The following is a 72089-nucleotide window of genomic DNA, read 5'->3' as shown; positions in this document are numbered from 1 at the left end:
AAGAGAATGATGATTACAGTTTAGTTTTTCAACTAAAGAATACTTTAATATAAATGATGCTACCTTCCTAAAAGTTAAAGTAAGAAATTAACATAAACTAATATACTAATCGATATCAAATCAGTCATTCAGGCTTCTTAGGTAATCTATAAGATTTGTTTTACTTGAATTACTATCAATAAATATGTGAATAAGAATAAAATCTTGAAAACCTGTTCTTTAAGCCAGTTAATGTTAAAATGAAATGTTAAAAACTGCATATAGTTGACAAATTCAATTTAATGAGATAATAAAAATATTTGAATTATACCTTTTATGCATGATATAATCACAAAATACAATATGGAATTGGAAGTTTTCCCCAAAAAGCTTGCTAATACAGTAAAATATATTACATACTCTCCTTTCACTTGAACAAGGCCATTAAGAAGCAGTGATTCTATGCTTAGAATTTTCTGAATATCTAATGTGTGCCACCATGTTCGTCTCTTGTGGTAATTTCTATAATGTCAGCTTTTTTTTTCTTTATTTCTTCCTTTTCTCCTTTCCTTCTCTCTCCCTCCCTCCCTTATTCCCTTCTTGGTCCACTGTATAGTAGTATTCCATTATCTTACAACTTCTGGTGCTTTTTTTTTTTTTTAATCTACCAGATAGTTTTTGTAATTTAATTGCTGTATTTACAACAATTATCTTAAAGTCATTCATGATATGATTCATATGAAAGTCAGTCTTGATATAGTTAGATTAGTATCTATAATATTATTTGTAACTATTTTCAGTGTACTATCTTTGTTTTTTTGTGTTTCCTTTTTTGTGTTCTACTGGTTTCTGGCCTTATCTGGTTTTAACTGAGCAACTTTTTAGATTCCATTTTCTCTTATCTCAAGACATATTGAGTATATTTAATCATTTTTTTAGTGATTGACCTAGAGTTTGCTATACACATTTATAAACTAATCAAAACCTACTTTCAAATGACATAGTGCTTCATGAGTTGTGAAGGCACGTTACAGCAGAATGCTCTCATTTCTTATAATACTGTTGTCATTTTTATTGCTTATTTATAATCTATCTACAATATATTATTAGTATTATTTTGAACAAAATTTCCTCTGTTAGACCAGTTTAGAGTTAGAAAAATGAAAACTTTCTCTTTACTTTCATTTATTCCTCTTTAAATGCTCTCCCCTTTTTATGTGCATCTGAGTTTCTGATCTTATCATTGTTCAAAGAACTTTTAACATTTTTTGCAAGGCAAGTATACTCTCAATAAATCCTCTCAATTTAGTTTTTCTGACAGTTTTTATTTCTCCTTTACTTTTGAAGAATAGTTTTGATGGATACAGAAATCTAAGTAGTTCTTTTTTCAATACTTTTTAACTAATACAGGAAGGGATGGATAACTGAAATACATTTATTGACATTTCTAAATTATTTGTCACTACAGAGTAACCGTGTAAACCATTGGAATGGCCATTTTTTATATCATTTTAAATCCTGCTGTCATGGAAAGCCTAGAGCCATTCCTTTTTTCCAGTGTTTACTTGTCAGTTTTTAGCTCAGTCCAAAGATGGGCAAAATTCATCATTGTTCTGTTCCAGAGTCATTTGGTGCTTGTGAAGTATTATGTTATTGTTTCAGTTTGGATAGATTTGCAATGCTTGCATTTTGTTTGAGACTGTAGTTGAACTGAATCCCCAAATGCAAAGTAAAAAAGTCAGCAAAACCTGACAAGTTTTCCCTAGCTTTGGGTTGAAATAGGTAAAGTCAGAAAATTTTCAAATCAAATTTGGAAAAGCGAAAAATAGCCTAAGGGCAATAAAACCCTTAACTAAAAGAGTAGTTGGAGGTATCATCACAAAATTTGGGGCAACACTGAGTTATACACTGAGTACACAGAATATCAAATGTTCCCTAATATAAGAATTGAATGTCACTCATTTTATGCTCTTCCATTTTCATTGCACTGTTCAATACATATTTTTGCCTGCCACAAAGATGAGTCAAAACAAACTGTTGTGGTACAGAATATGCCTACCCACTTGTTTTCCAATAACAAATACATTCTTTTCATAAACTTTTCTATTCTTAGTTCATTTTTAAAATGATGCATGACTTAGTCAAAAATTCTCAGAAGTCTTAAGTTAGTGGAAATCTGTATTCCAAAATAGTTATCGAAAAACATATTTGTTACATACTATCTCTTTTAGATTTAATACTAGTCTGCTACTGTTATAGAACTAATCAAAAAATAAACAGAAATAGCAAAACTATGAACAGTCCCATAGCTATGAAAACTTTTCTAATTTATCCCTGCACCAATTTTTGATCTGCTGTCAGGATAGCTCAGACCCATTCTCACAATAATAGGAGAGAAGCAGGAGAGAGAGCAAAAATATGTAAGTCCTTTTGTGGCTTAACAGGTCCTGGCAACATGTCATTTTCACCTCATTCTTTTGGCTAATGCATATCTCATACATGCAACTCAAAAAGCCAACCTGGAATTAAGGGGTAAGAAAATAGATTCCAGCTCTCTATGGTAGAAGAATAAAAGTCATAGTTCAAAAGGTGAGAATACTGGAAGGGGTGCAGAATTGGGTTCATTTTTTTGCAATCAATCTACCAGAGCAATCTAGCAACAAAATTGCAAAGGGAGAATATAAAATCAAACTTCAAATACTACTATACAGTGGACCAAGAGCATTTAATTCAGGAGGAAATAGTATACTATATCTCAATAACACATATCCCAAAATGGAGCCTAGTAAAGTAATACAGTTTCATAAAATCACACAAATGCAGGAACTTTTTCAATACTTGAATGGTATTCTAGCATACCTTTCCTCTCCTTTGTCATTTCCCAAATTTATCTTATTAAGTACACAAAAGCAGGAATGGTGAACCATTTGAGTTTTTGAAGACTAATCAGAAGTAATATTATTTGCTTGATGTTTATTCACTTACTCACTAACTTGGCAAATTGTTATATACTTAGTTAAAGGGAGATGAAAGAGGATAGAGTTAGAATATACTTGGAACCACTAGCATCTAGTACTTTTGTAGAAGAGATCTAAAAAGAAAAAAATTACAAGAATTCAAAATAGAAGGTGTTGTCTGAAGAACACAGGTAAAAATCAGCATCATTTGATTGAGCCTAGAATTCACTGATCAGGAAATGTAAACAAGTTATTGGATTCACTTACTCTCAATATCCTATGGAAAGACAGACTTTCACCTGGATGAAACTGGATACACCATGAAATGGACCTTGGTAAGAGGGAGAATGTTTGTAAACAGAAAAGTCAGCCTATGTTTTCACATGAAAGCATTTGAGCTCAGACACTAGCAGTCTATAGATATTATTGGGAATGGCCACTGTTCAACATTTGAAACCTTAGGGTAGTTCACTTTGGTCCAAGCTCCCTGCTGTGTGGAAGAGAATCCCATTTTCTTTTTTTTTTTCTGAGAATCCCATTTTCTAGCTAGCTAGTTTTCAAGCAATCTGGGGAATTCTCTGAGTAAATTACCAACCAATTATTTTTGTCTTTTTATAGTAGAAAAATATTAAAGAAATTATATAAAGCGTAAATTATCCTTTATATCAACTCCTATATAGGAATAATAATAAACATGTTGTAGGTAATAATAAACATATCAGAATAATATTTTTCTCAGAACTTGTGCTTTGTCAGGCTTTGCACATAGGGAATTTTCAAAAGCCAAATCTTCTAGATGTATATTATCTCCCCTATTTCAAGAGTGGGGAAATTAAGACTATATAATTTCCAAGCATCTCAAAATCAGCAAATGAAAGTTGAGATCCAAACCCTCATATTTATAAACTCTAAATAAAAATGATTACCACCCTAAGATCTCATGGATACGGAAGATACCATGCCCAAATTTGTACCACAGAGAGATAAAAGTATAGTTCCTGTTATATTTCTTATTAAATAAAATGTTACCAAGATGAATTTCAGTAAAGAAAATGACAGAAGTTCCTTTATTGACTGAACTGATATACTGCAAGATAAAGAAATATAATTGGGAATATAATTTTAAGAAAGAAAAAAAAACAACAGAAGGTGAGAGATGACTATAATTAGTTATATCTAAATTCCTTTTCAGTATTATCTGGTCTAGTAAAATAATTATTTTCAAAGCATATGTGATAGTTCAGCCATCCAGATATTTATCATACATTATACCTCCCAACCATTCCACTTCCTATCTTATTATTAATATTATCCACATGAATATGAATGGCATGAGTTCATATCATATCAGTATAGAACCTGGTAGTGAAATGAACTGGTTGAAAGAGAGCTTCCAAAATGATTTTTGTGATGTAATAAAAAGGATTTCAAAGTAATCACTCAAAATGATCTGCTGTTGTTCAGGATGGAGTAACAGAACACTTTTGCTCACCAAAAATATAAAAATGGACAAAACATAAAAACCACTAGTTTTCAGATATTGGGCATTGAAGAGTGAAAAGTAATGATACATGAGAGAGGGTAAGCAAATTAAGATCAATGTTTGTCCCACTTCATTGCCTGGAAAGAGTTCCCAGACCACAGTGGAATCAAGGGAAAAGCCTAGAGGTCCTCACTGGGTTGAAGAGACCAGCCTGGGTTATAGAGCCTAAGGCAGCTTGAGTTGTAGGGAATAGTACTGGAGAGGAGACAGTAGCACAGAGGAAGATCTAAGGGATCTACAGAGGGTACTCCTTAACTCTTCACCTACATTCGGGTTAGCTAATGCCTGTGATGAAACTACTTGAGGTGGGAAAACACGACCGGAAATGAGTTGAGAGAACAATACCTAGTGCTTTCCTCTGGTTTTGAAAGAGTTCCTGTTTACCAGCCAGTGTAGTCACCACCTAATCCATAGGGCAAATGAGTAGAGTTCCAAGATGGGTACCCCCCTCAGTACCAGGTCAATGTGGGCTCAGTCGCATCTGACTCTTTGCAGCTCCAGGGACTGCAGCCTGCCAGGCTCCTCTGTCCATGGGTTTTTTCCAGGCAAGAATACTGGAATGGGTTGTCACTTTCTGCTTCAAGAGATCTTCCTGACCCAGGGATCAAATTCTCATCTCTCATGTCTCTTGCCATCGGCAGGGGGATTCTTTACCACTGGCAGCATATGGGAAGCCTTTAGAGCCAGGTCAAAATTAACCCTAAATTAAAGGCTACTCTGTTCCCACGTAAAAAATCTTAAAAACAAGCCTCAAGAAAATCAAACATAATCACGTCTCATAGCAAAGATCAGGAATTTGTATAGTGACTTAGCACTTAGCATAGCAAGATTAGGATGTAGACATCTGCAGGGGGCATTATTCTGTCAGTCAACTCCAGCACCTTTTCTTCCAGGCAAAGTAATCATTTGGATCTAGTTGACAACATGCTCCCCACTTGGAGGATTTCATGTTACTCTTCTCTCCTTCAGTGCCACTGTAGACAGCAGCTGAACTGCTTCAGCAGTCCACTTCCAACTGGTGCCAGCATAGTGTATAAAACAGGTTCAATTTATTTCCCTCCCCTAATCACCAGTCTTAGAGAACTCCTTACTTGGCAATATGCAGGTACAGAAGGCAAGGTGGTAGATCATGGTGGCAAGAGGATAGACCATGAGAGTCTGAGCCTGCCCACTTAACTTATTTATTACTTCCCAGTGTATTCCAGCCAAACTACACATAGACTCGCACGTGCACACACATACACATATAATCATTATTTTATCACCTATGTATTTTATCTAACTATCTAACTTAAAATTGATAGACAATGCCTGCTGCACATTATGGCTTGGTGCCTCATGATGGCAGTTCAGGTTTTAGGATCACTTGGTGCCCCATTATTAGGAATTCAATCTTTGGCAGGGTTTTGTATCATGAGCCTAATGTATCGTAGACTCTGTGTGGTAGGGTGATTTACACTGCTGTGTAGACATGCTGCAGAGGTTTCATTTGCTCTGAACCTCTCTCACTCTTAGCAGGAAATGGGTCAGAATAGCATTATGCTAAGTGAAATAAGCCGGAGAAGGCAATGGCACTCCACTCCAGTACTCTGGCCTAGAAAATCCCATGGACAGAGGAGCCTGATGGGCTGCAGTCCATGGGGTCACTAGGAGTCGGACACAACTGACCGACTTCCCTTTCACTCTTCACTTTCCTGCATTGGAGAAGGAAATGGCAACCCACTCCAGTGTTCTTGCCTGGAGAATCCCAGGGATGGGGGAGCCTGGTGGGCTGCTGTCTCTGGGGTCCCAGAGTTGGACATGACTGAAGCAACTTAGCAACAGCAAGTGAGTTACAGAATAACAAATACTGCATGATTCCACTGAAATGAGGTATCTAAAGTAGTCAAACTCATAGAAGCAGAGAATACAATAGTTGTTGCCAAAGACTGAGGGGTGGAGGAGTTGGGGAATTATTATTTAAAAGATATAAAGTTGTAATAGTGCTGGATGGACAAGTTCTAGACATCTGTTGTAAAATATAATGCCTACAAATAAAGATAAAGTATTGTGCAATAAACTGTGGAAAATTCTGAAAGAGATGGGAATACCAGACCACCAGATCTGCCTCTTGAGAAATTTGTATGCAGGTCAGGAAGCAACAGTTAGAACTGGACATGGAACAACTGACTGGTTCCAAATAGGAAAAGGAGTATGTCAAGGCTGTATATTGTCACCCTGTTTATTTAACTTATATGCAGAGTACATCATGAGAAACGCTGGACTGGATGAAACACAAGCTGGAATCAAGACTGCCGGGAGAAATATCAATAACCTCAGATATGCAGATGACACCACCCTTATGGCAGAAAGTGAAGAGGAACTCAAAAGCCTCTTGATGAAGGTGAAAGTAGAGAGTGAAAAAGTTGGCTTAAAGCTCAACATTCAGAAAACAAAGATCATGGCATCCAGTACCATCAGTTCATGGGAAATAGATGGGGAAACAGTGTCAGACTTTATTTTTGGGGGCTCCAAAATCACTGCAGCTGGTGACTGCAGTCATGAAATTAAAAGACGCTTACTCCTTGGAAGGAAAGTTATGACCAACCTAGATAGCATATTCAAAAGCAGAGACGTTACTTTGCCAACAAAGGTTCATCTAGTCAAGGCTATGGTTTTTCCTGTGGTCATGTATGGATGTGAGAGTTGGACTGTGAAGAAGGCTGAATGCCGAAAATTGATGGTTTTGAACTGTGGTGTTGGAGAAGACTCTTGAGAGTCCCTTGGACTGCAAGGAGATGCAACCAGTCCATTCTGAAGGAGATCAGCCCTGGGATTTCTTTGGAAGGAATGATGCTAAAGCTGAAACTCCAGTACTTTGGCCACCTCATGAGAAGAGTTGACTTGTTGGAAAAGACTCTGATGCTGGGAGGGATTGGGGGCAGGAGGAGAAGGGGACAACAGAGGGTGAGATGGCTGGATGGCATCACTGACTCGACGGACATGAGTCTGAGTGAACTCCGGGAGTTGGTGATGGACAGGGAGGCCTGGTGTGCTGCGATTCATGGGGTCACAAAGAGTCGGACACGACTGAGCAACTGATCTGATCTGATCTGATTGTGCACTTCAAAACTTGTTAAGGGGTAGTTCTCTTGTTAAGTGTTCTTACCACAAAAAATAAAAAACAACCAAACAAAAATTCAAAGGGACACAAGAAAACTCTGGGAAGTGTTGGACATGTCTATCCCCTTGATATTGGTGATGGTAGTGTGGATCTATGCACATCACCAAACTCATCAAAATGAAACCATTAAATACGTTCAGTTGTTTGTACATCAATTATACCTTAATAGAGCTGTTCAAAAAGTTAAAATAAAAACTCAACCAAGAAGCTGAATTTGTTTCCAATTTTCTACTAAAAATAAGGTGTCTTATTGTATGAATTGCTCATTGTCCTTTCATTTGCATGAAATCGTCCTAAATAATATTTCCTAGCATTAATTAATTATTTGATATTTGCCCTTTCTGCTAGCAGTAGTATTCAACTTTGAATAGGTAGTATTCCATTGTGTGGTAGGATGGTGAGCTCTCTATGGAGAGCGATCTAGCATGAAAAAAGACTGTGATTAATGTTACCTTAAAGCTTTCGGGTGTAAGCAAAATGACACTTGAGAAGCATGCATGGACATAGATTGACCAATCGTTTCTCTCTGGTTACTTAGCTGAATGCTATTCCAAATATAGGTCTTATGACTGAGACAACTGTTGACAGAAATAATCAGCATGTGCTTGGGGACGCAAGCAAGGGGAAGGGGAGAAGTCGTATCAACAGAACATTAATCTGAGTGGATCCTGTCCGTCAAAAAGGGGCCAGAAGTCTTTGTCCTACCAACTGAAGAGCCATCAGAATACAAGATGACACACACATTTGAAATTCCTTCTAATGTTCGAGGCCTGATGCTCACTAACCCTTCTTTGTATTCGTTTGGTCTGGTGACCAGCTTTATGTTTGTCTGTTCTCAAGTTCTGATCAGGATAAGGGATGTCTCTGCCTTCATGCCAAAGCTTTTACATCTTCCTACACTACTGTGTTCTACCTTTCTTCTTTTTAAGGTTTTAGCCCTGTCTCCTGCCTCTGCTTCCTAAACATACACATATTCTTTAATTTACCCTTTAAATTTAATTTTAGCAGTTTAGAGAGCTGCCTGAGAGGTAGCCACTCAGTTACAAGTCATATGCACTCTTTTAGTTTTATATCTGAAAGCTTTAGGTGGGATTTATTAAATATTTCTTCTTAAATCGCTATTTGACATCACTTAGCAAAAATTTTGTATATTTATTGGTTCATCTTCTACCTAGGTAATTCTTTCTTCTTTGACACCCTTGCCCTTATGTTCAGATGTTTTCCAAGCCTCTATTTTTTTCAGATTTTCTCTTTTTCCTCATGAAAATTCCATCTGCTCTGAAAGTCTTCTCTGATATATATCACCAATCTAGATTAGGACTCTCAAATATGCTAATACAATACCTATCTTGACTTCTAAGCAATTACCACAAATGTATTTCAATTGCCTGTTCACTTATCTACATTCTCTATTTTACAGTAGAACTCCTGATAGCCTACAAGGTCTCTATCTATTTCAGTTCTACACTTGCAATATCTAACTCAGAGCTCAGAGGAGAGCAGGTGATCAAATATTTCTAAATGACTTAATCAATGGATATAAATTCTATTCAGAAGACATAGAAAGCCACAATAACCATTAGGATCCCTCTCCAATGTTCTGTTCTCATCTTTTAAAATATTTTCTGTCTATTTTATAAAACTATGTTTAAGACAGTCCCACTATTTTTTACCCAAAACAACACTGTTCCCCAGGCCATCATATCTCTGAGCAGATGATTCATTTTGTGGAATCTGGTCTCCCTTCTCTATGCGTGTGATAATACTATAGATAAGATCTCATGTCCTCATTTCATGAACTAGTGCAACAGTGTATATTCTGGCCATTGCACTGTCAACATGTCTTTCTCATGTGTAAATCCTCCTCAGGTAACATCGTCACTTTCTAAGCCACAGTCACGCTCATAATACGCATAAGTCTCAAAATCTTATCCAGGTTGTATATAGGGGCTTCCCTCATAACTCAGTTGGCATAGAATCTGCCTGCAATGCAGGAGACACTGGTTCGATTCCTGGGTCAGGAAGATCCACTGGAGAAGGGATAGGCTATCCACTTCAGTATTCTTAGGCTTCCCTTGTGGTTCAGCTGGTAGAGAATCCATCTGCAATGCGGGAGACCTGCAATGCAGGAGACATGGGTTTGATCCCTGGGTTGGGAAGGTCCCCTGGAGAAGGGAAAGGCTACCTACTCCAGTATTCTGGCCTGGAGAATTACATGGACTATATAGTCCATGGGGTTGCAAAGAGTTGGACACAACTGAGCAACTTTCACTTTCACTTTTCAGGTTGTATATAATGTGCTTCAACCTGGTCTCTGTGTATTTCTCCTCACAATTCCAGAACAGAAGGAGTTTTGGTAATGGAGATGGTACTAATTTTGGTAACAAGAATAAACTCTATGGACTTTGTTCTCCAACTATACATATATGTATTTGTAAACTTTGGTCAATCTCTTACTTGTCAGTGGCTTGGCTTCTTTCTATAAAAATAAGATAATGTCATTTCTATTCTAGATTTTGTGTGTGTGTGTCCAAAGAACATTTGATAATGCATATAAAGCACTTGGAAAAGTGTTTATCGCATACTGTCTGCTGTTCTTACGTCCACCCATGATCTTAGCAAGCTGAACCATTCCTCCATCCACCTACTATACTGTGCTTTAGACACTCTGCATAGGGAAACAGACTGTTTCTAAGTCTGTACTGATTCATACAACTATCTAAATGGAAACATGAATGTTTCTAAATTCTCCATTGTTCCCCTTTAGGAAGCTTTAAGCTTCTCCTGAAAGTTGTCTACACTGTCTACCTGTTTCCTCCTCACTTTTTCCCATTCCCTCTTAAATCTGCTCCAATCTGGCCTTTGCCTCCAGTACTCACCAAACTACTCTTCTCCAGGTCACCAATGATAAGAAATATTTCACATAAAATACTTAAAACATGGTACAGTATGACTCTGTATCCAAGAGCTCTTAGCTTTATAGGGAATGCAACAGAATTTCCAAAAAATTTTAAGTAATGAGGGTACAGTAAGGTCTCTTGGCCTTGAAGTACTTGAGTGAAATAAGGCAATCAGACTCAATGTAGTGCACATTCTGTGTTATCCAGGAATTGATATATTTTTCATGAAGATTGTCAAAAACCTGAGTTATTTGATAGCTATTCAAAATTTTATGCATTCTTTCATAGCAGACTTTAACAATGATAAAACAGGAACCTTTTTCATCTATCATATGATAGCATAAAGTTGTCTTTTTCACATTGTGCTCTATCAGCCTTGAAGTAGATAGTGTTTACTCAGACTGAATGAAAATTGAGCAATTTTGTATGAAATTTGATGATTGTTGATAGCTATGAAGAATGATGATACAAGCTCCATATTGCAACATCTCCAAATGGCAAAATATTTGCAGTATTTGTAACAAATAAGTAAACCTATTCTTCTGTGTCAGTAAGAGTCCAAAGCTTTCTGTCTGTGAGAAAAATTGCTTTCAGACAAAATTAAATTTCCAATATTTTTAATACAAGGAGATATTTCATTAAGTTAATACAATGTAAATGCCAAATGCAGGAACTTCTCCCAACCTTTTTCTCTGAAATGTTCTGGGTCTTAATTTATAAAGGTGACTGAGTGATGACATGGAGAGGTCAATGAATTGAAAGAAAATTTTAATGTTCATAGTTGCCCTAGAAACAAGAGGCGTAGCTCCAAACATAGGGTCACAGCAGGAATGCCAAGTTTGGGTTAAGGATTAGAAACAGGATAAAGCAATAGCTTTAGGCTAGAGCTTTATTAGGGTTTACACAGGTTAAAAAGGGCAGGGTGACTGAGGGTGGTCTTGTCTGAACAGTATCAGTAGGCTAGATAGTGGTGGTCCCTAGTCGCCCAGTGCCTGGCCCAGAGATGACTAAGATAGAGAAATATTACCTCCTAGGGTACCAGAACCAGAGAAGGTTTGTCTCTGTACTGGTTAGTTTGCATATCAAAGACATGTTTCCTGAGTCATGCTGTCTGGAAGAATTAATTAACTGGTTCACCCAGGGAGGAGCAATCTGTACCTAAACTGAAAGTTCTTTTGTTTTTGTTTTTGTTTTTGTTTTGGGGTTGTTTTTTTTAAAGATGTCAAAACATCATAATATACAGAAAATTAAAATTTTTAAAAATGATGAATACTCATAACTATTCATACCTGTAACACAGGCAATTATCTGTTTTTACATGCTTTAACAGACCTGTCTTGGCAGTATATAAAACAAGGTTTCAGGGACTAAGAAATAGATTTATTGGACTTGGGAAAATTGAAGTAGATGAAGAACTATTAAGGGTCCTTTGGAAGAAATAGATTCCACTTCAGGGAATGCAATAGGACACTGTCCTAAATTGGTTCATCCTTGGGGTGTTGAATGGGTAATCAGAGAGAAACAATGCCCTGACTGTAACCGTTCCATGTAGCTCTCACTATCCTAAAGTAACCACAGTAAGGCATTTCTGCTATAATTCAGTGCACCAGCCAAAAATTTCAGTAGCTTATTGGGTTAAATTTTCAAGTAGAACATTAAAAAATATAATGAATCAATTAGCCATTTCTGCCACAAAATAAAAGGAATAGAAGGAAGTTACTTTGGTTTAGAATATTACAACCCTGAATATCCATTGGAAGGACTGATGCAGAAACTGAAGCTCCAATACTTTGGCCACCTAATGCGAAGAGCCAACTCATTGGAAAAAACCCTGATGCTGGGAAAGATTGAAGGCAGGAGGAGAAAGGGATGACAGAGGATAAAATGCTTGTATGGCATCACCAACTCAATAGACATGAGTTTGAGCAAACTCTGGGAGATGGCGAAGAACAAGGAGGCCTGGTATGCGACAGTCCTTGGGATCACAAAGAGTTGGACACAACATAGCTACTGAACAACATCAACAATTACTTATAGAGGAAGTGTCGTACCTTCTAGTAAGTCAGCACTGACACTATCTTTCTGAATTATTTTTATTCATACAATTATTTTCCTTAAGTCATGGTCATACTGAGTAACTATATATTTCTGTGATCTTCTATTTAATAGATGCCTTTATCACTAGATTACAGAGTTCCTAGGGCCATAACCTCCTTTCACTTTCCATAGTGCAAAGCAATGCTTAGTATATGTCTACATGATCTATCTATCCATCTATTATTTATCTATAACAGACTTTCTGATTTTTCATTGTTCAACTTTAGCATGCCATCCCTGATAACCTTGGAACACAGTGATAAACTGTGTTCCAATGAAACTGTTGTAAGATAAATATTGACTTTCTATTTTCTTATTTTTTTTGGCCCCATCAGAAAAATAAAAATTAAAACTTTTGAATAATTGTTTTCAATGTTGTTTTCAGCCCAATACTGTCTTCAGTGTTTTTGTACTCCTTTGTATAAAATTGAAAATGCTGATTTGAATGATGTCTTTTCAGCATCTAGACACAGTATGCTCAAGGAAAAGAAGATCTGGGGAAAATAAAGGCAATTTTATGTTATATATATGTCAATAGATGCTACCATTGCACTGTGACAACCCTCTATGTTCTGGTAACAAAGGATAGTCTTCATTCTTTGCTCCATCCTCCTACTAGAGAATGCCCAAGTATGAATTAAGTAAATACAGTTTGGGAGATACACACCACACATGATTTTTCTCTGCTCTTGTAATAGAGACGAAAAGTTAAATTTTCAAGGAAGAACATTTCCTGTTGATGTTGAATATATTGCTGCTACCCTTATAGCTGAAATATAACCAGGCTGACAATGTTGCTTGTAATTATTCTAAACCTCTTAGGAATCAAATTGTGTCCAATACTGAATAAAATTAAAAAAAAAAACAAAAACAAAAATAAAAAGCCCACATCAGATTTATTTCTCCTGTTTGCTTTATACATACTGTTTGGCTCTTAAAGTATTTAAAATTTCATCTACGTTTTAAATTTTACCATAGAAATTTACAAATATATATATAAAGCCACTCAACAATGTTGTATGAACTATTTATAAGAAAAATCCCATTAGGTTATGAAACTGGGAACTAAAACTTTAAATACAAAGAAAGAATACACAATCATTACAAATAATTTTCTCTTCTGTGTTAGTGAATACATCCAATTTATGTGCCATTGTATTAAAAGGTCACATTCCTGGTTCCTTCATTTCCTTTTCTTCTAATTCTTGATAAGATTAATTTTTGATTTATAGTTCACTTCTTTCTGAACAATTCTATTGACTGGCTTCTAATTAGTGATTTGTGCTACCATTAGTGAAATTCATTACTATTTCTACTGTTTTTAAATGATGCTTAAATAGAAATTTTTCTGAATTTATCTATACCTTGAGCACCCCATTCCGAGCTATTATTCCTACTGCTAAACCTTAACTGACAGCATACTTGTGAGGGACTTGTTTTAACAGAGTGAACAAAAATGTATTATATACTCTTTCCTGTTTCAGTTTTTACAGAACCTACCTCTATTGTTCAAATTAGTATACTTATTCTTTTTTAAAAGAAATTTTCTTCTTTTAATTTCATATAATGTAATAGGTCAGTGGTGAAAAGTAGAGATGGGAAAATAACTTTTCTTTCAGTTAATACAATATCAGACCATATAAAATGACATCTAGACTTTGCATGAACTCAGGGTTCTTTCACTGTCACCAATATGCTGTAACTGATAAAACAGATAATTTTCTTCCTTGGAAAGGATATACTCAAAAAGCCAATGACAAGAGTCACCATAGCAGTGGTTGCTACCTGCTGACCATGCTCAAGTGTCCATTATGTACATCTGCACCCTCTCTCTCTCTCTATCTCTCTCTCTTCCCACAGAGTCTTAGTTCCTCAGGGTACTCTTAGCAAAAATGCGCTTCGGTGGCATATGGATTTTCTTGAATTAAGTTAAGAAAAAAGTGACCAATACAAGTGGAACACTCTGACTCTGACTCTTCTTTCTGTCTTACTGAAAGTAGGAAATAAATTTCTCATGTGAAAGGTGCTTTGGTGCTTAATTAGTGAAGAATCTAAACAGAGTTTGGAGTTGGAATAGTAAATTAAAGAAGTAACAAGGTGTACTAAAGCAACAAGGCTTTTGACCCAAATTCCCTATCTCTAGTGCTGAGTGTTCTTTTACCCCCAACCCCAAACTCTGTTTAGATTCTGCACTAATTAAGCACCAAAGCCTAAGTTTCTTTGTCCTGTCAATTCTTCATACATTTATTGTTTCTTCATCTAAAAAGTATAAAAGTTGCCTGCTTTGGCCTCTTCTTAGATCTCATATGAGACTTCATGTGCATGAATTAGAAATTGATGCTGGGAAAGATTGAGGGAAAGAGGAGAAGGGGCAACAGAGGATGAGAAGGTTGGATGGCATCATTGACTCAATGGACATTGGTTTGAGCAAACTCAGGGAGATAGTTGAAGGACAGGGAAGCCTGACATGGTGCAATTCATGGGACTGCAAAGAGTTGGACACAATTTAGTGACTGAACAACAACAACAATGCATTAAGGTTCAAAATGATTTTATTTTCTTCTAAAACAGGCATGATTTTTGGAACCCGATATATTTTCAATCAACAAGTCTTATAAATGTATATCCCTAATGAACTCAATATCAGAATCTGCAAACTTTCTGAAATAATGTGAAAGTTTTGATGCTAGTCACAAATTTTATTTGAAATCCTAGGAATAGTTATTTTGCTCATTTTATGAATCTGAAGGCACTAAAAGCATATCACTTAAAGCATCACTATGAACAAAGCTAGTGGAGCTGATGGAATTCCAGTTGAGCTATTTCAAATCCTAAACGAATATGCTGTGAAAGTGCTACACTCAATACGCCAGCAAATTTGGAAAACTCAGCAGTGGCCACAGGACTGGAAAAGGTCAGTTTTTATTCCAATCCCAAAGAAAGTCAATGCCAAAGAATGCTCAAACTACCACACAATTGCACTCATCTCACATGCTAGTAAAGTAATGCTCGAAATTCTCCAAGCCAGGCTTCAACAGTACGTGAACCGTGAACTTCCAAAACTTCAAGCTGCATTTAGAAAAGGCAGAGGAACCAGAGATCTAATTGCCAACATCTGCTGGACCATGGAAAAAGCAAGAGAGTTCCAGAAAAACATCTGCTGCTGCTACTGCTAAGTCGCTTCAGTCCTGTCCGACTCTGTGCGACTGCATAGACGGCAGCCCATCAGGCTCCACCGTCCCTGGGATTCTCCAGGCAAGAACACTGGGGTGGGTTGCCATTTCCTTCTCCAATGCATGAAAGTGAAAAGGGAAAGTCAAGTTGCTCAGTCGTGTCCGACTCTTAGAGACCCCATGGACTGCAGCCCACCAGGCTCCTCCGTCCATGGGATTTTCCAGGCAAGAGTACTGGAGTGGGGTGTCATTATTGACTACACCAAAGCCTTTGACTGTTTGGATAACAGCAAACTGTGGAAAATTCTGAAAGAGATGGGAATGCCAAACCACCTGACCTGCCTCTTGAGAAACCTCTCAAGAAACCACAGTTTCTTGAGAAACTGTGGTCAGGAAGCCACAGCTAGAACTAGACACGGAACAACAGACTGGTTCCAAATAGGAAAAGGAGTACATCAAGGCTGTGTATTGTCACTTTGCTTATTTAACTTATATGCAGAGTACATCATGAGAAACGTTGGGCTGGAAGAAGCACAAGCTTTTTCCAGAAGAAGATTCAAGATTGCCGGGAGACATATCAATAACCTCAGATATGCAGAAAACACCACCCTTATGGCAGAAAGTGAAGAAGAATGAAAGAGCCTCTTGATGAAAGTTAAAGAGGAGAGTGAAAAAGTTGGCTTAAAACTCAACATTCAGAAAACTAAGGTCAAGGCATCTGGTCCCATCACTTCATGGCAAATAGATGGGGCAACAGTGGAAACAGTGACAGACTTTATTTTTCTGGGCTCCAAAATCACTGCAGATGGTGACTGCAGTGATTATTTGAATGCACATTACGCTGTAGGAACCTTGATCAATCCTGGAGTTAAGGAAAAAACAGGATGCTTCCTACCATCAGAAAGCTTTCTTTTAGAAAACAAATACTGCCATAAATGTATGTTTGTATAAAGTCTCATCATAAAAAGTATCCTCACACACTTAACTCTATTTGAATCTAAAAAATAAAAATCTCTATGATTCATGATAATCACCCTAATTTGCAAACAAAGTCACAAAGACTCAGAGGGGAAAAAAGTCCGTTTACAACAACTTGTAAGAAACATCCAAGAATGTATAATAAGTTGGTTATATTTTCATATCTAATATCATTATTATTTCATCACACTGCTCTCATTTTACTTTTCCTTTCTTTTTAAAAAACTTTTTATTTTATATTGGAGTATAGCCAATTAACAATGCTCTGATAATTTCAGGTGGACAGTAAAAGGACTCAGTTTAGTCACTCAGTCATGTCTGACTCTTTGTGATCCCATGGACTTCAGAACACCAGGCTTCCCTGTCCATCACCAACTCCTGGAGCTTGTTCAAACTCATATCCTTCGAGTTGGTGATGCCATCAAACCATCTCACCCTCTGTCATCCCCTCTCCTCTCACCTTCAATCTTTCCTAGAATCAGGGTCTTTTCCAATGAGTCAGTTCTTCACAACAGGTGGCCAAATTATTGGAGCTTCAGCTTCAGCATCAGTGCTTCCAATGAATAGGACTCAGTGATACATATATACATGTATTCATTCTCCCTGAAACTCATATGGTCTAATGTCATCCCACTGGAGGCTTCTTTAAATTGGCTTTTGAAAACCTATTGCATGTCTTATCATGTTTTCAGTAGTTCCATACTTTGGCATGTCTCATTTTGGTTCCAGTATCATTTTGAAGATTTATGCCCTAGCTCTGAAATTATCCATTTTTTTCAGGGAGCCTAGATTTCTTCCAGAGAATGGAATTCATAAACTAAGACCCAGGTCTTAGGCATATTCATTGTTACTAAAGTGTCACTGCTTATAGCTACTCACAGAGGACCAAGTTAAATTATTTCTATGTCTATACCAATATCCATATCTATGTTTATATCTATATTGATAAATATATATATATATATATATATATACACACATATAAACACATTGTCTTTTCTTTCTAGCAGTATTTATACCAATCTTTCACTTAACTTTTGTTTAGAATTCCTACTCATATAATCTTTAACACTGATGAATTTGACATGTCTATTGCCTGAGTTCACACCGACACTTCCAATTCCAGTCAGACACAAAAGGGTTAACATGCTTTGCCTTACTTTTTATCTCCTTTATGACAGGAAGAAACCTGCTTCTCATTATCATGAAACATGTGTTAGCTCAATCCTAGAATGTACATGAAATATACATGGAATTGCTATCCCATAACCTTGTGCCAAACACACTACTGGCTACAGCCACATGTTTGCTTATGGTTCTTACATTTATTGTTATAGGATTTGGACAAAATACTGTTTTGTAAAGTATCTTAGATTAGTTCTTTTCTGTGCTCTTTCTTTAGGATGCAGTATTCATTTGTAGTACACTTAGGTTCATTTGTTTCTTTTGCTGTTTTCAACTTGGGTCCCCTTCTCCATCTTACTGATTTTAAGTATTCATTCTTTGAGTAAAACATTGCCCCTTTTATTTTTTAAACTATCCATGGGTTTTATAATTTTTTTCCAGAAATGTAAAAACACTTGAAAATTCATAATAAACCACAAGAGAGAAGTTTCTTTCTCATTGTTATGGAGCCTGATTGTCAGCTGGTCAGAATGTAGTAAGAATTCTCTTATTTCATTGTATCCTCACATGGTAGAAAGCAGAGAAGAGAAGCAAGCTCTCTATTGATGATTACAAAAAAACTAATTTGATTCATGATATTTTAATCTCATTACCTCATCTAATCCTAATTACCTCTTAAAGCCCCATCTCCTAATTCCAGGAGGCAGACTTTAACATATGAATTTGAGGGGAATACAATCAGATCAGTCTGTATTATTCTGCCTTTGGTCAACCAAAATTCATGTTCTTATAAGCAAAACACATTAATTACATTACAAAAACCCTGAAAATTTTAACTCTTTCCAGCACTGGCTCTAAAGTCTTAAAATTCAAAATGTCATCTAAATATCATCTAAAGCAGACAAGAATGAGACTCAAAGTATGATTTATCCTGAAACAAAATTCCTCTCCAGCTGTGACCTGGGAAATCAAACATGTTAAGTGCTTGCACAATACAAAATTGGGGCAGGCATAGAATAGACATCTCAGGAACATCTGAGATGTGATAACATTGGTTATTATATGACAAATAAACAAGCATGCTACACACTCAGCCATATCACCACTACCAATTATATATTTATCAAAGTTAGTTGAGAAAGAGTGGGTGACTCTTGGCATTAAAAATAATAATGATAATAATACATCTTTTCAAAATTGCTACTGAAAGAAAATTGAAAATTCTTTCAGAGGTTGTCAAAGGGTTTTCTATTGCAAATGGCCACCTATTAACTTGAAGAGGAATTTGAATGATATTCCAAATAATAGAGGTGATTATTTAGAAATAAGAGAATATGCTAACTTAATGATCACTTACTTTCCCCCATAAAATTGACTCATACACTATTAAAGACCAAGTCTATGTTAGTATAGACAAGTTTTTTAAAAGAGCATGAAAAGGATTTTCTAATCCTTTTATACACTTAAATCAGTGGACATAATTTTTCATAAAAACACAGCTTTTAATTGATACTATAAGAATTAATGCTAACTGTCCTTCAAATAATATTAGGCCAACCACCCACGTTATCATTCATCTATTTGTGAATTCATTCAGTTCCTATAGAATGCCCACTGTGTGTGAGGGCACTGCCTTGATTCATTGAAGTATAGAAATCATCATGTTTTAGGACTGGAAATAGTTCAGCTGGAATTCTATCACCTCCACTAGCTTTTTCACAGTGATGTTTCCTAAGGCCCACTTTACTTCACACTCCAGGATATAACATATAACATATATAACATAGTGACTCACAATTTTAAAAGTTATACTACATTATAGTTATAAAAATTTGGTTATATTTTTTGTGTTGTAGAACATATACTATAGCTTATTTATCTTATATGTAGTCGTTGTTACCTCAATACCTTAATCCTAACTTGCTCCTTCCCTTTCCTCTTCCCACTCATGACCACTAGGTTATTCTCTATATCTGTGGGTGTTTTGTTGTTGTTATATTTACTAGTTTTATATATATATATATTTCACACATAAGTAATATCATACAGTGTTTGTGTTTGTCTGACATTTCAGTTAGCATAATACCTTCTAGGTCCATCCATGTTGTTGCAAATGGCAAAATTACATTCTTTTATATGGCTGAGTAGTATTTTGTTGTGTGTACGTACCACTCTTCTTTATCAGGTCACCTGTTGATGGTTACTTAGGTTGCTTCCCTATCTTGGCATTTGTAAATAATGCTGCTATTAACATTGGCGTATATCTATATTTTTACAGTTGGGTTTTTTATTTATGTTTTGCTATTAATATTTGGGAATATGTATATTTTCATGTTAGAGCCTTTTGTTTTTGTACCCAGGATTGCAATCACTGGGTCATAATGGTAGTTCTGCCTCAGGAAACAAGAAAAATCTTAAAGAAAGTTTCTTAGTAGAGTCCAAGCATAACTATTTCTATAAAACATTAATTTCGAATTTAAAAGTTTCATTTAACCTTGGTTTTCAAAACTGATGTATTTGTATTTTAAGATATAATCATACACCTTCTTAATAAGATTATGTAAGCTAATGTGGGCTCATCTTCACATTGGTCTGATGGAATTTTGTAAAGAATTTAATCATTACTAGTTAAAGTAATCTAGGGTCATCAAATTCTTAAAAAAAATCAAAGAAAGAATGACTGAAAATAAAAGTTGAGCTGCCTTTAAAGGAGAAATGAAATTTTCATAGGTTCCTTTGTGATTCAATCTTATGATAACATTTGTTCTTGTTTACTACATTTATGACACATCAATAACAAATGTGAACTTCTTATAAGACTTCCTCTTAGAAGATACCATACTCCCACTGAATTACTCCTTAAAAATGAACATGAGAAAAGAATTAAGTGCTGCACTCAATATGTTAGCAAATTTGGAAAACTCAGCAGTTGCCACAGGACTGGAAGAGGTCAGTTTTTATTCCAGTCCTAAAGAAAGGCAATACCAAAGAATGCTCAAGCTACCACACAATTGCACTCATCTCACATGCTAGTAAAGTAATGCTCAAAAATTTCCATGCCAGGCTTTAACAATACGTGAAACCGTGAACTTCCAGATGTTCAAGCTGAATCTAGAAAAGGCAGAGGAACCAGAGATCAAATTGCCAAATTGTTGGACCATCAAAAAAACAAGAGAGTTCCAGAAAAACATCTATTTCTGCTTTGTTGACTATGCCAAAGCCTTTGACTGTTTGGATCACAGCAAACTGTGGAAAATTCTGAAAGAGATGGGAATGCCAGACTACCTGTCTTGCCTCTTGAGAAACCTGTATGCAGGTCAGGAAGCAACAGTTAGAACTGGACATGGAACAACAGACTGGTTCCAAATAGGAAAAGGAGTTCGTCAAGGCTGTATTTTGTAACCCTGCTTATTTAACTTATATGCAGAGTACATCATGAGAAATGCTGAGCTGGAAGAAGCACAAGCTGGAATCAAGATTGTAGGGAGAAATATCAATAACTTCAGATATGCAGATGACACCACCCTTATGGCAGAAAGTGAAGAAGAACTAAAGGGCCTCTTGATGAAAGCGAAAGAGGAGATTGAAAAAGTTGGCTTAAAACTCAACATTCAGAAAACTAAGATCATGGCATTTGGTCCTATCACTTCATGGCAAATAGATGGGAAACCAGTGGCTGACTTTATTTTTGGGGGCTCCAAAATCACTGCAGATGGTGACTGCAGCCATGACATTAAAAGATGCTTACTCCTTGGATGGAAAGTTACGACCAACCTAGACAGCATGTTAAAAAGCAGAGACATTACTTTGTAAACAAAAGTCTGTCTAGTCAAAGCTGTGGTTTTTCCAGTAGTCATGTATGGATGTGAGAGTTGGACTATAAAGAAAGGTGAACACTGAAGAATTGATGCTTTTGAACTGTGGTGTTGGAGAAGACTCTTGAGAGTCCCTTGGATTGCAAGGAGATCCAACCAGTCCATCCTAAAGGAGATCAGTCCTGGGTGTTCATTGGAAGGAGTGATGTTGAAGCTGAAACTCCAATGCTTTGGCCACCTGATGCAAAAAGCTGATGCATTTGAAAAGACCCTGGTGCTGGGAAAGATTGAGGGCAGGAGGAGAAGGAGACAACAGAGGATGAGATGGTTGGATGTCATCGCCGAATCAATGGACATGAGTTTGGGTAAACTCCGGGAGTTGGTGATGGACAGGGAGGCCTGACGTGTGTGGTTCATGGTGTCACAAAGAGTCAGACACAACGGAGCGACTGAACTGAACTGAACTGAAAATTAATCTCAAAAATATACAAGCAGCTCATGCAGCTCAATTCCAGAAAAATAAACAATCCAATCCAAAAATGCGCCAAAGCACTAAACAGACATTTCTCCAAAGAAAACATACACATGGCTAACAAACACATGATAAGATGCTCAACATCACTCATTATCAGAGAAATGCAAATCAAAACCACAATGAGGTACCATCTCATGCCGGTCAGAATGGCTGCTATCAAAAAGTCTACAAATAATAAATGCTGGAGAGGTTCAGATAAAAGGGAACCCTCTTACACTGTTGGTGGGAATGCAAACTAGCCCAAGACACTATGGAAAACAGTGTGGCAATTCTTGAAATAACTGGAAACAGAACTGCCATATGACCCAGCAATCCCACTGCTGGGCATACACATCGAGGAAACCAGAACTGAAAGAGACATGTGTACCCCAATGTTCACTGCAGCACTGTTGACAATAGCTAGGACATGGAAGCAACTTAGATGTCCATTGGCAGATGAATGGATAAGAAAGCTGTGGTATATATACACAATGGAGTATTACTCAGCCATTAACAATGCATTTGAATCAGTTCTAATGAGGTGGATGAAACTGGAGCCTATTACACAGAGAGAAGTAAGTCAGAAAGAAAAACACCAATACAGTATATTGGCCCATATATATGGAATTTAGAAAGATGGTAACGATGATCCTATATGCAAGACAGCAAAAGAGACACAGAGATAAAGAACAGACTTTTGTACTCTGGGAGAAGGCGAGGGTGGGATGATTTGAGGGAATAGCATTGAAAAATACATATTACCATATATAAAATAGATCACCAGTCCATTTTCAATGCATGAGACAGGACTTTCAGGGCGTGTGCACTGGGACACATCTGAGGGATGGGATAGGATGGGAGGTGGGAGGGGGGTTTGGGATGGGGGATGCATGTGTACTCCTGGCTGATTTGTGTCGATGTGTGGCGAGGGCCAATACAGCGCTGTGGGGTGGTTGGCCTCCAATTAAAATAAATTAATTATTTTTAAAAAAGAAGAAAAATATGTGAACTCTGCTGTACACTAGCAATAAACAATTGGAAAATGTTTTAAAAAATGAACATGAGCTCTGTGATTCTAGTCACTTTCAAATATTTTATCCATTTTTTCTGCTATGCTTACTTTTTTGTCCATTTTTTGGTTCTTTCACTATTTCACCTTATTTTACAATTTCTCATTTATAAAAATATTTCTAACTTTGCCTTAAGTCCTTCTTGCCATTTTCTTTTTCTGCTTCTGTCTTTTCTCAATTCTCATCTAACTCATTTTCTTAAATGTACTGGATAAACATGTTGTGTAACAGCATTTATTGACAAATGGTCTTATTGCTTTGCTCATATTTATATGCTATTAAAATAGATAATGTCCCAAAAAGTTATTTTATGAAAATAAAATAATAAAAAGTTACTTGTATAAATATTCAAACATTTTGCTCTTAATTTCAATAACCATAATGTTTTATACATTCATTAGTAAATCTAAACATTATTCTTTAAATAATTTTTAATTTTATGAACTCCCTGCCATTTCATATTAAAGATGTAAGTTATTCCAGATATAAATTCTTACAATTTCTTCATTTTACATATGATTAAAATAAAGGTCAAAGACATATGCTTTGCTTACAGTCACACAGACTGTTGGTCCTCAAACTCTTAATTTCCAGATTCCCCTTTTCAGTTGAGAATAACAAGATAATATAGGGAGATGGAGATATTGTGTTACTGTGTATAAAACCAGGTCAGAATTTGGAAGTGGCTGAGGCTACATGATATATAGATAAATTACTCTGCAGTTTACATTGCAAGTCATTGTACTGGTATGTACAAATGCTCTCATCTATGTCAAATCAATTTTTTTAATGAGATGAAGCATGAATTTCCTATCTTAATATGACTTTAATTGAACTCTTCCTGTTGAAAGACCCAGTGCTTTTGTTTAACTCAGTCCGCCAGCCTCCTCTATTCACAGAATTCTCCAAGCAAGCCTACTGGAGTGGGTTGCCATTTCCTATTCCAGGGGATATTCCTGACCCAGGAATCGAACAGGGGTATCTCTCATTGTAGGAAGATTCTTTACCATCTGAGTCCCCAGGTAAGCCCAATATATACACATTTATTTCCAAATACATAGATATATTTCCAAAACTTGCTTTCCAAAAAATCACAGAGATAACAAGAGTCAGGTTGATGACATAAGTCTGTTCTTTTACCCTCTGTCTCATATTGTTTGCAGGCTGTCATGTTTTCTGGTAAATCTGAAGAGCTTGTTCACAGTAAACCAGTTAAGTTTATTGTCAGGGATTGGATAGGCTAATAATTTTTAGAAGAGGAGATGGAGACGTAATAGTGTGAGTCTTACATCTTAAATAACTGAGCCATTACATCTGCTGCATCTGTAGGCTACTGTGCTGTAGTCTTTATCTCTCCCTCACCCTATCTTGGGACACTGAATAAAGCATTATAGTTAAGAGCCAAACTCTGTCGGATATTAATTACCTGAGTGAACTTTTTCAAGTCACTTAACTTTGTGTAACTAGTTTCCTCATTTGGCAATGAGAATAATACTGGTACCTTCATAAGATTAGAAACATGTTTTAACTGAATTAAAACACATGCCAGAATAGTGCCTAACACATATTAAGTGCTACATAGTGATATTTATTATTTTCATTATCTCTTTCCTTCTTGTTATATTTCTCCTCTCCACATCTGTCTCTATTTTTTTTTGTTCATACATACATAGAGCTAGTAATGTTCAGTAGTTAATTTTCTATTAATAGATCAAACATTCAAACAAGCATTTTCATAAGAAAAAGTAAATAAATTTGGTTCACAGTGCATGCTCTAAAAATTGCCTCTTATTCTAACAGCATACTTCATGGAATGGATTAATAACAAAATAAAGAAATAAACACGTTTGCTTTCCAAAATTTTAAAGTTTGAATTATATCGTTAGTTTTACAGATAAATAAAGCACTAGAAACCTCATATACTGTTAGAAATGTACATAAAACTATATAGGCTGATAAATCTCAGTAGTATTTAGCAAGTACTCTACATTTTCAATTTTAGCTTGTAATCATTTGAGCATGACAAGGGAACTTTAGAAAACCCCATGGTACATAGCTATTGCTATTTAAATTCAGGTATCTTCAGATACAGAAGCAAAAATAAAATGACACTATTTGTACTGTGTGTGATGATAATGAGGATATTTTCACAAGAACCAAAAATAAAATACATTCTTTGCTCTAATTACTTTAGGAAGAATGTTAGAGCAAAGTGCCCAAGGAAGATGCACAGTTTATTTATCCCTGAAGGATAAATAGCTGAAACAGCAGAGGCCAAAATCCTGACAATTTGTCTACTAAATCACTCACCTGCTACATGCAGATAAATTGTATTTTAGAATTTGCCATAGCCAAGGAAGTTTTATGCAAAAGTCAGAACCAATCTATGTATAGCAAACTATTTGTCAAATTTCTTTCAGAATTATGAGCTCTGAACATATGGAATAGTGTCAGACATAATAAAAAATTGAGACTGGCATGTTTCTACAAAAAACTTCTTTTCTGTTAGAAGGCACTGGTTGCTATATGCATTCCTTAAAATAATCTTAAATGTCTGTTGTAAGAATTTCCAGCTTATATATGGGTATCTTAAAAGTGGTGACTTTATGCTTTTACACAGTATTTCTTATATCAAAGTAGCACAATGTCATTAAGATAAACAGGTTGCTACAATTTCCCTTTGCAAGTCATTCTAGATGGCATTCAGTATTAGAGTTTGAGTTTTAAAATGTAATTATAATGTTTTATCAGTAATCCACATCAACTTGGATATAAAATATCTGCTTTAGTTTGCGTTGCTTATTGAACTTAATTTATTGTACTTAAGCCAATGTGCTATTTATTTCACATTAACAAATTATATTTCAATGAAAATTAAATACTCAGTGGTAGATATCAATTTTTTCCTAACCTAAATTTTTTTATAATATAGCCTAAATAATACTGCTTTAAGACATAATACTTTCTTATATTGTCTGTGAAGATCATGCTTAATGATTTTCATGTAGTGACAGAGGATGGAAAACAAAGAAACTGAAATTTGAAGTCAGGTAACCTGCGTTTCTTCATCAAGCACAATTTCAATGCATATTACTAATGTTAAATTTTATTATTAAAAATGTCAATCCCAAGAACCTCAATTTCTATACTTATGGAATAACATTATTAATGATAGTTAAAATTTTGAATATGCCTTTTGTGGTAGATACAGGGCTCAAACATATGTATCTATTAACTGTATAGGATAAATAGTCTTAACAGGTCCATTTATTAAAATAAAGAAATAGGCTTAGATGTGTTAGTAATTTGCATAAAGTAACAGAGCTCATAGTAGAGGCAGGATGTATACCCAGGAATTCTACCTACAGAGTTTAAAATCCTGGCAAATGGAGTGTCCTACCTACAGTAGAATAATTACACTAACAACTCCAAGTTTTCACTCCTCCTTATGTCCTTTGGTAAGTGAGGAATAATTTTCTCCACCTCAACTTGGCCATGTGATCTGCTATAGCCTATGTAGGGTTAAGCATAGCAAACATGACATCAGTAGAGTTTTGAAAATCAATTATATACGTGGGCTTGTGCTTCTGCCATCATAAAAAGAAGGTCATGCCCCAGTCTAATCTGCTTGTCCCAAAAGAAGGTGAGAGACAAGGGCGTCGAGGTCAGTTGTCCCAGTTCAGTAGTCTAAGGCAACTAGCTGACCTAAGCCCCACCGAGACCAGCAGAATTTCACCCTGACCTATAATTATAAACTGTTGTATTACATTGTGTTTATAAACAATAGTCAAAAATCAAGTTTGTCATAAACAGCTACTTGATATACTGCTTTTCTAAATATAAATTGAGAGAAAAAAACCATATATATCATCATTTTATGGAAGGTCCTAAACTTTGAAAATATCTATACATGGAAAGAGTCACAAATGTTTGTTGTTTTTACTAACCCTGCCCTATCTAACTTTCTAAAATCAGTCCCTCTGGTGGTTTCACAGGGTAAAATAAACTAAACTGTCATTTGGGCCCTTCTCCATTCCATGTGAACATGATTCTTGAGGGATTATTTTGGATTATCTCCAAAAACTTAAGGACCAGACATTTAACATTTTCCCTGAAATTTTCATTCACAATAAACACCCCATCAATCACTATCTTTATTCTACCTTCAAATTGTCTTCCCTAAGACTTTTTATCTTCGTTTCCACTTACACTGACATACTACAAACATTCATCATCTCTCTTTCCAGGATTCATTTAGCAGCTTCCAGACCTAAACAATAGACTATCAAGAAGTTAATGCCTCTAGCTAATCCCTCTGGAGCTCATCCTGAACATTCCCACCAGTGTGATATTTATGGCACCCAGAAATGAAAATCTGACAAAGATATTTTCAGTGACTATGAACTTCTTAAAGGGTAAATTATCAATTTTTTTGCATTACACAAATATACCTTTGTCTTTCTCTTTTTTCTCAATTACTAATAGTTATCCAGGAGAAATATCAACAACCTCAGATATGCAGATGATACCACTTTAGTGGCAGAAACCGAAGAGGAACTAAAGAGCCCCTTGATGAAAGTGAAACAGGAGAGTGAAAAAGCTGGCTAAAAACTCAACATTCAAAAAACAAAGATAATGGCATCTGGTCTCATCACTTCATGGCAAATAGATGGGGATACAATGGAAACAGTGAGAAACTTCATTTTCTTTGGCTCCAAAATCACTGTGGATGGTGACTGCAATCATGAAATTAAAAGATGCTTGCTCCTTGGAAGAAAAGCAATGACAAACCTAGACAGCATATTAAAAAGCAGAAACATTACTTTTCCTACAAAGGTCTTTATAGCCACAGCTATGGTTTCTCCAGTAGTCATGTATTTACATGACAGCTGGACAATAAAGAAGGCTGAGAGCCAAAGAATCAATGCTTTTGAACTGTGGTATTGGAGAAGACTCTTGAGAGTCCCTTGGTCTTCAGGGAGATCAAATAAATTAATCCTAAACGAAATCAGTCCTGAATATTCACTGGAAGGACTGATGCTGAAGCTGAAGCTCCAATACTTTGGCCACCTGATGCGAAGAGCTGACTCATTGGAAAAGACTCTGATGCTGGGGAAAATTGACTTCAAGAGGAGAAGGGGGTGACAGAAGATGGGAAGGCTGGATGGCATCAATGACTCAATGAACATGAGTTTAAGCAATCTCAGGGAGATATTGATGGACAGAAAAACCTGGCATTCATGGCGTCAGTTCATGGGGTCACAAAAAGTTGGACATGACTAGTGACTGAACAGCAACAACATATCCATATCACACATCAGTTCTTCTACCCTCCAAAAACAAAAACAAAGAAATCACTAGATTCTGAAACAAAAGTTTCTTAACTATTATATATCTCAGCAAACAGTAATTTTTTACTAAGCTTGCATATACCAATGTATCTAACTGGAATTTTTTTCGCTTTCTTGGACTCCAGGAAAACTACAATTCTTCCTGCTAAGTCTCTACTCAAGTGATTGATTCTCAAGACATATTCTCTGACTACACTTCTTTAGTGTTTTGACTACAACTTCACTCAGAAAATATCTTTTATCATTAATTATTTTTCATCTTCTCTAGAATACAGATTCCTTAAGAATAATATCCATATATTTTCTTTCTTTTTATAATCAGCATATAGTACTTGATCTTGATGATTTGGCAACTACTGATTAAGCACATTAAAAACTGATTTTATGATTCATAGACAATATTCTTATTATCTTTAATCAATCTTCTTACATCTGTAAATAAAAGAAATAGATTCCTTCTGCTATGGATTTGATAAATAGAAAATCATTTGAATTATATTGATCACAGAGCTGCATCAAATATTAGCCTAGTTTAAAATCTCTAAAATGATCTTAAAGACTCATACAATCACCTAAGAGAAAATTATAACTGATATTAACTGTTGAGGGAATATGCAGAGACAAAATAAAAACTTAGACTGCATTTTTTGAATGGGTTTAATTTACATGCTTGAAATGGGATTATACATTATAAAATGATTAACTTCATCTTTATGCTATTTTGAGGTAAAGTAGACTTTCAAGTGTTGGACCACCTCAGTTCAGTTCAGTTCAGTCGCTCAGTTGTGTCCGACTCTTTGCGACCCCATGAACCACAGCACACCAGGCTTCCCTGTCCATCACCAACTCCTGGAGTCCACTCAAACCCATGTACATCGAGTTGATGATGGCATCCAACCATCTCATCCTCTGTCATCCCCTTCTCCTCCTGCCCTCAATCTTTCCCAGCATCAGGCACTTTTCAAATGAGTCAGCTCTTTGCATCAGGTGGCCAAAGTACTGGAGTTTCAGCTTCAACATCATTCCTTCCAATGAACACCCAGGACTGATCTCCTTTAGGGTGGACTGGTTGGATTTCCTTGTAGTCCAAGGGACTCTCAATAGTCTTCTCCAACACCACAGTTCAAAAACATCAATTCTTCTGTGCTCAGCTTTCTTTATGGTCCAACTCTCACATCCATACATGACCACTGGAAAAACCATCGCCTTGACTAGATGGACCTTTGTTGACAAAGTAATGTCTCTGCTTTTGAATATGCTGTCTAGGTTGGTCATAACTTTCCTTCCAAGGAGTAAGTGTCTTTTAATTTCATGGCTGCAATCGCCATCTGCAGCAATCTTGGAGCCCAGACAAATAAAGTCTGACACTGTTTCCACTGTTTCCCCATCTATTTCCCATGAAGTGATGGGACTGGATGCCATGATCTTAGCTTTCTGAATGTTGAGCTTTAAGCCAACTTTTTCACTCTCCTTTTTCACTTTCATCAAGAGGTTCTTTAGTTCTTGTTCACTTTCTGCCATAAGGGTGGTGTCATCTGCATATCTGAGGTTATTGATGTTTTTCCCGGCAATCTTGATTCCAGCTTGTGCTTCCTCCAGCCCAGCGTTTCTCATGATGTACTCTGCATATAAATTAAATAAGCAAGGTGGCAATATACAGCCTTGATGTACTCCTTTTCCTATTTGGAACCAGTCTGTTGTTCCATTCCAGTTCTAATTGTTGCTTCCTGACCTGTTGGACTGCCTAATATATTTTTAAACAACAATTTTCTGAGTGGCAAAATTTCTTGAAATTTATGGAATTAATTATGGCAATTAGATTTTCTAATCCATGGTGTAAGTTGACCAAGTTAATATTTAAGCTTCCCCTGATGAACAGAAAAGCCAAAGGAAAGTATTAATTAATATGTAAACATCAATTTACACTATTACTGCTGGATACTGCCTATATATATTATATTATATTATATATATAATATATATTTGATATATAAATATATATATATTTGATACTAAATTTTTAAAAAGCATAACCTTAGTTTTAGCAAAGCAATGTCACAGTAGCAAAAATTAAGTCAAAGTAGTGAATCTATTTAGTAGGAACTAATTTATTTTTTAACAAGTTTACTGAGTACTCTCTCCATCCTTGCAAGGGTGAGGTAGAATAATCACAAATAAAATAATTAGAGAAGGCTTGTAATAAGTGGTGAAGGGTGGTTGACATTCAAATAAAAGTAGGTAGTGAAAAAGTGATAAAAAAAATTTATATAGGAAAACTATAGTCCTTAAAAAAATCATGTTTAGAGCTATCACACAGAACCTCCTACAGTTAGTTAAGGAAATCACTGAGGACACAAAAACAGACAGTGAAGTGACTGTACATTCTCTCCCTGTCGTATTCTGGATGAAAAATATACGAGAAGAGGAGAAAGGCCTGACACCTTTGAAAATTTCCTAATTATATAAACAGTTGCTAAACTTATAAGAGGGAGTATGGAATCTGAGCAATAATGAAAGTAGCCAGCATCAACATTTCAAAAAAAAAAAAAAAACAAAGACTTTGTAGCATGTGCTGATTTTTAAAACCTCATTACAAAACATAGAAATAGGATAGCTTGAATTGAAGTTATATTTTATCCCACCAAGGAAGCCAAAATTAGAAAATCAAACAGGCTTTTTAGCATGGAGAATCTAACTCAAACTGAGGGATTATTTTTATATCTAGAAGATACAGTATGATTTTAATACAAATAAGCTATTACATCAGCTCCAATATGGCAGAGGAGAAGGACGTACACTCATCTTCTCCTGAGAGAACTCCAAAATTACAGCTCACTGAACAACCATTGACAGGAAGAATGTTGGATCCCACCACAAAAAGATACCCCATATCCAAGGGCAAAGGAGAAGCCCCAAAAAGATGGTAGGAAGGGTGAAATCATTTTTAAAATCAAACCCCATATCCACCAAAGATGCTTGGAGGGCTCAAACAAATCTTCTGCACACCAGGACCCCAAAACCCCACAGAGACAGAGCCAGAACTGTGTTTGAATGTCTCCTGTGGAGGTACAGGTCAGAAGGGGACTGCTGCAGGGGCAGGGGCTCTGGGGGCAGTAGACCTGGGTATGGCATAAGCCCTCTTAGAGGAGGTCGCCATTAACCCACCATGGAGCTGCCAGAACTTACACAGGACTGGGGAAACAGACTCTTGAAGGGCACAAACAAAACCTTATGCACACCAGGACGCAGGAGAAAGGAGCAGTGATCCCACAAGAGACTGACCCAGACATCCGTGAGTGTGCAGGACTCTCTGGCAGAGCCATGGGTTGGCAGTGCCCAGCTACACGGTGGGAGCACTGAGTGCAGCACTGCCTGCAAGGGACCTTCTGAAGAACTAGGCCATTATCTTCCTTACCTCCACCATAGATTGGCCTCAGGTCAAACAACAGGGAGGGAACACAGCCCCACCCACCAACAGACAATTGGATTCAAGAGTTACTGAGCATGGCCCCACCCATTAGAACAAGACCCAGTTTCCCTCTCAGTCAGTCTCTCCCATCAGGAACATTCCATAAGCCTCTTATCATTCTCCATCAGAGGGCAGACAATGAAAACCACAATCACAGAAAACTAACCAATCTAATCACATGGACCACAGCCTTGTCTAACTCAATGAAATTATGAGCCATGCCATGTAGGGCCAATGGAGACGGATGGGTCATGGTGGAGAGTTCTGACAACGTGGTCCACTGGAGGAGGGAATGGCAAACCACTTGTTCTTGCCTTGAGAACCCCATGGACAATATGAAAAGGCAAAACGATAGGACACTGAAAGTTGAACTCTCCAGGTCTGCAGGTGCCCAATATGCTAGTGGAGTAGAGTGGAGAAATAACTCCAGAAAGAAGGAAGAGACAGAGCCAAAGCAAAAACAACACCCAGTTGTGGATGTGAATGGTGATGGAAGTAAAGTCTGATACTCTAAAGGGCAATATTAAATAGGAATCTGGAATGTTAGGTCCATGAATCAAGGCAAATTGGAAGTGGTCAAACAGGAAATGGCAAGAGCGAACATCGACATTTTAGGAATCAGTGAACTAAAATGGACTGGAATGGGTGAATTTAACTCAGATGACATCTATTACTATGGGCAAGAATACCTAAGAAGAAATGGAGTAGCCATCATAGTCAACAAAAGAGTCCGAAATGCAGTACTTGGATGCAATCTCAAAAATGAAAAGAATGATCTCTGTTTGTTTCCAAGGCAGATCATTCAATATCACAGTAATCCACGTCTATGCCCCAACCAGGAATGCTGAAGAAGCTGAAGTTGAATGGTTATATGAAGATCTACAAGACCTTCCAGAACTAATACCCAAAAAAGATGTCCTTTTCATTATAAGAGACTGGAATGCAAAAGTAGGAAGTCAAGAGATACCTGGAGTAACAGGCAAATTTGGCCATGGATTACAAAATGAAGCAGGTCAAAGGCTAACATAGCTTTGCCAAGAGAATGTGCTGGTCATAGCAAACACCCTCTTCCAACAACAGAAGAGAAGACTTTACACATGGACATCACCAGATGGTCAATACTGAAATCTAATTGGTTATATTCTTTGCAGCAAAAGATGGAGAAGCTCTATACAGCCAGCAAAAAGAAGACTGGGAGCTGACTGTGGCTCAGATCATGAACTCCATATTGCTAAATTCATACTTAAATTGAAGAAAGTGGGGAAAACCACTAGACCATTCAGGTATGACCTAAATAAAATCTGTTAAGATTATACAGTAGAAGTGAGAAATAGATTTCATAGACAGAAAGCCTAAAGAACTTTGGAAGGAGGTTCGTGATGTTGTACAGGAAGCACTGATCAAGACCATCTCTAAGAAAAAGAAATACAAACAGGCAAAATGATTGTCTGAGGAGGCCTTACAAATAGCTGAGAAAAGAAGAGACACAAAAGGCAAAGGAGAAAAGGAAAGATATACTCAATTGAATGCAGAGTTCCAAAGAATAGCAAGGAGAGATAAGAAAGCCTTCCTCAGTGATCAATGCAAAGAAATAGAGGAAACAATAGAATGGGAAAGACTAGAGATCTCTTCAATAAAATTCAAGATACCAAGGGAACATTTCATGCAAAGATGGGTACAATAAAGAACCAAAATGGTATGGACCTAAGGGAAGCAGAAGATACTAAGAAGAGGAGGCAAGAATACACAGAAGAACTATACAAAAAAGATCTTCATGACCAAGGTAATCATGATGGTGTGATCATTCACCTAGAGCCAGACATCCTGGAATGTGAAGGCAAGTGGGCCTTAGGAGGCATCACTATGAACACAGCTAGAGGAGGTGATGGAATTCCAGTTGAGCTATTTCAAATCCTAAAAGATGGTGCTGTGAAAGTGTTGCACTCAATATGCCAGCAAATTTAGAAAACTCAGCAGTGGCCACAGGAATGGAAAAGGTCAGTTTTCATTCCAATCTCAAAGAAAGGCAGCACCAAAGAATGCTCTAACTACTGTACAACTGCACTCGTCTCACATGCTAGTAAAGTAATGCTCAAAATTCTCCGAGGCAGGCTTCAAGAGTACATGAACCGTGAAATTCCAGATGTTCAAGCTGGATTTAGAAAAGGCAGAGGAACCTGAGATCAAATTGCCAACATCTGCTGGATCATTGAAAAAGCAAGAGAGTTCCAGGAAAACATCTATTTCTGCTTTATTGACTATTGCAAAGCCTTTGACTGTGTGGATCACAACAAAGTGTGGAAAATTTTTAAGAGACGGAAATACCAGACAACCTGACCCACCTCCTGAGAAATCTGTAGGCAAGTCAAGAAGCAACAGTTAGAACTGGACATGGAACAACAGACTGGTTCCAAATTGGGAAAGGAGTACATCAACGATGTATATTGTCACCCTGCTTATTTACTTTATGTGAGGAGTAGATCATGAGAAATGGTGGACTGGATGAAGCACAAGCTGGAATCAAGATTGCCAGGAGAAATATCAATAACCTCAGATATGTACATGACACCACCCTTATGGCAGAAAGCAAAGAGGAACTAAAGAAATTCCTGATGAAGTGAAAGAGGAGAGTGAAAAAGCTGGCTTAAAACTTTACATTCAAAAAACAAAGATCATAGCATCTGGTCCCATCACTTCATGACAAATAGATGAGGAAACAATGGAAACAGTAGAGACTTTACTTTTTGGGGCTGGAAAATCACTGCAGATGGAGACTGCAGCCATGAAATTAAAAGATACTTGCTCCTTGGAAGAAAAGCTATGACATACCTAGACCACATATTAAAAAGCAGAGACATTACTTTGCTGACAAAGGTCCTTATAGTCAAAGCTATGGTTTCCCCGATAGTCATGTACAGATGTGAGAGTTGGATCATATAGAAGGTCGAGCACCAAATAATTTATGCTTTTGAACTGTGGTATTGGAGAAGACTCTTGAGAGTCCCTTGGACTGCAAGGAGATCAACCAGTCCATCCTAAAGAAAATCAGTCCTTAATATTCATTGGAAGGACTGATGCTGAAGCTGAAGTTCCAATACTTTGGCCACCTGATGCAAAGAACTGACTCATTAGAAAAGACCCTGATGATGGGAAAGATTTAAGGAAGGAGGAAAAGGGGACAACAGAGGATGAGATAGTTTCATGGCATACCCGACTCAATGGACATGAGTTTGAGGAAGCTCCAGGAGTTGGTGATGGACAGGGAAGCCTGGCATGCTGCAGTCCATGGGGTCACAGAGAGTAAGACCTGACTGAGTGGCCAATCTGAGCTGAATCAATGTCTTTGCTCTTTCAGCTAAGAGGGCCTATGAACAAATACACCCCAGAGGCAAAAAGCACACCTAGTGTTCAGATCTAGGTTTTTAATATCAAAGCAACCAAGAGAAAAGGCTGACCTTAAGACAAAAACAGGAAATAATACATAAGATGAGCTTGGTAGTGTAATACATATTAAGTTCATTAAAAGAGTTTAGTTACCAGAAAAATGCATGGTAAATTCATGAAAAGGTTGCAATGACTACAGGCAGAAGTTTAGAATAACTAGGATAAGGAGAAAATCTTTACCAAGTATATAGCCAACAACAACAGAAAAATTAACCAAGCAAAAATCATTAAGAAAAAAAACAAACCAGGAAAAAAAATCCAAAAAACCTCAAACAAAACATAATGTTCCTTCAAAGAAGTCAAACTCAAAATGTATCCAGAATTTTTCTGTGTACTAAAAGATTCTGGAAGACAAAAGAGAATGAACCTTTACAGTTTTAGGAGAAATACATTTTGACCCAAAATATTTTAAAACCAACAATCTAGGTTTCTATGGTGGTATGTTGCTTTCCTTTCTAAAACCATCAAATGTTCCAATTCTCTTTCCTGTCCATAGAAGGCATACATCATTTCTTACCACATCTGTCTGGTCAGATTTCCAACATTTCTTTCCTTGCTTTTAGAGTGACCTATATTAAAGCTTATAGTAAAATAGTTCGGAGAAAATAATCTCAGAAAGCCCTATTAGGTATGTATCCACTGAAGTACAATTGTCATCAGGTAATGTAATTTTTTTATTGCCATATGTTCTACATCATGAAGTTTAGTGCCAGGCGGTACTCCAGTACTTACTTTTTGTTGGATTTTGTTCAAGAAAATAATGTTTATCATAGCAAGGTGAGCCAGTCCTGGGAGAAAAGAACCATGATAGATGAAATGTCATAAATAATTTCTTGAAACGATGTTTATCTTGTGTTTGTATAATTGACAGACTTAACTACTGTAAAGTTAAAACAACAATTGCTTAGTGAGATAAGTAATCATAACATCAACCATGCTATCTCTGTTAGAGTATGTGACCACCCCTTCCTGCAAAGAGGCTCTCAGATGTGATAAACATAACTAATAATTAAAATATAATATATGAAGTAGCATGTTACAAGAAGGCTCATATTTTTATGAAGCCAGATGAAACCCTACAGTGAAGTCTCAGAATAAAATGCATTTTTATACAACACAGTGCCTCTTTGTCCTATCCTCTGCAGCAAGCTCACTCAGACATTATTTTGCTGGCATTATGTCAGAGATTTGGGGCAATTTGTATCCTATCAAATCAAGAAGTCCTATTAGTATAAATCATGCTTTGGCCTATGTCTTAGGTGATAAATGGGGCTTAAACAGGTGGAAAGACACTTAAATATGCGCACATCAAGAGATGTAGAAAAGACAAGTGTGTCTTCATTGAAGGACACTTTGATTTCTCTGTGCAAAGTGTAGTTTTGGTTAAGGAAACAACAGGATGTTAGGTTGGAATATATAGAGAGCCATCTTGTGAAAGGCTTTGCTTACTATAAGGGGATTGATTGCCACTATGAAGTTACAAAAGCGTTTTTATCCAAACCAAAGAAAAGAAGGAAGGAAAGAAGGAAGAAAATGTATGATTAAAGGGAGAAGAGACAATACATAAAAGACTTCAAGCAGGGAAATTTCTTCTTCTGTTAATTCTACTATCTTAGTAGTCTAGGCAAGATATTGAAGGACTAAAATGTCAATGCCAATAAGCAGGAAATCAGAGTGGTAAGAAATTACTTGGAAATATGACTAAATATAATACAAATAATTGAAGCTGGATAGTGGCACCCCACTCCACTACTCTTGCCTGGGAAATCCCATGGACGGAGGAGCCTGGTAGGCTACAGTCCATGGGATCGCGAAGAGTCCGGACAGGACTGAGTGACTTCACTTTCACTTTTCACTTTCATGCATTGCAGAAGGAAATGGCAACCCATTCCAGTGTTCTTGCCTGGAGAATCCCAGAGACAGGGGAGCCTGGTGGGCTGCCATCTATGGGGTCGCACAGAGTCGAACACGACTGAAGCGACTTAGCAGCAGCAGCAGCAGCAGTGTGGAGGTATGGAGAAGGCAATGACACCCCATTCCAGTACTCTTGCCTGGAAAATCCCATGGACGTAGGAGCCTGGTCGGCTGCAGTCCATGGGGTCGCTGAGAGTCGGACACAACTAAGCGACTTCACTTTCACTTTTCACTTTCCTGCATTGGAGAAGAAAATGGCAACCCACTCCAGTGTTCTTGCCTGGAGAATCCCAGGGACGGGGGACTCTGGTGGGCTGCCGTCTATGGGGTCGCACAGAGTTGGACACGACTGAAGCGACTTAGCAGCAGCAGCAGCAGTGTGGAGGTAAAGCAATTCCCATGTAACAGTGGTTAAGAACCCTGGGTCGGGAAGATCCCCTGGAGAAGGAAATGGCAATCCACTCTTGCCTAGAAAATTTCACAGGCAAAGAAGCCTTGTGGGCTACAGTCCATAGGGTTGCAAAGAGTTGGACATGATTGAGCATGCATGCATGTGGAGATAAAAATGCCTTAAATATAATAGAGAATGCAGGAGAGAAACAATTTTGTGGAACATGATAATAAAGTAGGTTTTGAAAGAGGTTACAATGAATTGGAAAACATAAAATAGGTATATGATTTCAAGCTTCAGATCTACTTATTTCAATATCCAGCATAAAGTGGGCAGTTGAAGCCAAGTCATAAGAATACCAGATCTGTCAAGGGAAGGAGTTCTTTCAGAAAACAGAAAAAAAATTCAGTAAATATATTGCTTTCTACAGTATTTTTGTTCCTCTATGTGTATTTTAATAAAGATTTACTAAGAAAAATGAAATTATATCTTAACCACTAAGTAATTGTTCTACTTTCATCATGACAATTGCAAAAGAAAAGCTTTCTGTTTGCCCATGCGTCTGTTTTCCAAAAGAGCTACAATGAGATTTTGTTAATTTCTATCAGTTACTACCCAAAGTATGTTTGCTTGTCAACCTGCCTAGTTATTTGATCCCTCGGTTAATAGAGTTAAAATGAGGGGGGAAATTGAATTAGATGACACATAATGACTCCACTAAAATCCAAAACCCAAAGGGCTTATCAAGATATTGATTTCAGTGATATTCATCTTCACATCTGATAATGACATGAAACCTCATTCATGATATTTACTTTCCTTTCAAAGGATGAAATTATATTTACTATTTTTCAATTGGAAGTTTTAAGAACAGTTATATAATTAATATCACATTGTCTCTGGTAATTAAAGGAAAGCCCAACTTTTTTTCAGCTTTACTTAAGTAAAATTGACATGTAAAACCTAACAATCTATTACAGATATAGGGTTTTATTTTTATGATATAACAAGTAATGCGATGGTAAAAGGTACTGCTAGTGTTGGTTGCATGGTTCAACAATATTAAAGCTAAGCACTTAGTGTTTTAAATGCTTCTCACATCGTTACAAGATGGCAATTGCCACTCCAGCCATCCATTCACCTTCAAAAAAGGAACCTGGAAAAACAGGGAAGGGCTGCTTCAATCACCATTGTCTCTTTCTACAAACACTAAAAATTCTCAAACTTACTCCTAGCGTTGGTTTCCATGTAAAGCAAGTAAAATTGAGAAAATAAGCTTTTGGCTTTCCATTTTGCTAATGAAACAAATTCCATGGACTAGTACATAGGGTCGCAGAGTCAGACATGACTGAGCAACTTTCATTTTCACTTTTACATTTCACCTTGAAAAAGGAAACTAAATAAAGGAGTTGGGAAAGGTTTTGAATAGCAAACTAAAAGTATCTTTACAGCAACATAAAACATGAAAATATTCTGGAAGGTTTAAATCTTGTTCTAAGTAAGTTTTGGAAATATAACTTATATAAAATAAATTCATGAAATAAAATATATGGTATTATATATAAATGTATACAAGTATACATGATTAAATAATATGTAAAATATATAAATAATTGATATTATAACATATAAATTATTGTCACTTTTCTTATATTCCATCATTAGTTTATTAGAAATCAAACATTTATCTTTTAAACTATCATTCTCATCTTCTGCTACATTTTACATCTCAGCATTTTTAATCTTAAATGTTAACCACACACTGTTATTCCATGTGATGATGGTACTCACAGTTAAAAGCACACCGGGCACAGAATCAGAAAGTCCATATGTGAATTCTAGACTTTGCACTCAAGCAGATGTATGAAACTCATAGCACATCAATAGAACTCTCTGCACTCATTTTCCTGATTTATAGAAATAGAATGTTAGTATCTCTATTCATCTGAGAGTTTCCCTGTTAATTAAAGGAGATAATATATGGAAACTGTATTGTGAAATGTAAGGTGCTAAACAAAATTTTGATCCTGCTGTTTTGGAACAAGCATTTATATGTACTATTTTAAGTTATTAATAAAAGTACATTAATTTTTTCAGGGGACACAGCATTCTTCCATACCAGAGGTACATTACACTGAGTTAAAATAATGCATTTTTCCATATTATTAGTTAGCATGCACAAATGGGAACTGGCGATTATGGGCACCTAAACAGATTCAGAATGGATGTGCAGAGTGATGGTGGGAATGACAGATATAAAATCCTGCACACAGTAGAGAAACAGATATCGGGAGCAATTTTGTGGCATAAATCATGTTAAGTTTTGAGTTGCAAGAAAGTCTGTTAGAGGAAGTGACAGTGAAATGCTGATTAGTAAAGATTTAGTTTAATATACATTTAGCCTAGGATTGTCACTATTTTGATTTTCTCATATCATAATCAAAACAGATGAATAAATGAAAACCTTTTAATACTGTGAATTTTAATAAAATACTTTGTTAAATCTTTGATATTAGTAAAGGACAGCATATGATTTTAAGCATATTAACATTCACTTAAATGAGGGGAGACTTCCCTGGTGGCTCAGACGGTAAAGCATCTGTCTACGGTGCGGGAGACCCGGATTCGATCCCTGGGTTGGGAAGATCCCTTGGAGAAGGAAATGGCAATCCACTCCAGTACTATTGCCTGGAAAATCCCATGGACAGAGGAGCCGGGTAGGCTACAGTCCATGGGGTTGCAAAGAGTCGGACACAACTGAGCGACTTCACGTTCACGTTCATGTTTACTGAGTCTTTACTATGAAATTATACATTCATTAGAGCTTGTGAATTCAAAAAGTACTACAAAATTCATTTATGACAAACTCATAGTAAATATGGAGAAGGCAATGGCACCCCACTCCAGTACTCTGGCCTGGAAAATCCCATGGACGGAGGAGCCTGGAAGGCTGAAGTCCATGTCGGGCATGACAGAGTGACTTCACTTTCACTTTTCATTTTCATGCATTGGAGAAAGAAATGGCAACCCACTCCAGTGTTCTTGCCTGGAGAATCCCAGGGACGGAGGAGCCTGGTGGGCTGCCGTCTATGGGGTTGCACAGAGTCGGACGTGACTGAAGTGACTTAGCAGCATAGTAAATATAATGTTTATTTATGAAAACTCATATAAAAATATCTAACACTGCTGTTCAAATACTGTGTAAGAAATTTCTTTCCCAAACTATTAAACTGATTGCAAAAGTATTCTTAGACTTTATCAATGTCTTTATGAGTAATTAGAATAACTAAGTATTTAAAGCTTTTATGTAGAAAAGGAAAACTGCTAATATTGCTGAGTGATAAATCATCTATGACTAAGCTAGTAAGAGTTGGACTGTGAAGAAAGCTGAGTGCCAAAGAAGAATTGATGCTTTTGAACTGTGGTGTTGGAGAAGACTCTTTCGAGTCCCTTGGACTGCAAGGAGATCCAACCAGTCCATTCTGAAGGAGATCAGCCCTGGGATTTCTTTGGAAGGAATGATGCTAAAGCTGAAACTCCAGTACTTTGGCCACCTCATGTGAAGAGTTGACTCACTGGAAAAAACTCTGATGCTGGGAGGGATTGGCGGCAGGAGGAGAAGGGGACGACAGAGGATGAGATGGCTGGATGGCATCACTGACTCGATGGACATGTGTTTGAGTGAACTCCTGGAGTTGGTGATGGACAGGGAGGCCTGGTGTGCTGCGATTCATGGGGTCGCAAAAGAGTAGGACACGACTGAGCAACTGAACTGAACTGAACTGAAGCTGGAAAGCTGAGTACCGAGGAATTGATGCTTTTGAACTGTGGTGGTTGGAGAAGACTCTTGAGAGTCCCTTGGACTGCAAGGAGATACAACCAGTCCATTCTAAAGGATATCAGCCCTGGGTGTTCTTTGGAAGGAATGATGCTAAAGCTGAAACTCTAGTACTTTGGCCACCTCATGCGAAGAGTTGACTCACTGGAAAAGACTTTGATGCTGGGAGGGATTGGGGGCAGGAGGAGAAGGGGACGACAGAGGATGAGATGGGTGGATGGCATCACCGACTTGATGGACGTGCATTTGAGTGAACTCGGGGAGTTGGTGATGGACAGGGAGGCCTTGTGTGGTGCAGTTCATGGAGTCGCAAAGAGTTGGACACGACTGAGCGACTGAACTGGAACTGGAACTGGAAGCTAGTAATTAAATGTACTGTTTTAAAAATAGTATTTTTCTTTTCTTTTATTGTAAAAATCAACATTAAAATTCTTTACATAGGCATCAAGCTAGAAATGCACAGACTATCACTCAGTAAGTCTGAAACAGCCACTTTTCTTACAACAGGAAAATATTTGTTTGTAATAGCACATGATAGATGGTTGTCTTGTATTAGGGCTAAGTGATGTTAAAAAGTAAGCACTGTTCTTTTAAATAGTAGAATCATATTCAGATGGAGGAAAACTCAAAAAACAGAGGCATCTGCAAGTGCTTCTTAAACTCATTTCCCTGAAAGATAAGATTACTCTCCCCTTGGTCTTTTGCTTTGTATTTCAGCCTTAGATTTAAACCTTTAATCCCAACTGATCCCTTTGACAAGAGAAGATTTATAGAACAATGAAAGACAAATGCTTGAAAATTACCTAAGTTATGTAGCAATGCATATGTATCAACATTTAAACTAGAGATTTTTAAAACAGATGTTTATATATTCTGGTTCATTTTTGTGTAAAAATGCATGTAACTTTTTGCAGGTTTTGTTATTGTCACCATGACACTACATAGTAACTCCATCATGTGTGTATGCATGCACAGACATATGTATTATGTACATATCCCCCATTACTTCTGCACTTTTCTGACTTTAGGAGAGTTACATTAATTCCTACATTAAAGAGGAGGGGATTACACACAGGAGCGAGCACTAGGGGACATTTTAAAAACTGTCTTCACAAGCATTAAGTTGATGGAAATTTAAATTTTTAACATTGGGTATAGAATAGATTCAGGTAACAAATAGACATCATAAGCTCATGGAGTTACACTGTAAAACTTTTTCTTTTTCCCAAAGAGGAGAAATAACATGAAGTACTAGATTTTCATACCTAGTGCAGACATCTAAAATTTGCTTCAGAAACTTTGGTTGCCAAAGTATAATGAGGGAAGTGAACTTGTTCCTTTGGGGTCTGGGTCTGTAGCTCAAAGTAATATTGGTAAGTGTAAAATGCATTTGAAGTCTTATATTTTATTTGAACATTAATGCAATTATCTTAAATAATATATCTGGATTTTTAATATTAAATCAGCTTCCCAAACTTTCAGTAAAAGTTGATACTGCTAGAAAAGTGCACATGTACTCATGTATTCTGAGGACATATTTTTCTAAAATGAATAAATCCACAGGAATATAGATTTTTAGGAGTCCAACTCTGTGAGACCCATAGGGGAGAATGGAAGAACATGGAAAGTTCATGGGAGAACCTCTTAAAAATTATACTTTTTGCAATATGCTAAAAATGTCTTAAATATAAAAAGCAATAATAAGAGTATATTTTAGAAAGTTATATATGTCTTAATCTTCAAAGCATATGTACTCTAATAAAGTACTATGACTTTATTAATTCCATTCTTGATAAGGATGAAGGTATAGTGACATGTCAGAACTTAGTGAACAGTTATGTTACTATATGGAGTTATTAATAGCTGTTATAACATTTATATTATATAGAAACATATCCAAAGAGTTGTACACAACTGAGGAACTGAGTATGCACATGAGAAGTTATAATAGTTATGTGCTTAATTTTTCAGTCATGTCCAACTCTTTGCAACCCTATGGCTCTATGCAACCTTGTCACCTGACAGGCTCCTCTGTCCATGGGATTCTCTAGGCAAGAATACTGGAATGGATTGCCATGGTCACCTCCAGGGGATATTCCTGAACCAGGGATCAAACCTAGGTCTCCTCCGTCTCCTGCATTGGCAGGCAGATTCCTTACCACTTACCACTGAGCTATTAGGTGAGGCATTAGTTAAGTTTTGATTATTATTCCAAGTTTAGAATTATAATTCTGAAATTATGAAATTTATGAAGTAACGGTTAAAGTTTACACTAGTTTTTCCTCAAGACTTTTGTGATAAGGGAGAAAAGGTAAAGGATCATTTTTATTAAAAAGGATCAGTGGTTGAGAACAGAAACATATCATTAATAAATATCAATTAGAGTTAAACTAAGGGAGCATGGGATGTGCAAAGCTATAAACTTTAACTGGAATAGACTACAGTGGTTGTCTTTCTTAGTGGTAAAAGAGTATAATGTAAATAATTTGTTTTTTCATCTTGGAAGGAATATGCCAAAAGACTCAGATCACTGAACACCTAAAATCTTCACAAACAGAACAGCCCTTTCTGGAAAGTTTATTATCACTTCTGCAAAAATGGGTCTTTACTAGGACATTTGTCATAACTCTCACTTCTGGTAAACCAGTTCTGATTTGTATGCTATTGCTGCTGCTGCTGCTGCTGCTAAGTTGCTTCAGTCGTGTCCGCCTCTGTGTGATCCCATAGACGGCAGCCCACCAGGCTCCCCCATCCCTGGAATTCTCCAGGCAAGAACACTGGAGTGGGTTGCCATTTCCTTCTCCAATGCATGAAAGTTAAAAGTGAAAGTGAAGTCGCTCAGTCATGTCCAACTCTAGTGACCCCATGGACTGCAGCCTACCAGGCTCCTCCATCCATGGGATTTTCCAGGTGAGAGTACTGGAGTGGGGAGCCATTGAAATAGTAAAACCGTGTTACTATGTTAAAGGTCTCTACACCCTACAAAATGATGGGTAAAGTTGAAATTAATTAACCTATAACAAAAAACAATAGTGCACTGGAAATGGGAATTGGGTTTTGAAATATTTTCATTACATCCCTGGGAAATTAAAAAAAAAAATATTGTGGTAAGAACACTTAACAGAAGAACTCCTCTTTTAACAGATTTTTAAGTGCACAATATAGCATTGTTATCTGTAAGTGTAATGCTGTACAGTAGATATCTAGAGCTTAATCATCTTATATAACTGAAATTTTATACCTGTTGATTAGCAGCTCCTTGTTTCCCCCATCCCCAGCTCCTGGCAACTGCCATTTTATTGTCTGTTTCTATGAATGTGATTATTTTAGGTACTTTATATAAGTGGAATCATGCAGTATTTGTCCTTCTGTGACTGGTTTATTTTACTTATAACGTCCTCAAGTTTCATCCATGTGGTCACATTGCAGAAATTCCTTCTTTTTTAAGGCTTAAAAGTATTCCATATTATGTATATACTACTTTTTAAATGCATTCATTTATCAATGGACATTTATTTCCATAACTTGGCTACTGTGACTAGTGCTTGCAGTGAACATGGGAGTGCTAATATCTCTTTAAGATTCTGTTTTAACTCTTTTAGGTAGATACCCAGTAGTATTAATATTTGGGATTTTTCTTAATTGAAAAATATTAATATTTTACTCTTACTGGGCACTTTAGTGTATTAAGTGTGCAATAGTGCACAGACATATTTAACATCATCTTCTAGACATAAATATTAGTTAAAACTATTATATCAATATGTAAGCAAAAATAACTAATGTTGCTATATCTAGGAAGTACAAAATGTAATGTGGTATCAAACAACAAATTCCAAATGTAACGACTTTTCTAGTTACTGAGCTTCTAGATTAAGAATACAAATTTGAAATGTTTGTAAATAAGGCACTTTATACTCATTGTAAAAGCTCAAAAAGATGGAACCAATTTGTATTATAAACATTTGCTTTTTCTTTTATGTTTCTATAAAGATTATAATTCTGTAGTACTATAATGCAATTTTACATGCTTTCCCTTGATATGCCTACATAAAGAAACCTTAGGAATTCATTTAATAGAAGCAGTCATTTAGCAATGGCATTGTTTCAGGAAGAAGAACCCTTATAAGTACCATAAATGCTCCAGAATTCCACTTGGCAGGGGTATAAGGGAGGTTAGGATTCATTTGTTTTTTTTTTTCTCAGAGGACAGCTGAGTTAAGTATTTCTTTAACATTCAACTGTGGCTAATTTGTAGTCTTCTCATATTGCCAATATTGCACTGAATATGAAGTTTTCTCTCCGCATGATGATAATATTTATAAAATTAAGACAAGGGATCCAATAAAATGCTGTATAACAACAATCACAAACTGGCAGTTGAAAACTAAAGAGGCTGAAGTTGCTCCAATTTGCACCTCCTTTCAACTACTGAATTTTCTTTATTTTCAGTCTGTTTTCACACAAGAGTAGCTTATACTGACTGTTGCTCTTTCTCACAGCCCCCACTCTGCATTCTCTCCTTTGTTGTTCAGTTGCTCAGTTGTGTCTGGACTCTGTGACCCCATGGACTGCAGCATGCCAGGCAGGGTTCCCTGTCCTTCACCATACCCCGGAGCTTGCTCAAACTCATGTCCATTGAGTCAGTGATGCCATCTGTCTTTTCCTCTGTTGTTTCTGTTCTCTCCCTGCTTTCAACCGTTCCCAGTATCAGGGTTTTTCCCAATGAATCAGCTCTTTGTATTAGGTGGCCAAAGTACTGGAACTTCAGCTTCAGCATCAGTCCTTCCAATGAATATCCAAGGTTGATTTCCTTTAGAATGGACTGGTTGGATCTCCTTGTAGTCCAAGGGACTCTCAAGCGTCTTCTCCAACATCACAGTTCAAAAGCATCAATTCTTCAGCACTCAGCTTTCTTTATGGTCCAACTCTCACATCTGTATGTGACTACTGGAAAAAACATAGCTTTGACTATATGGACCTTTGTTGGCAAAGTAATGGACCTAACAGAAGCAGAAGATTCTCTCCTTACCTTAGGATAATTGAGGGTGTTCAGTTCAGTTCAGTTGCTCAGTCATGTCCAACTCTGCAAGCCCATGAATTGAAGCATGCCAGGCCTCCCTGTCCATCACCAACTCTGGGAGTTCACTCAAACTCATATCCATTGAGTCAGTGATGCCATGCAGCCATCTCATCCTCTGTCGTCCCCTTCTCCTCCTGCCCCCAATCCCTCCCAGCATCAGAGTCTTTTCCAATGAGTCAACTCTTCGCATGAGGTGGCCAAAGTACTGGAGTTTCAGCTTTAGCATCATTCCTTCCAAAGAACACCCAGGGCTGATCTCCTTCAGAATGGACTGGTTGGATCTCCTTGCAGTCCAAGGGACTCTCAAGAGTCTTCTCCAACACCACAGTTCAAAACCATCAATTCTTCGGGACTCAGCTTTCTTCACAGTCCAACTCTCACATCCATACATGACCACTGGAAAAACCAATACCTTGACTAGACAGACCTTTGTTGGCAAAGTAATGACTCTGCTTTTGAATATGCTATCTAGGTTGGTCATAACTTTCCTTCCAAGGAGTAAGGGTCTTTTAATTTCATGACTGCGGTCACCATCTGCAGTGATTTTGGAGCCCCCAAAAATAAAGTCTGACACTGTTTCCACTGTTTCCCCATCTATTTGCCATTAAGTGATGGGACCAGATGCCATGATCTTCGTTTTCTGAATGTTGAGCTTTAAGCCAACTTTTTCACTCTCCTCTTTCACTTTCATCAAGAGGCTCTTTAGTTCCTCTTCACTTTCTGCCATAAGGGTGGTGTCATCTGCATATCTGAGGTTATTGATATTTCTCCTGGCAATCTTGATTCCAGCTTGTAACTGAGGGTGTAAGAGCCAACCATAACTGTAATTTTCTGCTCTTAAACTTTCCTGCTCTGAAGCACTGAATGAAGACATTCTTCCATTCCATCCTTAAAGTCTGCTTTTTTGTGGCTTCTTATCATAAACTTTATATAAATCCTCCTTTCTTTTGCCATACTATTTACATACACCTTCCTTCCTTCCTTAAGTGTTGTTTTCCCAAAAGATACTGAAACATGGCCCTCTACTTTTATTTTACGTTTGTCTTCTGAAAAAGTTAATATTTCCATGAATTTAAGAATAGGTGGGGAAAATTCAAAACAGTATTTTCAGGCCTGACTATTCAACTTGGCTCTGAATTTCCATTACCCATTCAATATTTCTAAATGCCACCAGAGCCTTTAACAGTTAACCAATCAAAATCAACAAATTCTACACACATGGTCAAATGAACAAGTCTTCATGAATTCCATAACAGACCTCCAAAATTTGTGCAGTCCAAAATATGAGGGATGTGTTTATTTATTTAAAATTTTTTTACATGTAGGCGATTTTATAGTCTTTATTGAATTTGTTACAATATTGCTTTTGTTTTATGTGTTTTTTTTTTTTTTGGCTGTGAGGCATGTGGGTCATAGACCCCCTGATCAGGGATTGAACCTGCACCCCCTGTATTGGAAGTTCAGTCTTCACCACTGGAATGGCCAGCAAATTCCAAGGGGTGTGGTTAGATTTAACATACGCATGATACTCACTCTTCAAGTTAGTCTTATTTCCTCTAAAGTTACTGAATAAGCCCTTTCTAAAACTAAAGATACAGAAATTCAGAATAGGCAGTTTCTTACTTGTTATTTTTATCAAAGGAGTTTTCTAAATAGTTTGTTTCATAGCAGTCTGATGCTAACACATCTTACCCAGATCGCTAGCTGACTGCTAGGGCCATGCTTAACTTCCCTGTGGCTCCTTTTAATTGTCTGTAAAATGGGAATATCAATAACCTGTAACTCATATGACAATTTTAATGATTATCAGTAGGTCTTCCTAGGTGGCTCAATGATAAAGAATTTGCATGTCAATGCAGGAAATGCTGGAGACTTAGATTTGATCCCTGGGTCAGGAAGATCCCCTGGAGAAGAAAGTGGCTACTCACTCCAGTATTTTTGCCTGGGAAATCCCCTGGACAGAGGACCCTAGTGGGCTACAGCCCAGGGGGTTGCAAAAGTGTCCAATTAAACAACAATAACAGCAAGGTACTCAGTAAACTCTCAGACTAGTGTAATAATGATATAATCCACTGTAACAGTACATACTATTTTGTCTCACTGTTTGATCAGTCTCTGTCTCATGGATATTGATCTATCTTGTCAGACACATAAATGCTTAGAGTTTTTATTTCCTCTCAGAGAACTGACACATTTCATAATGCAATGCCCTCTTTATCCCCAGTAGTCTGCTAAATTATGAAATCTGTTTTTTTCTAAAATTAATATAGCTACTTCAGCTTTGTCTTATTCTTACTGTTTGGAAGCCTTCTAGTTTTACGCCATTGAATATAACATTGTACCCGTGCATGTTCAGTTGTTCAGACTTGTCCGAATCTTTGTAACCCCCACAGGTTCCTCTGCCAATGGGATTCCCCAGGCAAGAACACTGGATGGGTTGTCATTTCCTAGTCCAAGGGATGCTGCTACTGCTAAGTCGCTTCAGTTGTGTCTGACTCTGTGGGACGCCAAAGATGGCAGCCCACCAGGCTCCCCCGTCCCTGGGATTCTCCAGGCAAAAATGCTGGAGTGGGTTGCCATTTCCTTCTCCAGTGCACGAAAGTGAAAAGTGAAAGTGAAGTTGCTCAGCTGTGTTCGACTCTTCATGATCCCATGGACTGCAGCCTATCAGGCTCTTCCGTCCATGGGAGTTTCCAGGAAAGAGTACTGGGGTGGAATTATAATGTTAGCTGTAGGGTTTTCACTAAATTCCTTTTATCAGGTTGAGGAAATTACTTCCTATTCCTATATTGTTAGGTATTTCTATCACATATCATATCATATATCATATCATACCACATATAAGTGTTCTGGTTTTGTCAAATGATTTTTTATCAACTGAAATGACCATGTGATTATTTTTAATCATTCATTCTACTAATGTGATTAAAAATTGTGGATTAAGGCCTCCAAATTTGTTGCTTGGGCTTTTATGATTTGGCAATGGATTCTTGGATATGACATCAAACACAAACCACAAAATTCTCAAACTTTTGATTACTCTGAAATGAAAAATATGAACTATCTATTCAGAAGGTCAAGTAGGTTTAGCAGCAGTCTTTCATACAAAAGGTTTCATACAAAGAGATTGTTCATAAAAAGATTCATTCTTTAAATGATTCAATAGCATTTAAATATGCAGCATTAGTTTTAAGAATCTAATACATATTGTTATTTATTATTTAACTTTTCAGATAATACAAAAACTCTGTAATACTTTAAATCCATAAATTCATATACCTTGTCAAATCTGATATGCTACACGTATTTTCACCTGTGTCTTTTAAAACACTTAAAAGGTTTTTTTTTAGTCCAATCAATACTCATTTTATATCTACATATTTACTATTTATTTAAATTTCCTTCTGGACAAGTCTGTATAAAACATATTCCCTTGGATTTTGTTTGCCACATAATATATGTATTATGGGCTTCTCTAATACATATGTGAAAGATGGGCTAAGAAAGATGGGCTCGATAAAGGACAGAAATGGTATGGACCTAACAGAAGCAGAAGATATTAAGAAGAGGTGGCAAGAATACAAAGAAGAACTGTACAAAAAAGATCTTCATGACCCAGATAATCACGATGGTGTGATCACTCACCTAGAGCCAGACATCTTGGAATGTGAAGTCAAGTGGGCCTTAGAAAGCACCACTACAAACAAAGCCAGTGGAGGTGACGGAATTCCAGTTAAGCTATTTCAAATCCTGGAAGATGACGCTGTGATAGTGCTTTATTCAATATGCCGGCAAATTTGGAAAACTCAGCAGTGGCCACAGGACTGGAAAAGGTCAGTTTTCATTCCAATCCCAAAGAAAGGCAATGCCAGAGAATGCTCCAACTACCACACAATTGCACTCATCTCATAGGTTAGTAAAGTAATGCTCAAAATTCTCCAAGCCAGGCTTCAGAAATACGTGAACTGTGAATTTCCAGATGTTAAAGCTGGTTTTATAAAAGGCAGAGGAACCAGAGATCAAATTGCCAACATCTGCTGGGTCAATGAAAAAGCAAGAGAGTTCCAGAAAAACATCTATTTCTGCTTTATTGACTATGCCAAAGCCTTTGACTGTGTGGATCACAATAAACTGTGGAAAATTCGGGAAGAGATGGGAGTACCAGAACACCTGACCCGCCTCTTGCGAAACCTGTATGCAGGTCAGGAAGCAACAGTTAGAACTGGACATGGAACAACAGACTGGTTCCAAATAGGAAAAGGAGTTCGTCAAGGCTATATATTGTCACCCTGCTTATTTAACTTATATGCAGAGTACATCATGAGAAACCCTGGGCTGGAGGAAGCACAAGCTGGAATCAAGATTGCCGGGAGAAATATCAATAACCTCAGATATGCAGATGACACCACCCTTATGGCAGAAAGTGAAGAGGAACTAAAAAGCCTCTTGATGAAAGTGAAAGAGGAGAGTGAAAAAGTAGCCTTAAAGCTCAACATTCAGAAAACGAAGATCATGGTATCTGGTTCCATAACTTCATGGGAAATAGATGGGGAAACAGTGGAAACAGTGTCAGACTTTATTTTTGGGGGCTCCAAAATCACTGCAGATGGTGACTGCAGCCATGAAATTAAAGGACGCTTACTCCTTGGAAGGAAAGTTATGACTAATCTAGATAGCATATTCATTACTGTGCCAACAAAGGTCTGTCTAGTCAAGGCTATGGTTTTTCCAGTGCTCATGTATGAATGTGAGAGTTGGACTGTGAAGAAAACTGAGCACCGAAGAATTGATGCTTTTGAACTGTGGTGTTGGAGAAGACTCTTGAGAGTCCCATGGACTGCAAGGAGATCCAACCAGTCCATTCTGAAGGAGATCAGTCCTGGGTGTTCTTTGGAAGGACTGATGCTAAAGCTGAAACTCCAGTACTTTGGCCACCTCATGCGAAGAGTTGAGTCATTGGAAAAGACTCTGACCCTGGGAGGGATTGCGGGCAGGAGGAGAAAGGGACGACAGAAGATGAGATGGCTGGATGGCATTGCTGACTCGAGGGACATGAGTTTGGGTGAACTCCGGGATTTGGTGATGGACAGGGAGGCCTGGTGTGGTGCAGTTCATGGGGTCACAAAGAGTTGGACACAACTGAGCGACTGAACTGAACTGATGGGCTTCCCTGGTTGCTCATATGGTAAGTAATTTGCCTGCGATGTGTGAGACCTGGGTTTGGTCCCTGATTTGGGAAGATCCCCTGGAGAAGGAAATAGCAACCCACTCCAGTATTCTGGCCTAGATAATTCCATGGACAGAGGAGCCTGGTGGGAGTCTATAGGGTCAAAAAGAGTCGGACACGACTGAGCGACTTTCACTTACTTACTCACTTATATGTATTATACTTTACTCTTGAAGGATATTTTTACTGAAAAGACAATTCTTATTTTACTTTGATATATTAAAACTACCCCTGCTTTTTCTGGCATCTACTTTTTCTGTAGAGAAGGATGTTATCAGTATAATTTCTGGTTATTTTAAGGTAATATATGTATTTTTGTCCTCTGGTTGAGTTTTAAATTTCATATTTGCTTTGACTCTCAAATATTTTAATATAATATACATAGGAGGCTTTTCTTCTGGTGTCATGTGAGGACCCAGTGAGTAGGTGGCCATCTGCAAGCTATGGAGAGACCAAAACTGCCAACATCTTGATCTGGAAACTTTAGGCTCCAGAATGTGAGAAATAAATTTCTGTTAAGATATCCAATCTAAGTGGTGTTTTACTGCAGCAAACCTAATAGACCAATACACAATATATCTCCTATTATCTTCACATTTTTTACTTTCCCCCTATGTGTTCAATGTTGTCCTTTTACTTTTCAAGTTTTCTTAAGAAGTTGTGGTAAATCTACTATAAAAATCATCTGTCAAACTCATGTTTCTTTTTTTAATATGTTTTGTTTGATTTGTTCTCTTTTTTAAGACTTTACCTTTTTTTTTTAAGAGCAGTTTTAGATTTGCAAGATTTACAACAAAATTGAGAGGTAGAAATGATGATTTTTCATAGCCTCCCTGCTCTCATACATGCATAGCCTCCTGTTTATTGAAATCACTTTACAAAGAAAATATACAGATGGCAAATAAGCACATGAAAAGATGCTCCTCCACATCATCTATCATCAGGGAAATGCAAATTAAAACAACTTTTTTTTTCATGTTTCACAACTTTAATAGAATATACTAACTATTCACACAAAGTAAAACACCATATTCAGCTGTAAGTGTATCACAAATAAGGCTGAGTGCTCCACAGATGTGTCCCCTGGCTACCAGGGCCCAAGCTCTCACATTCAGAAGTCCACATCCAACTAAGAACAATTTGCTCCAAACCCAGAGCTTTTAAGATAAAATGAATATGTGGCCAAGAAATAAAAGTTACTGAGAAAGAAAGACTCAATATTTACACACTGAATGAAAAACTATACTTCTCAGTCCAAGTCTTTTGCCATAATATTCTGCTCACTGGATCTGTCCATTTCTAAGACAGGTGTGGTAGTGAGCACTGGATCATTAAGAAAGGTGAGCGTTGAAGAATTGATGCTTTTGAACTGTGTTGTTGAAGAAAACTCTTGAGATACCCTTGGACTGCAAGGGGATCCAACCAGTCTATCCTAAGGGAAATCAGTCCTGAATGTTCATTGGAAGGACTGATGCTGATGCTGGAGCTGAAACTCCAATACTCTGGCCACTTGATGGGAAGAACTGACTCATTAGAAAAGACCCTGATGCTGGCAAAGATTGAAGGCAGGAGGAGAAGGAGATGACAGAGGATGAGATGGTTGGATGACATCACAAATGCAATGGACATGAGTTCAGAAAGCTCAGGGAGTTGGTGATGGACAGGGAAGCCTGGCATGTTGCAGTCCATTAGGTCACAAAAAGTTGGACATGACTGAGCAACTAAACTGAGCTGAGACAGGTGTGTTAAAGTTTCTAACTATGATAGTGAGTTACTCTGTTTCTTTGAAGTTCTATCAACTTTTGCCAAATGAAGTTTATGGCTCTGTTGCTAGGTGCTTACATGTTAAGAACTGTTATGACTTCTCGGAGAATTTAGCTTACTACCATTATATAATGTACTTTTTTCCCCCCTGATAACTTGTCTTTTATGTCTTCTCTGCAGTTATTAGAGCTATTCCATTTTCTTTTGATTAGTGTTAGCATTGGGAGTTGGTAATGGACAGGGAGGCCTGGCATGCTGCGATTCATGTGGTCGCAAAGAGTCAGACATGACTGAACGACTGAACTGAACTGAACTGAACTGAGCATCATATATTTTTTTTCCCCATCCATTTACTTTTAATCCATATTTGACAAGAGTGAGCTGGATGTGAGCACTTTACTTCCCTAGATCATTTAGGGTCTGATAATTCCCCAGCTGGTTAGGTTCTGATTAACTTTCCGTGAAGGCAGGCCTTGTTAAGAACAGAATGCTCTAATGTATCTTATAATAGCTCTTTTCCCCTTCCACTGGAAGAAAGTCTGAGGAAATTTTTCTTCATTATTTACTGTGGGAATTTAGTAGAATTCCTGGAGACAAATCTTGCAATATTGCAAGGCACTCCCATATGACTGGGTTCCCCTGGAGTCTTAACTCTCACTGTTGTCCAGAGTGAGCCTCCAGGAGTTTATCAATTACAGAAAGAACACTGGTTCCCATAGCAGTTTCTGCTGGGGAATCTCTGTTCAGGAATTCTTTGATTTCCTATATTCACCTGGCTCTTTAATCTTGGGGATGAACATTTCCCCTGTAACCATACTTCTCTTATGGTTCTGAGAAGAGTTGGCTTTTCAGTCTGCTCAGGATTTTACTTGATGTTAGAATGGAGTAACTTCCAACCCTCATATATGGAAGTAGAAATCAGAAAGTCCTGTGCTTTTTTTAAATAGTATTTTTTATAAAATTATGTCTTGTTTGTTGAAACATATTAAGCATAGTTACATTGTTAAGGTTTCTCAACTTCAGTTGTTAGAATACTATGTAACTATTCAATTTTACTTGTTTCTTTTGTTTTCTCATATCTTAGAAAGCTTGGTTATTTTAAACTGAGGTCTGGGCTGTGCTTGGTTACTCAGTCCTGTCTGACTCTCTGTGACCCCATGGACCCCACCTGGCTCTTCTGTCCATGGGGATTCTAATGCTATATATTCCAGGTCTTGGATAATAGGTGCATACAGAAAACATTTACATTTCCAGGAGTCTAAGGGAAGTACCAGTACCAGATCATCTTAAGTTACTGTGTAGATTGAGATAGTTCCTATAGAGATGATTTTCTATCGCTATTTCATTTAACTTTAAGGCTATAGTCTTTAGGATCCTGTTGAAAAATACGTAGGTTCAACATACCTGGGGGACTCCAATTTTATTTATCTCACCCCTAAAGAGTCTAAATATCTTCCAATATTAACACCCACCACTTTTATAATTGTCAGGCCCCCAGAAGTCACAGATGCGGTATAGTTAAGACCCTGGGTAGGCAGCCCAGAAAAAAGGGATAATCACAACTGCAGAAGTTCCCCCTAAAGAGAGAGTGATCCAAACCTCACATCAGTCTTCCCAGACCCGGCGTTATGCACCAGGAATACAAGCCCCCAGATATCTGGCTTTGAAGGCCAGTGGAACTTGCATTCTCATTCCTACTGTAGGAAACAGAAAAAGGCTGTAGGAAACAGACTGCTCTTAAAAAGCACATGTGAAAACCTCACATGCACCAAGACCCAGCACAGGAACATTAGTCTGAAAGGAACCTGGGCCAGGCACACTTACTGATCTTAGAGAGCCTCCTGGGGAAACAGACAATAGCCATTTTGGGGACCACATTCTACATCAAGGACACTGGGGCTGGGAAGTGCCATTTTAGAGTTCTCCCTTTAGCTTATCAAGGATGAGCTGCACCACTGCCAACCAGTAGGCTGGTACCAGCTTTGGGATTCCTAGGGGCCTGAAAACTGGCCACCTTAGGACATGGTCTTTTCTACCAGTGGACCAGCACCAGTCCTGGGACCCCATCTTAGGCTCTAGCCCCATCCACCAGTGGGGCATCAAAGCTCTAGCAGTCTCTGAGACCAGCAGGCAGTCAACACAGGATCCAACTGCACCCACCATTGCCAGTGGCCTAAGCATTAGACATAGCCTAGAAGCCAAGCAGTAGGGATCTACCCCCTGCACCAGCATGCCCACAGTAGTCAGTCCCACCACACAAAAGTACCCTAAGAGCTCAGAGAGGAGGCACTCCTAGAGTATTAACTCTAATGAACAGAGGGAATATTTTGCTTGGCCCCAACCCACTCCAGTGTTCTTGCCTGGAGAATCCCAGGGACAGGGGAGCCTGGTGGGCTGCCGTCTATGGGGTTACACAGAGTCAGACACGACTGAAGTGACTTAGCAGCAGCAACAGGACATCTTCCACATAAGGCCATTTCTCCAAGATCAGAAACTGTAACCAATTTAGAATGAGGCAAAATGAGATAACAGGGAAATATTTTCCAGCAAACGAAATAAGATAAAACCCCAGAAGCACTAAATTGAGATAAGCAATCTTCCTGATAAAAATTCAAGTTAGTGATCAAAAAATTCTCAGCAGACTCAGAAGAATAGATGACTACATTGAGATGTTTAACAAAAAGTTAGAAAATATGAAAATGCACAAAACAGAGCTGAAGAATATAGTAATGAAATTTAAAGTGCACTAGAAGAAGTCAACAGTAGATTAGAGAATAAAGAACAATGAATCATTGAAGTGGAAGACAGAGTCCTAGAAATTATCCCAGATGAACAGATAAAAGAAAAAAAAAAGATTAAAAAAATGAGAACATTTTAAGAGAACTATGAGACAACATCATGCACATTAACACTCACATTATAGGGGTCCCAAAAAGAGAAGGTAGAGGAAAGGGCATAGAATACATTTGAAGAAATATTAGCTGAAGATATCCCTAACCTGTGAAAGGAAACAGACATGCAGGTCCAGAAATCAGTCTCAGACAAGATTTACCCAAAGAGATTCACAAGACCCAATGCAATTAAAATAGCAAAATTAAGGATAAAGAGAGAATATTTAAAACAACAAAGGAAAAACAACCAGATAGTTACAAAGGAACTCCCAGATGATTATCAGCTGACTTTTCAGAAGAAATTTTGTAGGCCACAAGGAAGTGCCAAAATAATACTGCCTACTCATTTTTAATTCTTAACTTGTGTACTATACCCTCCAGGAAATCTTTACTTTCATCCATAACCATGACTGCAACTCCCATCTGTACAAAGTGTCATCTCTATACCTGATTAGTATTAGACATTTATTTCTATCATGGAAGTAATAATTTTTATCTATAAAATTCTGTTCTTTCTGTCTTTTCTATTTAAGAATAGAAAATATATACTAGCCTTAAGAACATTTATTATTGAATGACCAACGGATAGATTGGTGGGAAAATACTGAATTAACAAAATTATGGAATCTGAGAGAGAATATGTTTTCAGAAACGAAGGCAGTTAAGAGAAGTATAGTGTAAATGTGACTAAGAAATCTGTACAATTGATTAATAAGTCTATACTTGACTGAAGATATCAATGATGAGGAACACAAATCACCTTACTGGATAAGTAAATATAAGCCAGTAATTGAATCTACAGGAATAGACTGCTTTTTGAGAAACCTAGTTGTAAATCTAAATTCACTCAACCAGAATGAATGCACAAGATAATTGATATTCAAAAGTCTTTGTGAAGAGAGGATAAGAATATGATAGATAAAGACACTGAAGAAAGGTATTGCTTATGTTATTATTGTGTCTAATTTTAACACAAATAGAATAAACATAAGTAATTTTGATGACTTCTTTCAATGATTACAATTAAGATTATGGCCATTTTTCCTTTCAATAGAGAAGGCAATGTCTTGGATTTGTAATAATAGACCAAGAAAAATGTATGTCAATAAAGCAAAGTTAAATCTATTGTAATTTAGATGACATCAAGGGGGAAAATGTTATTCCTAAACACTGTGAGTTTATTGTGGATTTTACATAAGAGTGGTTGTATATTAGTCAAAAAATTGTTTTCTCTATTTTCTTATATAGGCAGCTACTGAAATAGGCAGCTATTGAAAACCTCAACTGAGCAAAACAACAAAACATATTTAGAAAATTATGTTTCTATGGGTATATTCAAGGAATTTTTATAGGTGCTCCTCTTCCACTTGGCTTGATTTTCACTTTCTATTGCTTTATCATTGTATTAGAGAGCTGCACATTTTTAGGCTGCAAATGACGTGTTGTTATCTTTCCAGAATTTCCTATGCAGTAGGAGAGAAGAATGATAACATTTTGTGCTTGAAAAACACTTTAGAAGAAAAAACAGTTTATTCAGTCTATTTGATTTTTAATGTATTGTAAGAAAAAACTGTTTGGCATTATGTAAATAGTGAGCACAGTAATTTGATTAAAGCATGTACTATTCTATTGGCTTTACTTTTATTGTTTAGAATGTGAATTCTCTTGAATTAGTTTAGCTGTATTTATATAAAACTACATCATTTTTCTTCACAAGAGCACATTTTTCTCTTATTATTTACTTTGTATACTATTTAATTGTTTAAATAGCTTATTTACTTTTCTGAACTCTTAAATAACTAGCACAATCCTGAACCTATTTGGAGTTAAAAATTTATACTCAAATGAAATGACGGTCATGAACAGTAAAAAATCCTTAAAATTATAATCTTGTTTATGTAAATCAGAACAATATTATTTGTTTTAAAATTTTTTCACAGTGAATTTACATTTTTAATATTAGTTTTTAAGTGTGTTTAAATTATTTCTTAGAAAATTCTTTATATCTCTGCCCTAAACTTGTAAATTTACTTGAAATATGTCTTGCTTGCATCTGATTCTCCAAAAAATTCATTGTCTCACCTGTCACAAACACACGCACATATACATGCACATTCCTTTTTCGAATAGAACCCACTGTCGAATCAAAAACGTGTCCTATTTCTTTTCACAATCCACATCTTAGGATTTTACGCATAATGCTACTCTTCTCACTGAGCTATTATTCTATTCTAAACTGATTACTCATACATGGATTCACCTGTCATATGGCTGTGCATTGAGAATTCACTATGAAAATGTATGTATGACATGCTTTTATAGTCCAACATATATTTAATGGGACATACTTTCTACATTAATTCAAAGTATATGTTTGAAGATTATTTTAGTTAACTTGTCAATAAAATAAATAAGTTTTAGACCTGGAAACTGAAGCTCAGGTCAACTCAACAGATTGGCACTACCTCAAGTATACTGTCACATATGATGTTAGGTGGATGACACATTCTGAGCATGATGTAAAATTCTTGTTTGGAGGCCTCCCTGACTTTTCGCTTTCTGTTTCCTCCTTTGGCTGATTTTAATGTATATTCTTTCCTTATAACAAGTGTAACTGTTTTCAGTAATTTCTGTTTCTGGCAAATTAAAAAAAAAACAAAACATGAGGGTTCTTGGGGCAAAAAAAAAAAAAGAACAAACAAATCTGCAGTTGATATCAGAATCCTTTTCTTTCATTTACGTCTACTTATTCTTTAACTTTGCCAAAAAGTTCTATTACATGTCATAGTACTGTAGGAAAATATTGGTAACTTTATTTAACAACTTCTCAAAAATTTCACTAATTCATATTCATGATAATCCATCATTTAATTTAAATTTACTGCTCATTGGTTGTAGCTTTTACCTTTGTTCCCAGTTCAAATGTCAGAATTCTCAGGCAGACTTGACAATTTGGAGGACTTGCCTCTAACCTGACAGTTTGACTAACCCCAGGTACCTTCCTAGACACATTCTAGGGTCATAAACACAGATGCCTTCCAACATTCCCCTGGAGAATTTTTTTTTTTTTGCATTTCAAGTAACTAGTAAACTTTCTCTCTGAAGGGCAGGACAGACAGGAACCCTATAAAAGGCGAGTCTCCTAATTTTGGTATTCCTGGCTCCTGCTTCAGTCACTACACGTACAGTTAAATATCTGCTCCTCCTCCGGAACACCCAAATAACACTGTACTGATCTGGCTGCTCCTTTATTCTGTGAGTAATAAACACTTTTCTGACGGAAGAGTCTTATTTTCTTTCTTACTATATGTATGTGAAACTGTGGCAGGCTAACTTGTTAACTTGCAAGTAAGGAAGATTTGCCCTGGAGAAGGAAATGGCAACCTACTCCAGCATTTTTGCCTGAAGAATCCCATGCACAGAAGAGCCTGGCAGGCTACTGTCCTTGGCGTCACAAACAGTCAGACACAACTGAGTGACTGAGCACAAGGTAGATTTCCAGACACTTCACACCTTCAGATTTAAGTATTGTGTAAAGTTGCCAAATATGAAATATATCTAATATTCCATTTTAAAAATAGGAATACTAACAAAAATGAAGCTTTAAAGAAAATAATCAGTTTGAAGAATTCTACATACAAAATTTTTAAAGACATTCATTATAGTACCTTGCTTTGTTTTCAAGGATTCCAAAATTGGCCACAGCTTAATTTTCTAGTTTTATTTTCTACCTTTATTCAACATAAACAATAAACTCTAAATAAAAAGAAATGCAAAGTCTCATAAATATACTTTAAAATGTCTAAATGCTTGATCTTTTATCAATCTGTCTTATTAAAAATCCTGAACTTCTTTGTTCTCCAATTTAATTATCACCTATCCTTAAAAGTACAACTTAATAATGTACCGACTTGTCCTGTCAGAAATGTTTTGTAAAGAGTGTGAGTCACTTGAGTCAAAGTCCAATGATATCAAATTCTGCTTCTACTACTTATTAAATATCCAGACCACTATTTATTCTTTTTTGAAAATGATGATCAGAATACACTTAGAAGTCTTTTAATAGGAGAGGAAAATCAAAGGCGTTAATCTATATGGAGTGCTCAGCACAGTCCATGGTTAACAGCAATAATCATAAGAGCTAACTCTGACAAAGAATGTGTGTCCCAGAACTATTCAGAGTACTTTACATGTATTGAACACTAGCTCATTTAATGTTACTTTTACAGAAGTCATCCTCATTTCAATTTTCACAGCTGGATACCACAGTTCCTTCTAAACTTATACAACACTCATTTTCTGAAATGTAGATGCCACTATACTTGCATACCACTAAGTTTCACTTTATATAGATTATTTCAATAAAGACATGTGAGTTCCTTTAAGGGTAAGGTGCTAATATCATACTTTTTACTCCGCTGGACTCCTTACAGTGATGCACATGTAGCAGAGAGCAATCTATATTAAATTACATTTTACCTTATTGATTGCCCTTAAGCTAAATAAATGAATGACAATCATCATCATAGTAATAACCTAGCACCAGACTAACAGGCTTCGTTGTTGCTGTTCAAACCCAGTTGTGTCCAACCCTAGACTAATAGGCTTTGCTGTTGGTGTTCAATCCCTCAGTTGTATCTGACTCTTTGAGATCCCATGGACTGTAGCATGCTAGGCTTCTTTGTCTTTCACCATCTCCCAGAGTTTGATCAGGCTTATATCCATTGAGTTGGTGATGCCATCCAACCATCTCATACTTTGTCACCCCTTCACCTCCTGCCTTCAGTCTTTTGCAGAATCAGGGTCTTTTCCAATGAGTCAGCTCTTTGCATCAGGCAACCAAATTATTGGAACTTCAGCTTCAGCATCAGTCCTTCCAATGTATATTAAGAGTTGATTTCCTGTAGGATTCACTGGTTTGATCTTGCTGTCCAAGGGAACCCAAGGGTCTTCTCCAGCACCACAGTTCGAAACCATCAGTTCTTCAGCACTCAGCCTTTTTCATTTTTCAGCACTCACACCCTTACATGACTACTGGAAAAACCATAGCTTTCACTAGATGGATCTCTGTCAGCAATGTCTCTGCTTTTTAATACACTGTCTAGGTCTGTCATAGCTTTTCTTCCAAGGAGTAAGTGACTTTTAATTTCATGGCTGAAGTCATTATCCACAGTGATTTTGGAGCCCAAGAAAATAAAATCTGTGCTGTTTCCATTGTATCCCCATCTATTTGCCATGAAGTGATGGGACAGGATGCCATGATCTTACTTTTTTTTTAATATTGTCTTTTTGCCAGCTTTTTCACTCTCCTCTGTCACCTTCGTCAAGAGACTTTTTAGTTCCTCTCCACTTTTTGCCATAAGATTGATGTCATCTGCATATCTGAAGTTATTGACATTTCTCCCATCAATCTTGATTCCAGCTTGTGCCTCATCCAGCCCAACATTTCACATGGTGTACTCTGCATATAAGTTAAATAAGCAGGGTGACAATATACAGCCTTGGTTTACTCCTTTCCTAATTTTGAATCAATCCGTAGTTCCATGTGAGATTCTAACTGTTGTTTCTTGACTGCATACAGGTTTCTCAGGAGGCAGGTAAAGTGGTCTAGTAATCCCATCTCTTGAAGAATTTTTCACAGTTTGTTGTGATCTACAGATTCAAAGTCTTTAGTGTAGTCAATGAAGCAGGAGAGTGAAAGTCGCTTAGTCATGTCCAACTCTTTGACCCCATGGGAAATACAGTCCATGGAATTCTCCAGGCCAGAATACTGGAGTAGGGAGTCTTTCCCTTCTCCAGGGGATCTTCTTAGGCCAGGGACTGAACCCAAGTCTCCAACATTGCACAAGGATTCTTTACTGGCTGAGCCATAAGGAAAGCCCAAGAATACTGGAGTGGGTAGCCTATACCTTCTCTAGTGGATCTTCCTAACCCAGGAATCGAACCAGGGTCTCCTGGATTGCACATGGATTCTTTACCAACTGAGATATCAGGGAAGCTCCAATGAAGCAGAATTAGATGTTTTTCTAGAGTTCTCTCTTTTTTTCTATGATCCAATGAATGTTGGCAATTTGATCTCTGGTTCCTCTGCCTTTTCTAAATCCAGCTTGTAAATCTGGAAGTTCTTGGTTCACATACTGTTAAAGCCTAGTTTGAAGGATTTTGAGCATTACTTTGCTTGTATGTGAAATGGGTGCAATTGTGTGGTAGTTTGAACATTCTTTGCCATTGCCTTTCTTTGGGATTGGAATGAAAACTGACCTTTTCCAGTCCTGTGGGAACTGCTTAATTTTCCAATTTGTTGGCATACTAAGTGCAGCACTTTAATAGCATCATCTTTTAGGATTTGATATAGCTCAACTTGAATTCCATCACCTCCATTAGCTTTGTTTGTAAGTGTTGCTTTCTAAGGCCCATTTGACTTTACACTCCAGGATGTCTGACTCTAGATGATTCATCACACCATCATGGTTATCCAGGTCATTAAGATCTTTTTTGTGTAGTTCTTTTGTGTATTCTTGTCACCTCTTCTTAATATCTTCTGCTTTGTTAAGTCCATACTGTTTCTGTCCTTTATTGGGCCCATCTTTGCATGAAATATTCTCTTGGTATCTCTGATCTTCTTGAAGAGATCTCTGCTGCTGCTGCTGCTGCTAAGTCGCTTCAGTCGTGTCAGACTCTGTGCGACCCAGAGACGGCAGCCCACCAGGCTTCCCCGTCCCTGGGATTCTCCAGGCAAGAACACTGGAGTGGGTTGCCATTTCCTTCTCCAATGCATGAAGGTGAAAAGAGGAAGTGAAGTCGCTCAGTCGTATCTGACTCTTAGCGACCCCATGGACTGCAGCCTACCAGGCTCCTCCGTCTATGGGATTTTCCAGGCAAAAGTACTGGAGTGGGATGCCATTGCCTTCTCCGAAGAGATCTTTAGTCTCTCCCATTCTATTGTTCTCCTCTATTTCTTTGTATTTTTCACTTTAAAAGCCCTTATTGTCTCTCCTTGCTGATCTCTGGAACTCTTCACTCAGATGGGGGTATAACTTTCCTTTTCTCCTTTGCCTTTGGCTTCTCTTCTTTTCTTAGCTATTTGTAATGCCTCCTCAGACAGCCATTTTGCATTTTTGCATTTCTTTTTCTTGGGAATGGTTTTTATCACCACCTCCTGTAATTAGCCCTAGACAGACAAGCTAATTATCCTAATGAGACAGTTTAGTTATCTCACAAAGAATGCTCTATAGAAAATTTTAGTAGAGTTTCCCTGGTGGCCCAGTAGTTACTACTCCACACTCTCAAGGTGGGGGGCATGAGTTCTACCTCTTATCAAGGAAGTTTTTCATGCCAAGGAGGGCAGCATGGACCAAAAAAAAAAAAGAGAGAGAGAGAGAGATTTTAGTGCTTGCCACACTTTTAGGTTCTTGTGTTGGAATCTTCTCTGCCCTTTGAAATGATACCTATGATTTTTCTTCTATCTCTTCTATGTGATGTTAATTTTGGTTCTAGATGATTTGTGTAGGAATAAACATCTTTCTAGGAAATACAGCCTATACCATGCAAATGTGCTGTGGGGTCAGTTGGCACACATGCACACAAAATTAATAGACTCCCTCCTCTTTTACTAGCCATATCTAATTATTCACAAAATACAGTTAATTTAGTATTTTTCTTTTCCCCTTCTGCAGTCCAAATCTAAGATACTTTTAATTATTAAGTAAGCAACTGCCAAATTCAGTCCACAGGGCTCTAGCTTTAGCAACACCTTACATAAGACATGTTGACTATTGTAAGTGATTTGTATGTATTCTAAATTCAATAGCTTTTTTATTCTTAAGAATATGTGTTTGTGTGTTATGTGGAGGTGATACCTGCTCCAAATATAATTTAAAACCACCCCTTGCTTTCATAAGGCAATTGACATCTTCTCAATTAGATTTTTCAAAAACAAAAAAAACCCAAAAGACTGTAAACATGATTCTAAGCCTGGCCTCCAAAAAGCTTTCTACCCATTCTAGTTAATGACTCCACATATAAACCCACTTGTTTATTATTTTATTAGTCTCCCAGTCAGAAGACTATTCTATTATTATTCATTTTTTCCATGAATTGTTCAGTGAGTATTTTCTCTTTCCCAAGTCCTCTTATGGAAACACGAAATCCCTCAGTGAACAGGATGCAAATGATCTTAACCCCCATGAAATTTAAAGTCTATGAAATATGATATGTACTAATTACATATGCATATATATACATAATTATTTCAAAATATAATAGAGCTTGAAATTTTGATAAATGTCAAAAAGTGACAAATGAACATTTCACTAACTTGATTAAACTCTGCAATTCTGTTTCCAGCGCTCTCAGATCATACAGTCCCAAATCCTGTTGCTTTCTACTTTGCAGGCCTTATATTTTACTACTACTTCTTTTACATTATATGGTTTAATCATATAAAATTTTTTCTCTTGATAAATAGGTTATGACTACATTCCTACTTCCACAACCCCCAAATATGCACACACAAAAAAAACACAAACATAAAACACAAACATATATACAGAAACTTTGTACCTGAAGTCTATTAACCCTTTAGGCCTCTACTTAAATGTTACCTTTTGTAGTCTTTTCTTGGATCTCCAGAGTAGGTTCAACACTCCATTTTAAACTCATCTTCAACTTTGCACTTCTTCATAGCACTGACAAGAACAGTAAACAATAGAACATTTATGTAACCGTGTTTTAAGGAATACTTGAAACTATACTGCATGCTTGGTGGATAAACTGCAATTACAGCTTCTAGGATGGTCTCTGGCAATAGCTAGTTTTAAATGAACAAAATAATAAATAATAACATTGCCTAAGAGGAATGCTGATAAATCATTGTGCCCAAAAGTTCTCTCTACCAGAAATTCACTAATGATATATGGACATGGTCAGGTAGTTAGTACCAGAAATAGAACTCAAAAGGAGATTTTGAAATAGACAGAATGCATGAAGCAATAAATAAAAATGTATTAAAGGGCAGAGGAAGAATTTGAGTAAGCATAAAGAGTTTGAGTAAGCCTAAATAAAAAATATATGCAGAGGACAAATGATCTGTTTCTTGATGCTAATTTTGTGATGTTTCATAGAGATGCATGCTTATAAAGTGTGAATTTTTCTACAGCTGTATATTTAATGAAAATGTATTAATGGATGAGTTAAAAAAATAGCTGACTTTTTGACAGGATTAATACATACAGTCATATTTAGAGACTTTTGTTTTGCTGTAAAGGAGCAAGAACAATCAACCACTGATAAGGAAGAAGGGTAGTTTGTTTGCTACTGCTTCCTAGATCCTAAAACATCTCCTGATCCTAAGCTATGCCTTATTCTGAGAATCTAGCCTCATGGCTCATCCTGGACTTCCATGAGATTCTTGCTTTAATCATGTTCATGCATCATATTCTGATCTCCCATTTGTATAAATCAATTTGTTCTGGAATACAGACACATTAAAATAAATAATAACCTTATAACAAATGACTCTTTCCTTATAATTTGGGGGTGTGAATGTCTTCTTGTTATAAGCAAGCTCTTCTATCACACACTATCACCATACATATTTACTAACTATACAAAAATCATGAGTAATATATGTGGACAGCTGACAATATCAAATCTCTTATTTCTAATGCAAAATGTTATTTGCAGAAAATAAACTAATCACTTTGTTTAAAAGAGGTTATAGGTAGAGAAGTTTTTCAAAGTTCCCTTTCAGTTCAGTTCAGTTCAGTCGCTCAGTTGTGTCCAACTCTTTGCCACCCCATGAATCGCAGCACGCCAGGCCTCCCTGTCCATCACCAATTCCCGGAGTTCACTCAAACTCATGTCCATCAAGTTGGTGATGCCATCCAGCCATCTCATCCTCTGTCGTTCCCTTTTCCTCCTGCCCCTAGTCCCTCCCAGCATCAGTGTCTTTTCTAATGAGTCAACTCTTCGCATGAGGTGGCCAAAGTACTGGAGTTTTAGCTTTAGCATCATTCCTTCCAAAGAGCACTCAGGGCTGATCTCCTTTAGAATGGACTGGTTGGATCTCCTTGCAGTCCAAGGGACTCTCAAGAGTCTTCTCCAACACCACAGTTCAAAAGCATCAATTCTTCAGTGCTCAACTTTCTTCACAGTCCAACTCTCACATCCATATATGAGCACTGGAAAAACCGTAGCCTTGACTAGACGGACTTTTGTTGGCAAAGTAATGTCTCTGCTTTTCAATATGCTATCTAGGTTGGTCATAACTTTTATTCCAAGGAGTAAGCGTCTTTTAATTTCATGGCTGCAATCACCATCTGCATTGGTTTTGGAGCCCAAAAAGATAAAATCTGACACTGTTTCCCCTGTTTCCCCATCTATTTGCCATGAAGTGATGGGATCAGATGCCACGATCTTCGTTTTCTGAATGTTGAGCTTTAAGCCAACTTTTTCACTCTCCTCTTTCACTTTCATCAAGAGGCTTTTTAGTTCCTCTTCACTTTCTGCCATAAGGGTGGTGTCATCTGCATATCTGAGGTTATTGATATTTCTCCTGGCAATCTTGATTCCAGCTTGTGCTTCTTCCAGCCCAGTGTTTCTCATGATGTACTCTGCATAGAAGTTAAATAAGCAGGGAAGTTCCCTTTAGTTGACTTCTATTACATATTTATTTATTTATTTTGAGCTTGGTACTGAAAATCCTTTTTGTGTTTTGTTTTGTTTTGTTTTTTTTTCCTTTTTGTGTTTTGATAAGAAGTTAGTGAAATTTAATGGGAAAGAAAAATACAAGTCTTAAGTAACGTTTATTTTAGGCAAATGTAAGTGTTGGTAATAGTTTTAAAATTCATTTTCTTAGAATGATATTAAACATCTTTAGCACTTGCTAGTTGAAAATAAGGAGAAGCTCTGCTTCAAATTTTCATTAATCACAAAAATCTTGAAATTGAACAATTTGCTTTACACAGTATGACATCTTTTACTTCATGATTTTATATGCTTTAAGCAAGTAAACCTTTGAATTTTAAAAATAGATATTTTCTAAATGTCTTTGTCTCAATTTTATTGATATGAAAATACAAATTCTTTAGGAATAATAAGCTAAAGATGCTACTTAAACTGGACATGATAAGTAGTCTCTGTCTTAAAGTTCAGTATTAATAAAATGATACAACCCATAGTTACAGAACTTTTAAAATATATTTTATTGTATTGGAGAGCAATTATTTGAGGTTCTTTCCTTGGATCTCTTCCTGATGAGGGAAAAAAAAGAAAAAGTTGATTTTCAATCATGTCAGGAAGATTTATGCTACAGATATCTAGATCAAAATATTTCTCTTTTCTCATTAGCTTTTCAAAGGTGCCTTACATTTCACATATGCTTGGTTTAATACCTTTTGCTATAGATTTACGTGTCATGAAAGTTCTAAAGATTGATGATCATGCAAAAATATAAATAATTTAACTGTTTTCTTCTTTTGTTTCATTTGATTTTAACAATGTTTTTCAAAGACAGGAATAAAAAAGGTATTGTAAGCAAGTTAGGGCTGAAACAGAATGACAGTCTTGAAGAATAAAACATAGGGGACCAAGTTTTCTTCATAAATAATACATAGGCAGGGGTTTATTGCACACTTTGTGGGATTTGCATGAACTTGCTCTATCTCTGAGAGAAAGCAATTTCCTCAGTACAGTAAAAATAGTAAGGTTAGACTAAAGGACAAAAAGAGACATCCCAGAATAATTCCCTCACTTTCAGAAATGACCTTATCCTATGGGAATTTCCAACAGTAAGTTATAATCTTTTTCCAATTCACAATCTCCTTTTGGTAAAGTTAAACTATTCAAGAAGCAAAACAATCAAAGACTAAGTTTTTGTTGAAACAAAACAGAAAGAATTTCCAAAAGTTATTACATTAATTACATTATCTATCATTTAGACAAAAATCTGAGTTTACAGAGGCTAGAGCTAGGACAAAGACTGAAAGACCCTAGAAGTAGGCTCTGGCCGCATTATCACTCTGGACCTAGGCACAGATAACTAGTTTCATTTCTAAGGAAGCAGTGAACCATTACATGATTTGATAGTAAAAAATACGTTACCTGAGGATGGTATTATAAACAGAGCTCCCATTACCAGATAGGAGCAACAGAAAGTGACTCCATTTTTTCCTCTAAAATTAAAACAAATAGTTGAATAAAACTATGTAGGTGGATATGAAGATGTGCTGTCCATACCCCCTTTCCATTAATGACAGTTCTCTAGCTGTGAGGAGTAAGGTCATGTCCTTCCCTCGGAAGCCCACAACTCGACTCACAACTGAGCAAGGTGAGAGTACTAGGGTTTGACAATTGCAGTGACAACGTAGAATGCTTTTATGAACAATAGTGACTGCAGAGCTTCCCACCGATTTGGTCAAGGCTTTGTGTAGCAAGTATTCCTACCCAAATTATTTCATGCCCAATCCTGCCTCCCCCTTCTCTATTCACAGGTGTTAATTCTAATAAAAATCTTACAACATAGGTATATCTCAGTGTGAGATTCTGAAAAATGAAAGAAACTTCCTAGACCAATTGCCAAAAAATAAAACATATTCTGATGTTCAATACTGTCAAAATAGGGAGTTTGCCTTTACAAATACGTGTAAGTATTGTCTAACTACTGTAACATTATAAAATACTAAAGTATAAAAATCATGTCTATATGTTAGCAACAAAAATCCAAAAATTAAAGTTAAAACAATAATTACATTTATGATAATATCAAAAAGAATAACATCCTTTTTGGAATAAGGTTACCAACAGAAGTACCAATGCTATATATTAAATATTACACAACATGCTGAAAACGATTAAAGAAGATCTAAGTAAATGCAGGCTTCCCAGGTGGCTCACTGGTAAACAATTTACCTGCCAATGCAGGAGACACAGGTTCAATTCCTGGGTTGGGAAAATCCCAAGGAGAAGGAAATGGCAACCCACTCCAATATTCTTGCCTGGGAAATCCCGTGGACCAAGGAGCAAGGTGGGTTATACGGTCCATTGGGTAGCAAAAGAGTTTGACATGATTTAGTAACTGAAAAACAATGATCAACAAGGTAAATGCAATGGTATATCTTCTTGGTTTTAAGATTCAATATTAACAATATGGACGTTCTCCACAAATTGCTCTTTAGAGTCAAGGCAATATGTCTAAAAATAGTAATACCAGAAGACTTTTGGGGAGAAATTAACAAGTTCTTGCTAAAATTTAGATATAAATGCAAAGGCCCCAGAATAGCCAAAATAATCCTGAAAAGAAGAATAAACTTAGAAAACTTATGCTTACTGATATCAAAATATAATATAATGCCAGAATCAAAGTGTGTTACCGCCATAAGAGTACAGATATAAATCAATGGAACTTAACTGAGAATTTAGAAATAAACCTTTACATTTATAGGCAATTTCAGTTTTTACACAGATGTCAGGGCAAGTAAATGAGGAAATAATAGTCTTGGAAAACTGGATATCCACATACAAAAGATGGATCAATATCTTTACTATATACCACACAAAGAAATTATCCTCACCATTATAGGTCAATAGATAAATAAATGAAAAAAAAATAACTGTATTAGGTCCATACAATGGAATATTACTCAACAACAAAAAGAAACAAATTACTGATACATAGTGAGATACATCTGAACCTCAAAAACATGTGCTATGTTTAAAAAAAAAAATCTAGATTCCATATGTATGAACTGTTTAGAAAAGGCAAATGCATGGAGACTGAAAATAGTATCTGAGTATGTGAGTAGGGACATGAAAGATTACAAATTAGCAAGAAGAAGCTCTTGGAATTATTCGCCTTGTTGTTTAGTCACTAAGCCGTGTCTTACTTTTGTAATCCCACGGATGGTAGCCTGTCAGGCTTCTCTGTCCATGGGATTTTCCAGGCAAGAAAATTGAAGTGGGTTGCCATTCCTTTCTCAAGGGGATCTTCCAGGGAACAAACCCACATCTCCTGCATTAGCAGGTGGATTCTTTACTACTGAAACACTAGGGATTGATACAAATCTAAAATTGGACTATAGTGAAGGTTGTAAAATTGTGTCCGTTTACAAAAATCACTGAGGTTTATACTTGAAACAATTAGATTTCATGGTATATAAATTATATATCAATAAAGTTGTATGAATTGTTTTATATAATATAATCTCAATAGTGATATATATATATACATACATAAGCATAGATATACACACATAAAAATGGTTTATGAAACAACATGGGTCCAGTTAGTATTTTAATTACAAAACTGGAAAGACAACATTTAGTAAGCTCTTTCCTTATAAGCTGTTAATATGAATCAAAAAATGAAAAATATGAAACTTGATATAAAATCAAAATTTCACTTAACCTAATCTAATTCATTTTACATCTCACGTATATTTTCTGGCCCCTCCAGACATCCTTTCAACGGACAGCTTTTCCATGTAAAAGCCTTGATGTTTAGTAGTCTGAGTATTTGCTGAAAGAGTTTAGGATAAAGCAGGGAAAGAAATGTGAATCATATTCACTTATTCATGAGAGGGACAGTTACTCCCATCTCATGGCTGATATATAACTGATTCTTTATGTTCGGAGAGAAAGGCTGTGGATGAAGGGTTATAAAAGTATCACCCTCTCTACTTGAATAAAGCAAGATTATTTTGCTTTACAAGATTATACAGTGGATGTCTTATATAATATGTTAATATTTTTAGTTCTCAAAGATACTGTAAGTTTCATGTCTAACCACAACTGTTTACCACCTTTTTTATGTTTTTGCAGAAAGTCCTAGAATTGGAATAAAGTGATATTTAAAAATTTTAACTGAGTTAGCACAATAAAATTCTGTTTGTATTTTTATTTTTTCATTAACTCATCCAGACCTCAAGGAGTATACTTCCTGGAAGACATTCACAATAATATAAATTAGTAGGGAATAAAAGAAATCAATCAATTATAATCTTGACCAGTAACCTGGCTGCTCCTCCTGTATTCTGTATTTCAGTTAGCAATAGCCTGTAAATTAGAAATCTCTGGTCTGTACTTCATAATTCTGTTCTACGGATTCAACATTATTATGAATTATTTTATTCCTTAATTTTTACTGCCAACATATTTCTCAACGTTGTCACATGAGATAGTTACCATATGGTTTTCTGTTTAACGTTTCCAACTATCTTACGTGTCTTGTATTCAAGACCTGCCCTCACCTCTTTTAAACAGGCCTATCACCAACTGCTAATCCCTTTCACCTCCTACCACTAAATGTTTTTTTAGGTCACTGTGTCAAATGACGTGTGCACTCCACCACCTTTCTCTGCCCTCATCCCCCAGTACTTGCCCTTTGTTCTTCAACTTCTGCACTTCT

Source organism: Bos taurus, chromosome 14 (assembly GCF_002263795.3).
Source record: "Bos taurus isolate L1 Dominette 01449 registration number 42190680 breed Hereford chromosome 14, ARS-UCD2.0, whole genome shotgun sequence".
Classification (NCBI taxonomy): Eukaryota; Metazoa; Chordata; class Mammalia; order Artiodactyla; family Bovidae; genus Bos; species Bos taurus.
This window is presented reverse-complemented; position numbering follows the sequence as displayed.